Source organism: Adiantum capillus-veneris, chromosome 9 (genome assembly GCF_014529385.1).
Source record: "Adiantum capillus-veneris isolate H3 chromosome 9, ASM1452938v2, whole genome shotgun sequence".
In the NCBI taxonomy this organism is placed as follows: Eukaryota; Viridiplantae; Streptophyta; class Polypodiopsida; order Polypodiales; family Pteridaceae; genus Adiantum; species Adiantum capillus-veneris.
Window position 1 is genome coordinate 109,164,628 of NC_140939.1, and position 60,948 is coordinate 109,225,575.

Below are 60,948 nucleotides of genomic sequence, written 5' to 3' on the forward strand. Positions count from 1 at the left end.
TAAACGAGGTAATGATGACCATGCAATTGAACTTCTTCCAGGAAGTTCACCGCCTAACAAACCTCCTTATAGAGTTTCTCAAGCTCAACAAGAGGAGATTATGCAGCAAGTGCATGAGTTAGTTGAGAAGGGCATGGTTAGGCCTAGCTCATCTCCATTTTGTTCTCCTGTGCTACTAGTGCAAAAGAAAGATGGCACATCGTATGTGTGTCAACTATAGAGCACTAAATAAGATCACTATCAAAAATAGGTTTCCCGTTCCATGGGTAGAAAAAGACCTATTTGATACGCTACAAGGGTCCACCTACTTCAGTAGGATTGACCTAAAAGTGGCTATCATCAAATAAGGATAGTTGATCAAGACATTGTAAAGACCGCATTTTGCACTATGTTTGGTCTTTACGAATACATTGTCATGCCTTTTGCTTGACCAATGCACCAGCCACATTCAACCGCTTGATGGAGAAGCTATTCAGGCCTCACCAAACCTTTACTGGAGTGTTCTTTGATGATATCATCATCGACTCTAATTCATTAGACAAACACAAGCAACACCTCCAGGTAATATTTCAAGTTCTAAGAGAGAATAAACTTTATGTTAATCAAAAGAAAAGTGAATTTTTCTTGCAAGAGATTCAGTATTTAGGTCACATTATCTCTCAAGATGGCATCCAAATGGATCCATCAAAGTTAGAGGTAATAAAAGGATGGCCTAAACCAAGGAATCTTCATGAGTTAAGAAGCTTTATACGTATGTGCGCATACTATAGACGCTTCATAGAAAAGTTCTCACTAATAGCAGGACCATTACATGACCTAACAAAGAAAAACATTAGGTACACATGGTCTGCTAAGGAGAACAACACTTTCAAAAAGCTTAAAGAAAATCTTATCTCTCAACCTGTGCTGACACTATTGGATCTCTCAAAGCCATTTGAGGTCCAATGTGATGCTTGTGGTGATTGCCTTGGAGCTGTTTTTCTTCAAGAAGGGCATGCCATAGGCTATGAAAGTAGAAGGCATGCCCTTCTTGAAGCATATATGAAAAGGAACTCCTCGCAGTTCTACATGCCTTAGACTCATGGAAGCACTATTTATTGGGGACTCCTTTCATTCTGTGAAAGGATCACCAAAGTCTTAAATAATTCATGACGTAGACCAAGCTCTCCGACAAACAAATGAGGTGGGCAAATTTCCTTTCGCAATTTCATTTTCATATTGCTCACATTGCTGGCAAGCATAATCAAGTAGCCGATGCACTCTCAAGACGACCGAGAGTGAATGCGGTTTCCATAGCAACTCACAATGATCTATCTTCTATGATAGATGAGTATGCTATTGATCCCGATTTTAGAGATGTGATTTCAGCCCTTGCACTAGGGATGAAAGAGGAACCATTTACTTTACAAGATGGTTATCTTCTCTATGGCAATAGACTATGCGTTACTAGCTCACTACGTGAGAAAGTAATGTATGAATCTCATGCTCCTCCTTATGCAGGACATAGAGGGATTTAGTCTACCCTTAAGGGGATTGAAAAATATTTCTATTGGCCTACCATGAAAGCAAACATACAAGAGCATGTTTCTAAATGTGTGGTATGCCAAGAGACGAAGTTTGATAGAGGGAAGCAACTTGGATTGCTTCAACCTTTGCCAATCCATAATTCACCATGGAGAGCATATCCATAGATTTTATCTTTGGATTGCCTAAGTCTATCCATGGGAATATGAGAATATGGACGATGGTAGAAAGGTTTAGTAAACAAGCTCATTTTATACATGTCAAAAAGACTATCAAAGCCCATCAAATGGCAACCCTCTTCATTTCACAAATCTTCAAGTACCATGGCTTGCCAATGTCCATAGTGTCAGATAGAGATCCTAGAATGACCAGTAATTTCTGGAAGGGTCTCTTTGAGAGTTTAGGGACAAGGCTAAACTTCTCTTCGGCCTATCACCCGCAAACGGATGGCCAAAGTGAAATAGCTAACTTAACAATTCTTGATCTACTAAAGCCTATGTAACGGAAGTAGATCAAAGATCCCAATGGGAGAAGTACTTACCCTTAGTGGAGTATGCCTACAATAACACTGTACATACTTCCACGGGAAAAGCACCTTTTGAGGTAATTGAGGGAAGATCAAAAAGTCCCTTGCTACTTAAGGTACACGGGAAGATCTTCGCTGCAGATGAGTATAGTCGAGATCTACAAGAATCTTTCCAAAGGATTAAGGATGCTATCTCTATCTCACAGCAAAGGCAAAAGGCTGCTGCTGACAAGCACAAAAGAGCCCAAGCCTTTAAAGAAAATGATTGGGTCTTACTCAAATTTCCCAAGGCTCGATTAAGGCAGACGACGAGCAAGAATCCTACGGGACACCAAAAGTACTATGCTAAGTTAGCAAAAAGGTACTATGGTCCCTTCCAAATTCTTAGGCCAATTAATGAGATGGCCTATCAACTCAAGTTTCCCAACCATTGGCTCATACACAATGCTTTCCATGTGAGCCTACTAAAGCCTTACAAAGGAGAGCCACCTCAAGAACCAACTATTGAAGACCCACCGGAGATCGAGGACCAAGAAGAGGTGCTGCAGCCCGAGTCCATTCTCCGACATGAAGACAAGGTACTAAGAGGCGGTAACCCTATCCGACAATATCTTATTAAGTTTAAGAATTATCCTTTTGAAGATGCTAGATGGATGCAAGGCATACAATTAAAGGATAACCTAAACCTTGTCAATGCTTACAATGCTTCCTTAGAGTAAGAAAATGTACAATGTTTAAAATGAACAAAGTTTGTCTTATAAGACTCTCTTTTTCTTTATTATGCACAAAAATGAAGTGGTATGCATGCTTAGATCAAGTATGTGGAGATGACGTCTCCCGAACACCAAGTAGAGCTTGTCACTCTACTATGGAAGACTGATAGGACTAATGTGCAGACATGCTTGCAGCAGCTTAGGCTCTCAAGCGCCAAATGGACTAGTCATCCATTCTGGAACGATGTCGTAGGGTAACATAGGGATCCTCTACCCGCTAAGGAAAGGACTAATAAATATGCTTTATCTTCTCTACCTCATAGTCAAGGACGACTATGATTTCAAGAGAGAGGTTATGTCATAATAATCAATATCTAATTCTTTTAAATGATTTTCTCATGTTAAACTGATCATTTAATATGGGAAAGTGCTAGGGGAGAAAAAGCTAGAAATTGGTTAAGCTAGCAGACCGGCCACTAGGGATCCAAAGGAGGGAAAAGATGGATCCAAAGGGGGGGGGGGCATCTATAAAAGAGCTATGTGCAACAATGGGCTCAAAAGACCCTAAGGTTCAGCCCATTAAGACTTCCAAAATGCTAAGGTTCCAAAATTCAAAGGTTGTGCCCAAAGGTCAAACATTGGGGGAATTGGATGCTTTGTGTGTGTCCCAAAAGTCTTTAGCAATCCCTACATAGGAGGGGGAGAGCCTTGCAAGTAGGGGATGAGAGAGAAACACACACACACACACACACACACACAAGCTCCCTTTACACAAAGGGAATGAGGGACACATGTCAACTCCCTAGCCCAGATGCCCACAAGGTGTACCCAATTCCTATCAGATGGCCTTGGAGGTGGACCAATGAGAATTAAGCTAGAGTAAATCTAGTTTAGTTAATTTAAAAACACTTCATAAAAGAACCAATAATAATTAGCTCTCTAGAAGACTATTGGACAGTCTCCCAAGGGGACCAATGAGAAAAATGTCTCTCTTGATGGGAGAAACCATAATACAAAGCCTTTTGGAGGGGGGACCGGCTCCATGAAAATCCGGTCCTTAACTGTTGTCCATTGCTTAATTTCTCTCTTTTGAAGTATTGTCCATGCTATCTAACTAGGTGTTATGCTTTTTGTTGCTCTCTCCACCCAAGTACTCTTGTTATTCTCATTAGAAAGCTATTCTAATGAAATGCTCACTATGTTCATGCTATTTTCCACACAAGTTACTAGATCATTAAATGTTACAATATCCACTTTTAAGGTCAAGCCTACTGAAGTAGGTAGAGCCTTGTTGCTTATCAAGCATATCTTCTACCTAAGACATGGGAAATCTGTTTTTGATAGTGATATGGTTTAATGCTCGATAGTCCACACACATACGGTATGTACCATCTTTCTTTTGCACTAAAAGGACTGGAGAACAAAAGGGAGAGGAGCTAGGCCTCACCATCCCTTTTTCAACCAATTCTTGTACTTGCCTCATGATCTCCTCTTGTTGAGCTTGAGAACTCGATAAGGAGACTTGTTAAGCGGTGAGCTTTCTGGAAGGACCTCAATGCGATGGTCATCATCCCCTCGTTTTGGAGGTAAGTCCATAGGGATATCATCGATGAACACATCTTGGAATCCTTTTAGATAATTAGACAAGTCTAACTCTTCTTGATTCCTACCATTTACATTTGATGAAACATTAGGATCTTTTAGGGACTCTTTGACAAAAATCATGTACGTAGAAACTGAGCTCTTTATTGATTTATCAAAATCAGGAGGATTTACAAGTGGTATAGTACGACCACACTCACTAGCATCTATATACATGTTCTTTCCCCTGCAGAGCAGGTGAAGTAGATCCTCCTTTCATGGAACTTCATGTTGGCAGCCATGTGGTACAAGCCATGGTGCTCCTAGGATAGCATCCTCATGTTGAAGAGGAGAGATGAAAAAATCTTCTTTGTCAATATAGCTTTGGACATGAAGCGTCAAATTCCCAATCAAGGGAGTAACAGAGGCTTGTTGTCCCTTGAAAGCGTGTCAACCATTACAAAATCTCCCATCTCAAAAGCTTGAATGCCCAAGTTGGTGGGGGCCTGTTGACATGAAGTTGTGAGTAGAGCCAAGGTCAAATAGGATGAAGGCATCATGCTTTCTGACTTTTCCCCAAGCATAGGAGAGAGGTGATCCTTTGCAATGAGCATTCTCTTTTGGAGCTTCGATAGTGGAAGATCTAGGAGTCTCATTGCGAGCATTTTTCTTGGGGTAAGAACGATAGCCATGTCCTTGCTCCCCACACTTAAAACACTTATGGTCCTTGCGAAAAGTTTCAAGCTCATCAGGAGAGAGTTTGTTTTTGCCTTTGTAAGCTCCCTTCTCCTTGGACAGATTTCTGTTGTTGTTGGAATTGCCTTGGAAAGAATTCTGGGCATTGGTTTTCCCCTTTGCATCATTTTTGTCTTTATTTTCCATGAGCTTGACATTCCGTCCAGCCCCTTGTTGGAAATTGATATGCGAAGTAGCCATGGTGTGATGGATTCCTTTGGTGATAGAACAAGGGCATTGAGAGTTGACGTCTTTGGTCATCTCTTCGAGTAATCCTGCACAGAATTGTTTCTTTTGCTCGGCAAAGTATATCTTTTGGAAGACATTAGCCTTGAGATGTAAATCCCAAAACTTGTCTACATATTTGTGGATAGACTCATAAAAATCACCTCAAACATTTAATAATTTTTGGATCTACCACCAGGGAGATAGGATTTTTTTGGTGAACCCTAGTCTACCCACTTTTCTCACAAGTAACCCATAGTCTTCTCTCACCTCCTTTCCTACTTCCACACACACACACACACACACACACACACACACACACACACACACACACACTCATTTCTCTCTATTCCTCTCTCAAACCTGCAACTTCCATGGTTTTCTCTCACCCTCTTCACCATTATCTTCCCCTATCACACACATAGGTCTCTTTTGAAGCTCTACCTACATCCACCATCTTCATATCTCTCTCTATTACTCCCATATTACAATTTTATTCTACCCTTTCAAGAATGCATAAAAATCAGCAACCAAAACATACTTAATCTCTACAAAATGAGGGGTTTTTATCAACAAAACCCTCATTCTTTTTGTGGTGATTCAACTATGATGGCGGCGTGAAAAGAAGAAGAAGAAGAACGTTAGTCACTTTCGACAATCTACGCAAGGGTGAGTTCAAAATTCCTCAAGGATTCACCATCTCATTCACCCCACTTTTCGCATCCTTCAAGTCATTTTACTCATTGTAAATATATTACTAACTTTTTCTAGTGATTGCTAACACTACCTACTAACCTACTAACACAAACACCCATTAACCCAACTCTAAAAAGCACCTTCCCTCAAAGACATGTACATATATTAAAAACTCTCTCTCTCTCTCTCTCTCTCTCTCTCCTCTTCTCCTTTCTTAAAACTCTACTTGAACCTTATCTACCATCACTAATGTGCTCTCTTGAACCCACATCCATTACTAAAGAAGACAAAGAAGGCCCACAATGTTTTGATCTTTAAAAAAAATCATAATCCTGATTTATTAGCTTGTAAATTAGGATTTTCAATAATCTTAATGAGGGGTCTCCAAACTATAAATAGGTCCGTCTCCTTCTTGTAAATCATCTATTTCAGGACAGATCAAACGGGCGTCCAATTGGTTGGACACGTAGGCGGACACCACATTTGTACTCTATTAGTTTTCCGAGCTAGTGTAGTAATACTTTGTGTAAATCCTGATAACAGAGTAGTGGATCAATTCCCTGAGTTGTAATGATGTCATGATAATTGTAAAGGTCCGTGTGAGCCGGCCACTAGCCATTTAGAAATCCCTAGGTATAAAGGTCAATAACCTTAATGTGAAAGGAAGCTTATTTTTAGAGAAGAAAGAGCTCTGTTGTACGTATGCTCGAGCTACGATTTAGCTCCAACTTGTAATCATCACCGCTAATGATTGGGTAACGCATTTTCAAATCCAAAACTTGCATTGTGTCCCTCTCTCTTTGCACTTCAAATTAAGTATAAGCATTGTTAGTTTTGCTGTGATTCGCGACTACGTGTCTGTGAGCCTTAATTGTGAAAAAGCATGTAAGTCTGGCGGTAATGATCCCCCCTTGGGATAAAACAAGCCAAGCTGTTAAGTGCCACTAAGGTAGCGGAAAATCCTCTTGACAACCTGCCAATGCTTAGACCCTGGGCTATGCATAAATCTGATGACCTGTGAGAATGCAAACTGAATATCCAGCCTCGTGTTGCATACATAAATGAGGCAGCCAACAACAGTTTGATAAAGAGTGACATCAGCAAGATCGCCAGCATCATGTAGACTCAACTTTAAACCTGCTTCCATGGGAGTGGCAATAGGTTTGCAATCCTCAAGTCCAAACTTAAATAGCAATGTCTCTATGTAACTTTTCTGACACAAGGCAATACCACCATCACACTGCTTAAACTGTATGCCCAAGTAATGATGCAACAGCCCCAAATCTTTCATCTTGAGAGTAGCATTCAAATCAGCCTTAAATTCAGCAATATGTCTCTCATTTGGTCTAATGATTAGCAAATCATCGACATAAAGAACCACAATGAGAAGTACATCACGCTCACACTTTACATACAATGTGCTTTCTGTTGGACTATTATGAAAGCCTCGTTTGACCAACTGAGTGTCAGCTTTCTCATATGAAGCACAAGGAGATTGCTTCAATCCATACAAAGCCTTCTTACATCTTCACACTTTGTCCTCTTGTCCTTTTATGACAAAACGTCCTTTTATGACAAAACTGCGAGGTTGCATTACATAAACTTCCTCAAATATGTCACCATTCAAGAAAGCAGTAACAATTTCTGATTGATGTACATCCCAACCAAAATGAGCTATCAATGCACATAGAAAATACACAGTAGTCATACGACAAGTGGGAGCAAAAGTCTCTTCATAATCTATGCCTTTTTTCTGCACATAACCCTTTGCAACAAGTCGAGCCTTATGGCGATCGATCTCACCATCTGGCTTGCGTTTCAACTTGTAAACCCACTTCGTACCAATGGTCTTTTTGCCAAGAGGCAAATCACATAAAGTCCATGTGTCATTTTCTATAAGTGCATCATATTCTGATTGCATGGCAGTCATCCAATTTTCTGAATTCTATGCTTCATCAAAAGACAGAGGCTCCTCAACATCATGTAAGCTAGACACATCCAAAGCATAACAATCTGATGCATAAGATGCATGGCGAGAGCCTGAACGAGTACGACTAGACAAAGGTGCATCCATTTTACTGTCATGCAAAGTGTGCACCAGCCATTTTGGCATACCTCTAGCCTGCTCATTTTCAGCCCTTTCCTCATCAAGTACATCATGTACATCTACATTAGTAATAGGCTGATCTGTAACATTTTCAAAAACCCCCATAGGCTGTACATTTGCCTCATTGGAACTTACATTCGTATTTCCACCACTGAAAAGAGGCAACAAAGTGTCATAAATGTCCTGTGAGCTTACATTACTGTCTCTAGTACATGACAGCAAGGGCTGAATAGAATCTTCCACAAACACTACATCCCGTGAAAGCAGAATACGTTTTGTTTGCGGATGATACAACCTATAACCTTTGCTTTCAGCACTATAACCAACAAAAATACATTTGACAGCCTTATCATCCAATTTTTTGCGCTGTGTTTGTGGCACCAAACCATAGCCAGAAATTGTTTGAAGCACATGAAAACTTTGGACTTTGCTTTAAGCGGAAATACCCATGCATGCCTGGAGTAATCATCAATGAAAGTCACAAAGTAAAGGTAATTGCCCAAGTATGGAGTTTGCATGGGCCCACAAACATCACTATGCACAAGCTGCAACCTGCATGTGGCCCGAACTGAACCATCCTTTGGAAACTTAGAACGCCGCATCTTACCCAAAATACAGCCTTCACAAACATGTTTGACATGTGCTTCAAGAGGCAGCAAAGAAGCAACCATATCAGATTTCTGCAAACGCAGCAATTTGGTAAAATTCAGATGACCAAAACGTGTATGCCAAAGTTTTGCATATGAAATAGCCCTTGAATCTGCAACTGCATTTGCAAAATTTTGTCCACACTTGTCATACAAAGTGAGCTTATACAGCCCACGGCACAAAAGCCCAAATGCAACAATTTCATCACCAAAACTTAGATCATGAACTGTACATCTGTCATCCACAAAATTTGACTACAAGTCCAAGTCTAGCAAGTGCAGATACAGACAAAAGATTCTTCTTGATCCCAGGTACATAAAGTGCATCAACAAGTGTGAAAGAACTGTCATTAGCATCAATAAGAACAATCTTTCCAACTCCCTGAATTGGATAAGAGGCATTGTTGGCACAAGTGACAGAATTTCCATGAGGGACAGACTTGAGAGAGGTGAACAATTCACGATATGAGGTAATGTGCTTTGTAGCACCAGTATCGAAATACCACACATGTGAATCTATAGCAACTGACAAGCATGCATCATGGACAGTAGGATTGTAAGTGCACTCTGTGCTAAAAGCCCATTTTGCATCGACATCAACATCACAGTCTCCTTTCATAGAAGACTCAACAATGGCTACATTTGTATTAGAACCAGCATTTGCAATGGAGCCACCCTCTTTCTTCTTAGCCTCTTTGGCCTTCAATTTAGGACATTGCTTGATCAAGTGATCATTAGCTTTACAATAATGGCAACGCATCTTCTTTTTGCCCTTATCACCAGAATTGCCAGACGAAGTGCTGCCAGCAGAAGCATTGGGAACATAAGTTTTTCCACTCGCAGCAGAACCATAAGAAGTGGCTGCATTGTTATTACCACCCTTTCTTTGAGAAGCAATAAAAGCCTGTTCAACTGCACGCTGTCTAGTCTTGTTTTTTTGGGAAAACGACTCTTGCAACAACAATGTGCATAATGCATCAAACTTGAAAACTTATGGATTTCCTTGGGTCATAAGTCTCCAAGTACTAGCAAAAGTCTGGTAAGAATCTAGTATGGCATCAAGAACAGTCTGCATAAGGGAACTGTCTAAAATGACTTCACCTGCAAAAAAAAGTTGCTCGGTGATATCCTTGACACTAGCAAGGAAAGTGTCCTTATCATCTTCCTCATGCATAATCTTTGACTCCAGCTCTTTATGCAGCAAAGCAATTTTAGCCTCATTGCGACTTGCATAAAGACCAACCAAAATATCCCAAGCCTGTTTTGCTGATTTTGTTGAACGGATGTGAGGAACAATGGTGCGCTTCACAGACAACGCAATCAACGCATGAGCCTGTGCATCCTTTATATCCCAACAAGCTTGTTCTGCCATAGGCAAAACAACTCTAATAGCAGCAATCCTTGCAGCAAGACCTGCAACATCCTCTACATTGCCTCCAATATCAGAACCAGGACGTACATCAATGCCCTGCACAATATTCCAGACGCCCTTTGACACAAGAACATGTTGCATCATGTAAGCCCACATAGGGTAATTGTCCCCATCCAACCCGTCCTCAGCAGCAAACATCTTGAACACATCCGTGTTGTTGTCAACCATGGTAAATGTTGCACCTGATGTGAAAACTACCCGAAAAGAGGAGAAACGGAGCGGGAACAACACGTGCTATATAGCACAAACCGTAGAAGACTGTAAGGCACCTGTTATGAAAAAAATGGCATTGACAAAAATTTTGCACAAAATGACAAAATAGCCTGTGCAGACCTGCCTATAGTGGAAACGGAGGCCGAAATGAGCCCGAATCAAAAACCTGAGCATACTAGACTCTATGAGCTCTCTCAAAATATTTGTCAACCTACGAATGCTAGCCAAAGCTCACTGAAATCGGAGAAAGTGAGCAGGCGTGTGCTGGAGCAGCTGGCGACTAAGCCCGGGAGGACGTAACTTGCTCTGATACCAATTGTTGGAATTAGGGTTGCAGAGAAACGCGTACAACTTGAAGAAGACGAAGGAAGCTCAAGGCACACGATAGAGAGTATGTTACTTAGTGTGCAATGGAAAGATAGATAGCCCTAGAGTGATGGGCATATATACAATGCTCGGGGGAAAAACCTCCTATAGAGGGAAAAAATGCCCCAGCGGTCCTAGTGTGTTCACACACATCACTAGCGCATGTATATGGTAACAGGTAACACACAAACCTAAAATTGTAGCTCAACCTGGAACAACAACGATCAATCAAGAAGTACAAGGCTCCACCCAAAGGCATACAATCAACAGGAAGAGCCAACAACCAGTCACCACTGATAGTGCTAAGAACTCTAGATGGATACCTCGTCTTCAGCTACAAAATCAAGGCTTCTACAAGGAAATCATCAGATATGGATACCGAATCCTAGTGTCACTCAAGCCAAAGAAGTAGCAAAAATTCCAAAGACGGCCACACACGGACCAAAGACAATGTGGGTTCCAAAATCACTAGTAGAAACTCAATCACAAAGAAGCCACACCTCTCAATAACCACTTCTCATGGAAGATAAAGCAAAAGCTCCATCAGTCTCTACAACAGCTGAAGAACTTGTTTCACAAAGTAGTGACAACATACGACAAGCAATTCAAGAGGAGCCAAAATATGCCAACCTACTCAAAAAAATGGTGGCATCCAAAGACCAACACAATGGAAGAGGCCTAAATTTCTAGAACTTATGGAATTGGGTCTCTGGCCTTGAACAGGTAAGTCCAAGTCGCCATCAACAATACATGGCATAAAAGTCAGATTTGGGCAGCTATGCCACTAAATGAGCGAGGCATTAGTCCCAAACCTTCATGTAATATTCTCTGTGGTCTAAGCGTCTTAGTTATTCTAGGTACTGCTCAAGCTAGAAGAGTTGAGCATAATTACGTTGTGTCGCTCATGCTGGTATAGGTGAGCATAAGAGTTGAAGTCATTGTAGTATAGTGGTAAGTGAAGAAGGAAGTTCAAAAGACACTTACGCACTCAACACAGTGAGGAATGAGTGGACAAGCTTCTACATCAGAAACCCTTGTTGGAAACGTGGAAGCTATGGAGACGTCCTTTGATGTCACATCTGCTACATTTGTTCCTTGAAGCACCCATCAACTCCATCTCTTACACTACATGCTTTTGTTCGACAAACTTGTCATAAGCATATAGAGTGTCCCATAATTGGCACTTGCATTAGGAACTCTTCCTTTGTTTCTCCCAAGCACTCACCTAGCATGATAGGTACTTCAAGTCCAAATGCTAAACTCCAATAAGAGCATATACCAAAGGAACTTTTTCCCACCAGGTTTTTCCCTTTGGTCATCTAGGTTTTAAGACACTAATCTAGAAACCCTCATCATCGACTTCTTGTATATATTCCTTCTACATCACCAATAAAGAAATGTCTACCCAAATCAATTGATAACAATTTGGAGCAAATACTGTGGGTCTCGATATGCTTATCAAGAAAATATTTTATCTCTGAGGTCGACAACAATGCTCCATCAAACAATGGAAAGACAAAGAATGGCCTACAACGACAAGCAATGACAAATTCCGCAAGAGAGTCATCAACAATAATCAAAAGTAGCCCACATAGTGCTTCAACATTGGTGACCTATTGAAGACAACTCAAATTGCAGTGGACCTTGAAAGAAAATTCATCATAAAGTCCACGCCGCCACAAAGAGGATCAGTTCTACAAGATCAGACATATCAACATCCATATTCACGGTGGCTAAGATTGGCAACAAAGAGGAGAATGCGCAACAAGAAGAAAAGTTGCCTCAACAATCAAGCTCAAATCACGAATCAACAACACGAAAGCTATGAATCACTCTAGGAAGGGGGGAGCGTCATCAACGACAAAGCACTTCCCACGCTGAAGACCAACCTTCAAGACAAAGCTGACTGAAGACCAAGCTCCAAGACAAAGCTGAAGACAACCCTATGACAAGACTGCACAAGGTCGTGTCAAGGAACGATGCAATTTAGGAAGGGGAGAATGTTTGAGGACAGATCAAACGGGCACCCAATTAATCGGACACGTAGCCGGACACCACATTTGTACTCTATTAGTTTTTCGAGCTAGTGTAGTAATACTCTGTGTAAATCCCGATTACAGAGTAGTGGATCAATCCCCTGAGTTGTAATGATGTCATGATAATTAGAAAGGTCCGTGTGAGCCGGCGACTAGCCATTTAGAAATCCCTAGGTATAAAGGTCAATAACCTTAATGTGAAAGGAGGCTTATTTTTAGAGAAGAAAGAGCTCTGTTGTACGTACGCTCGAGCTATGATTTAGCTCCAACTTGTAATCATCACCGCTAACGATTGGGTAATCCGTTTTCAAATCCGAAACTTGCATTGTGTTCCTCTCTCTTTGCTCCTTAAATTAAGTGTAAGCATTGTCAGTTGTGCTGTGGTTCGTCACTACGTGTCTGTGAGCCTTAATTGTAGATTTGAGTGCTTAAATCACTATTTTTAGTCATTTTGACCATAGGAGAGTGTTCTTAGACCATAGGACGACATTTCTCGCATGCTCGGTTGTAGTTTTCAAGACCTTTTTCATGATGGATTGTGATTTTTGAACCTTATCGGATTGCAACCAGACTTGGTAGCATTGTGACCGTAGGTGTCCTAGACCTCCTCGTAAGGTTTCGTTGCATTTCAAGTCCGTTTGAGTGCCAAAATGGCGTGATGACCTAGAGCTGTGAGAAAGAACATAGGTAGATTTCCCTGATCTTTGAGTGTTGGTTTGCTTGTAGAGTTGTTGTGTTGCTTGTTAAGGTTCACTTCTTGTTAGCAGGGAGCTCAAAGAGTCCCCGTGCCCCATCTGAGTCACTTTCCCTGAGTATTGACATTATGTTAGTGCCAGAAAGCTATGCTGCAGACGTCCATCACGGCGACCCGCTAACATTGGCGCCGTTGCCAGGGAGAGGCACCAATGTTAGCGGGTCGCTGCGATGGATGTCTGCAGCATAGCTTTATGGAACTAACATAATTTCAATACTCAGGGAAAGTGACTCGGATGGGGCACAGAGACTCTTTGAGATCTTCAATCTCAAGAAGTGAACCTTAACAAGCAACAGAACAACTCTACAAGCAAACCAACACTCAAAGATCGGGGAACTCTGCCTATGTCCTTTCTCACAGCTCTAGGTCATCACGCTGTCAGGAGTTTTTTGGAGCAACGAATTGTGCATATGTACATATCCATGCATGGTGCATCGAATAAAGGATTTCCCATTTTCCAGAGCCAGGTGGTTACGTGGGGCCCACATGTGTACAGGTAGGACAGCATGTACATAGTGCATCGATTTTCACTATTACCAGTACCAGTGTGTTTTTTCTACAATAATGAGGATTTGGTAGCGCATAAAACTTCTTGAGGAAGCTATCCGCGGTCCGACGGCATGAGGTAAGCTGGTGCGTCAGATGGCATCTAGTGGCGTCAGGAGGGCGAATGGGGTCAATACTTGCACGCGGAGAAGTACGGACACAACGTGGGTGTTTGCTTGTGAGAATTATGCAGAAAGTTCATCATGAGGACCTTTTTTTGGGGCCACTTCACGTGGTTGAGGGATGCATTATTGGGGAAAGCTGAGTGCCAGGTGTGCGGATGATGCAAAAAAAGTGACAACTATGCACTGCGAGGTCAGTTTTTGGCCTGTTCGGGGTCCGTTTGAGGTCATCTAAAAGGCCAAGGGTGCCCAACTAATAAAGCTAAGTGTGGGAACTGAAAAAACTGAGAGAAGACCAGAAAAAAACGTGGAGAAGAGAGGAGGAACAGCCGCAGGTGTGTTTTTGCCCATTTTGGAGCCTGTTTTGGCCGTAAACTGCTCATCCGAGGTCGGATTTGAGCACTTTGACATTGTAGACTGGGGTTTTGGGCCGTTCCGGACGCGATGGCGCTGTCCATTTTGCCAAATTCCTCACTCTTTTCCTGCTGTTTTTCTGTGTAAGTTCCTCCTATGAGCGAAGTTTCTGCTCCAGTTTGTGATTGTATCTGGCTTCTTTCACCCATAGTGTGTGAGCTATTTGCCCCATTGGTGTTGGCCCAAGCTCAATTGTATCTAAACATCAGAAATTCTCCTCTTTTGAGCTGAGTTTTTTGGGTGTGTGTGTGTGTGTGTGTGTGTCTGTGTGGAGTGGACAAGTGGATAGTCTCTCTCCTCTCACTCCAGAGGTGTGTTCCCTGTCTCGGCCAGGTGTGTTGTCTAAGCCGAGTGGTGCCCCATAGTGTGTGTGTGTATCTTCCCAAGAGTGTGTGACGGGTCGTTATAGAGGCGCTGTGTGTGTTTTCATCCCGCTCACATTCTTTTGGTGCCCCCACTGAGGATTTTCTTCGAGTACCTTCTGCTTCGAGCTTCGAGCTTCGAGCTTCGAGATTACAGGTTGCAGATTGCAGATTACAGGTTACAGGTTACAGGGACAGGTACAGGTACAGGTGATTCACACAGGTACAGGTAGCTGGAGTACAGTGATATACTAGCAGTGATGTCACTTGCAGTTGTTGTGGGCATGCATCACTTGGCGCCTATTTGAGCGCATTGTCTACTGGATTGTACGTTACTTGTGGAAACTGCCATTGTACGCATTTGTGGAGCCATACTTGGTTGTATTTGGCAGTCCCAGCCATTTCTGAGACTTGGTCTGGAAGATAGTCATTTCTGAGACTTGACTATACGCGATTTGCATTATCCTTCGTGTGAGGGTCGATAGCGTGAGGTTTTTATTGAGCTGGGGGATTCTCAAATGTGGAGATCCTTTCGGTGATACAGGTAGCTGGAGCACCCTTTTTGTGACCTCGCCATAGGCTATGTACTAGTGAGTCCTATTTGATGCTCGGGTTCTATTGTTGACAGTTTATGCATACATAGACAGTCTATATTTTGGGTTCCTACTGCTCTACTTCTGGGGAAACTCTGTCGAAATTTTCCCAAGTTATGATGGCTGGTTTTTTGGTATTTTGAGCCATTTATGCTGTTATGCTGCTGAAATTTTGGCAAAATCAGAGGATAAGACAGCTGTGCTTTCTTGGGAGCTTCATGGTTGGCTTTAATGGATGATCAAAATGGCCCTCAGTTCACTCCTTTTCATTTAACTCAAAGAATTCAGATTAATGTTCATGTGTCCAGGAAGATCTTTTTCCAGCAGCGCATAGTCTTTATGTTTGGGCCAAGAAGATTGAGAGAGATCCTGGAATGTCCTTTTCCTGTTGTCATTTCGATGATTAACTATGAAAAATCATTTGATGTGCATGTGTTTGTCCTTATCTAAAGTTGAGATCCATTGAAGTTTCTGGGGATTGGGTAGTCAAAAGTTTTGGGTTCTTGCACGTGCCTTCAACGGGGTTCTCAAAGCGTTGAAACTTGGGTAGCCATGGCTTTCTCTTATCCGGAGTTTCATGGAAGAAGTGATGAAGATGTGGAAGAATTTTTGGAAAAGATGGAGGTTGCCTGCATTAGCAACCAGATTCATGACCCTACGCAAATGTTACGCCTTCTCCAAATTTGTTTGAAGAGTGATGCACGAGTTTGGTCTAAAGCATTTGAAGAGGAGTTGCGTGTGGCTGATCCACCTGTAAGGTTGAGTTGGGACAATCTACGACATGGGTTGGAAGTGGAGTTTGTGAAGATAGAAGATCCTGACAAAGTGTGGCAAGAAGTACAGGCTTTGGTGCAAAAGGAAGGTGAGCCAGTAGATGCGTACATACGTAAGTTTTCATTGGCATGGGAGCGAATGTGCAAGGCCTTAGCACCACAGGTACCCCCGCCTGACATGATGAAGAAGGACAGGTTCTTGGCTGGTCTTTGGGAGAATATACGTTGGAGAGTGGAGCTAAAGAAGCCTAGGACATATGAAGATGCACTAGAGGTAGCAAGGAACAAAGAGTGGAAGCTGAGGAAAATGAGCCAGTTAGGGGTGGATTCTTTGCCCATGAGGTCTGAATTTCAGCCTATAGAGTCTTTACAAGGGCGCATGTCAGGGGTTCATCATGAACCAGTAGTTCCTGTTACTACTCAGGTTATGCCAGCAGTGGTCACTACAGCAGTGCAAGATGATGGCCTAAGGCAAGACATGAGGCAAGTGGTTGATTTGATGAAGAATCTCAGCCTAAACATGCTAGGTCAAGTGGGAAATAATCGAGGTCGAGGGCGGTTTGCAAATCAGCCAGGAGGTGAAGAAAGGCCTAGGAATGGTGTTGGACAAAGCAATGGTAGGTTTTGGAGGCAGACGCCGACATGTTATAATTGTGGAGAGTTGGGTCACATCAGCCCGCAATGTGATAAGCCACCAAGGATGGGGGGAGACATGTATCCATTGCCAAAACAGGTGCTAACTAGGTCGCATGATTATGGCATCGAAATTAAGGGAGATGAAGGAACCAGTGGACTGACCCAGGAGGAAAAGGGAAAGACAAAAGTGCTAAGTGTAGTCACCTTGGAGAAGGCATCAAAGCTAGAGGATACATTAGTGATGCCTATTGGGAAGAGGACCAGAGAGGATAAGGAAGGAAGAAGTGCCCCAGGTCCTAGTAAGAAGAAAGGAAAGAGCCATGAAGACGAGGATGTCAAGGCCAAGAGGAAAAGGAGAGCTCGTCGAAAGTTTCATGTTTCAGATTTTCCACTAGGGGATGGGCAATTAAGCTATGACTTGAGGGAGGATCTGACGAGTAGGAAAGCAGATGTTACTTTTGGGCAGCTTATAGAGATGGTGCCTAAGCTAAAGCGACAGTGGAAGAGGATGGTTAACCCAATGGAGAAAGAGCTAGAGAGAGGTTCAGTAAAGGTGTTGGCAATGGATGAGCTACCAGACATTTGTCCAATAGTAGATGTGTGGCATAAAAGGAAAAATTTGGGACAAGGTTATGTGGATGGCGGAGCCCAAATATGCGTCATAACACACTCATGCGTTGAGAAGATGGGTCTCACAGTGGTTGGGGTGTCAGGGTTTCGGATCAGATTGGCAAACCATCAAAAAGTAAAATGCTTAGGTGTTGTAAAGAGCTTAGAAGTGGAGGCATATGATGCAAAGGCAGTGGTTGATTTTCATGTGATGCCAGCAGGGTTGGGAGCATATCCTATTATACTGGGCAGACCATGGTTACGTGCAGTGGGAGCTGTTCAAGATTGGCGACGTGGTACAATTAGCCTCTATGGAAAGACAGGTACCAAGAAGCTTTATAATATGGACACAAGGAAACGATTAGAGGAGCTTTATGAAGGTGAGGATGAGTCTAGTGATGAAGACTCTTCCACGGTGACAGATGAGGACAGTGATAGCACTACCAGCAGTGATGAGGATGCTGATGTTGCATTTATTTTGATGGATAAAGAAATCCAGGAGTGTGGTTTAGTCGCATTTGCGAATGAAGTTGAAGATGAAAGTGAAGGGCCTTATGAAGTGATTGAAGGGCTGATGCAAACCAAGGTTGAGTTGTCAAAGAAGCAGGAATTAATGACGCAAATGATCAGTGGAGACCTCTCAGCTATGGAGAAGGAGATATATTTGCACATGCAGGTCTATGCCAAAGTAATTGATGATTTTCTTGATGGGAGGTTGATAAATGGCATCTCTACAGGTTTTCCTTGGGAACCAGGTGAAAGTTTGATTAAGATTTTGATGCAAGGAATGCCAAGTGTTTTTGTGTGGGATCCAGGTGGAATGAGCATCTACTAGTGTTGCTGCTGAGCATGAATGCTCTAGCAGGCTAGGGGGTGGGCAAATTATGTCAGGAGTTTTTTGGAGCAACGAATTGTGCATATGTACATATCCATGCATGGTGCATCGAATAAAGGATTTCCCATTTTCCAGAGCCAGGTGGTTACGTGGGGCCCACATGTGTACAGGTAGGACAGCATGTACATAGTGCATCGATTTTCACTATTACCAGTACCAGTGTGTTTTTTCTACAATAATGAGGATTTGGTAGCGCATAAAACTTCTTGAGGAAGCTATCCGCGGTCCGACGGCATGAGGTAAGCTGGTGCGTCAGATGGCATCTAGTGGCGTCAGGAGGGCGAATGGGGTCAATACTTGCACGCGGAGAAGTACGGACACAACGTGGGTGTTTGCTTGTGAGAATTATGCAGAAAGTTCATCATGAGGACCTTTTTTTGGGGCCACTTCACGTGGTTGAGGGATGCATTATTGGGGAAAGCTGAGTGCCAGGTGTGCGGATGATGCAAAAAAAGTGACAACTATGCACTGCGAGGTCAGTTTTTGGCCTGTTCGGGGTCCGTTTGAGGTCATCTAAAAGGCCAAGGGTGCCCAACTAATAAAGCTAAGTGTGGGAACTGAAAAAACTGAGAGAAGACCAGAAAAAAACGTGGAGAAGAGAGGAGGAACAGCCGCAGGTGTGTTTTTGCCCATTTTGGAGCCTGTTTTGGCCGTAAACTGCTCATCCGAGGTCGGATTTGAGCACTTTGACATTGTAGACTGGGGTTTTGGGCCGTTCCGGACGCGATGGCGCTGTCCATTTTGCCAAATTCCTCACTCTTTTCCTGCTGTTTTTCTGTGTAAGTTCCTCCTATGAGCGAAGTTTCTGCTCCAGTTTGTGATTGTATCTGGCTTCTTTCACCCATAGTGTGTGAGCTATTTGCCCCATTGGTGTTGGCCCAAGCTCAATTGTATCTAAACATCAGAAATTCTCCTCTTTTGAGCTGAGTTTTTTGGGTGTGTGTGTGTGTGTGTGTGTGTCTGTGTGGAGTGGACAAGTGGATAGTCTCTCTCCTCTCACTCCAGAGGTGTGTTCCCTGTCTCGGCCAGGTGTGTTGTCTAAGCCGAGTGGTGCCCCATAGTGTGTGTGTGTATCTTCCCAAGAGTGTGTGACGGGTCGTTATAGAGGCGCTGTGTGTGTTTTCATCCCGCTCACAACGCCATTTCAGCACTCGAATGGACTCGAAATGCAACAGAACTTTACGAGGAGGTCTAGGACACCTACAGGCACAATCCTACCAAGTTTAGTCGCAATCCGACAAGGTACCAAAATCACGATCCATCATGAAAAAGGTCCTGAAAACTACAACCGAACATGCCAGAAATGTCGTCCTATGGTCTAAGAACACTCTTCTATGGTCAAAATGACTAAAAATAGTGATTTAAGCACTCAAATCTACAATTAAGGCTCACAGACACGTAGTCGCGAACCACAACAAAATTGACAATTCTTACACTTAATTTAAAGAGCAAAGAGAGAGAAACACAATGCAAGTTTCGGATTTGAAAATGGATTACTCAATCATTAGCGACGATAATTACAAGTTGGAGCTAAATCGTAGCTCGAGCGTACGTACAACTGAGCTCTTTCTTCTCTAAAAATAAGCCTCCTTTCACATTAAGGTTATTGACCTTTATACCTAGGGATTTCTAAATGGCTAGTGGCCGGCTCACATGGACCTTTCCAATTATCATGACATCATTACAACTCATGGGATTGATTCACTACTCTGTAATCAGGATTTACAAAGAGTATTACTACACTAGCTCGGAAAACTAATAGAGTACAAATGTGGTGTCCGGCTACATGTCCGAATAATTGGGTGCCCGTTTGATCTGTCCTCAAACATCATCCCCAAAGCTCTCACATAACACCCCAACACTATAGGCGTGAGGAGAGATTTAGGTGTAGTCATCACCTTGTGAGATTCACACTTGGTGTGAGAGAAGCTTTGATGCTACACATCCCAAAGTGAGAGAGTGTGAGTGTCCAATTTAAAACCACTATTGTATATGCTCTTTGATTTTCAACAATCTGAGGTTTTGGTGCTTCAAAGGTGTGTCTTGGTTCTAGAATCGTCATCCTTTCACTTGTGCCGCGTGGTTTGGTGAATGCAAGGTGACTCATATCTTTTAAGTTCCATCATTTGAGATTGTTTAAGAGAGTGGTTTGTGTGTTTTCATTGCCAACTTTCTTGTTCATTGTAAGAGGGTTTTGTGGTGAGAGGTTTCCCACACCCTAAGGCAATGTTTACCATTCACCAATTTTTTGTTTAGTTTATGCAAGCTCCGTGATAGTGTGATAGTATATAGCCTTACCTTGCAAGTTGTCAATCAGGTATTTGCACAAACTCCATTTCTCTCTCTCTTTATTTCCTTTGCTCTAGCTCTCTCTTGCTCCATTTGATGTGTGTTTTGGTGTGATATTGTTAGTGTGTGTTTTGTTGCATCTCCTCTTGGTCATGACAAGATCTCTCTTGCATCCTAGTTTGCATCCCATAACTAGGTGGTGCCCCTTCACTTGTTTGGTTGTGGGTTTTGTTGTTACTTTTTTCTTGCTTGCAATTTCCCCAGTTCCAATTGAAAAACATGAGAGCCTTGAGGGGTGTTTAGAGATCGCCTCTCTTGTTGCCCGCCCCGGACCACCTCAGTGGGTGACCAAAACAAACTCGACTGACAACTCTATAGCATCGAGGCTCCATTGGATGTGTGCATAGGAAAGACCTCTAAACCCTTGCATGAAGGAGGGTTGAACCCACCCCATGAGGGTAAGAGGCCAACTCCCTACCATCCAAGCTATTGAGCCTTGTTGTATACAACAAGGAAAGGTAGCATACTTGAGTTGACAAAGAAAGCTAGAAGGCAAGGAATGCTACAAACTTAAAGGAAGTAGTTTCACTAGAAAGGCAAGTTTTCTTCCAGAATTCATTTTTCTTCAAGGAAGAAGCTTCACAAGTTCACAAAAGCCTTCACAAAAATGATGAGTTTTTGTGAAGAATCAACAAAGGTGTTCTTACAAAGAACAAGACGTAAAGCGCTATAGATTCCGCAAGGGGAGGATCGCATGCAGCGCAAAAGTTATCGAGCATTAAAAAATACAACGACTTCAAGCTTTACAAGGTATAAGTTGATGTTTTTTCTCTCTCTACATTAGTGTTGTGTTTACCATAGCTAGTGAGGATGTCCCACCTACACACACTTTTGATTTTGAGCACACATCAAAATCCAGGCACCACGGGTGCTACACGGGTGTTTTTTCTCTCTCTACATTAGTGTTGTGTTTACCATAGCAAATGAGGATGTCCCACCTACACACACTTTTGATTTTGAGCACACACATCAAAATCCACGCACCACGGGTGCTACCGAAATTAATATGCATGATGATGATGATCTAGGAGATCATGGCCTTGTAGATATGGCTGCTTTCAAGACTTTGGGAAATTTCCATAGCATACTTGAACGCAACCTCTTTGCATTAAATTCAAGTGCTACAAACCTTATTGAGCTACTTGTTAAATTTAGGAGTTCATAGGTGACTCAAGGACCCCAAGCTTGCATGGTTCAAGGAACCCAAGCTTGCACAACTCAAGGAGTCCATGAGGCAAGTGCTTCAAAAGAAGCAGAAGGTAGTAATGTATTACTTAAGAATATTACCATTCTTGAGTTTCACGGTGAAGAGTGTGATCACATCAAGGATGCGGTCAATACGTTCTTACACAAATGGAGTGATATTCATATGCTGAGACACACCCCTGATATTAAGACAAATGTGGAAACAAGTCCATCTCTTAAAGGCAAGGCCTATAAGTGGTGGATGACACTTCCAATAGATGCCCGTCCTCCATCTTGGGCTACGTTTCAAGCTTCTTTTTTCAAAGAGTTTTTGGAATCCAATGAAAAGGATAAGAATTGGTTAGCATGGGATGCATGCCACATGTCTAGCCTCTCTCTCACTCAGTATCTTTTTAAGTATCTGGAAATCATATTAAAACTAGAAGGTCTAGATGAATTCCAAAAGATATGGGGTTTTAATAGGGGTCTTGACAAAGACTATCGTCTTCATGTCAAGACCCAACATCCAAAAACTTTGGAAGAAGCCATCAGTCATGCTCAAAGATATGATCATGACCAAGAGAGGAAGGAAAATGTTTCCTACTCTAAGAATACTGCTACTAAGATAAATTTGGCTAAGAGCCAATGGCGAGGTAGATCTCCCAACGTTCCAAGAGGAACAAGAGACAATCTACCTCTCCGTATGCACAAGAGGCTAAGAAGCCTAAGAAATCACGAGATACTCAATGTGGGTCTCTCAGCACTGCCGAATTTGAGTGTGCAAAGAAACACAATTTGTGTTTCAAATGTCTTTTGGACCAGCATAACAAGAAGGATTGTCCTCTTTTTCAAGGCAAACAAAAGGCCATGCACATGGTGCAATGCTTCACATTAGATTCATCTCCTAAATGTTGTGTTGTAGAGGTTCTTCATATGGAAGAAAAGCACAAGTGTTGTGTCCTTGCTTCAATGTGGTAGCCCACCTTTGGCCCCATGAGTTGATTTGCATGCATGACACCATTAACGGACAATGTGCTCGTATTTTAGTGGATGATGGTGCAACTCGTAACTTCTTGAACTATAAGCTAGTGAAGAAATTGAAGCTTACACAAACTCCCTACTCCCACAAGTATGTGGTACAATAGATGTCTGGGACACGGTAGTTCAAGGGGTTGAACTTATTGTCCAAGATCATACAATGACCCTTGACTTTCAAGTTATGAACATGGACAATGCTGATGTAGTTTTAGGACGGGAGTGGCTGCATGGCTTAGGAAACACATTGCACACTAGTTATGAGAACAACTCCTTATCCTTTATGGCCAATGGTAAACATGTGCTTTTGCTTGGTGAAAAAAATATACCATCTGCACCTCTTATATGTACAGCCGTGCTTTCTATTTTATAGAAAGCAGATTTAATAGATGAAGTCTTTTCGTGTTATTGCTTGTCTCTAAGTCTTGTGAACTCTCAAGAGCAAAGTGCTCTGGATTCTAGTTATGGTATGCCAAGTGCAATGAATTTTAACAAAAAGCAAAGTGCTCTCAATTCTACTTCTATTGAGCAACATGCAACTGTTGTAAAACAAACATTAAAGGAATTACAAAATTCTCCATCCCAACATAACTCTAGTTTACTTTCTTCTTTTGCACGGCAAAATCTAACTCACTTACTCACAGAGTATAGTGATGTATTCTCAAGTGATTTACCGCCGTGTTTACCCCCTACACGTGATGTGCTGCTAGCATGGCATAGATGTCTTGCCAAGCACTAAATCGGTGAGTAAACCACCTTATCGTATGAGTGCTAGTGAGGCCAAGTAAGTTGAGAGTCAATTGGATGACTACCTCGCCTATGGTTTCATTAAACCTAGCACTTCGCCTTGGGCATTGCCAATTCTTTTGGTAAAAAAGAAAGATGGTACTATGCGCATGTGCATAGATTATCGCGGATTAAACCCCATAACCATCAAGAACAAGTATCCTCTACCTTGAATGGATGTTTTATCAACTCCATGGGACAAGATACTATACAAAGATAGATCTTCATTCAGGATAGCACCAGGTGCATATCCTTTTGAAAGATATCTCTAAAACTGCCTTTAGGACGGTTCGAGCATTTTGAATTTTTGGTTATGCCTTTTGGTTTAACCAATGCTCCAGTTACATTTATGACACTCATGGATAGTGTCTTACGTCCCTATCTTGGAAAATTTGTTGTGGTTTTCCTTGATGACGTTCTCATTGACAGTAAGACTGAAGATGAACACATAGAACACTTACGATTAGTGCTCGAACAGTTACAAACTCACGCCCAATATCCTAAGCCAAGCAAGTGCGATTTCTTTAAAACAAAGATACATTACCTCGGTCATCTGATCTCTTATTCTGGCTTCAAATCTTCTTAGGCATGGCTAGATTTTATCGAAAATATATTCGTGACTATGCCAAAATCGTTGTTCCTAGGACGGATCAACTTAAAAGCAAAAGGTACGACCTTTTATTGGGAAGAATCGCAACAACGCAGTTCTGAACAGCTCAAGGTAGCTGTAGCCACTGCTCCCATCCTAGCAATCGTTGACCCACTTAAGCCATTTGTGGTAGAGACTGGTGCTAGTGATAAAGCAATTGGTGTGGTACTTCTCCAGGACGGAAGACCTATAGCCTTTGAAAGTACAAATTTGGATAGAGCTCAACAAAATTATTATGTCTATGAGAGGGAGCTCTATGCCATAGTTCACGCTTTACGAAAGTGAAGACGCTATTTATATGGTACGGAGTTTGAGTAGTTTTGGACCATGAGAGTATAAAATGGTTTACTACTCAAATGGACTTGAAGGGTTGTAAAGCTAGATGGGCGGAGATCCTTCAAGATGATGATTGTAAGCTACGATATTGCAAGGGGTGATATAATGTAATAGCGGATGCACTAAGCTTGATGCCTCAGATTAATTCACTTGCTTTCACGAAAAAAAAGAGTGAATTTTTGGAGTTATTATGTGGAAAGTGTGCACAAGATTATTCATATGCTAAAGTTTGGAGTGCAGTTTTAAGAAGGGATCACTCACACTCACATGTCTCTGCATAGCCAGATCAACATGTTTTTGCACAAGCAGATAAAAACTCCAACACATAGAGCTCCACCCCTACTCGGGAAGAACTTAAGCGATGGAAGAGTTTTTCCATTGACAATGGCTACTTGCTCCACAAGGGTAGAGTATGTGTGCCAAAGGACTCAGACATAGGTGCCAAATATTATTTGAGTGTCACAATAGTCCAAGTGCCGGTCATCCAGGTATTCATGAGGTGTATGCCTTAGTTCAATGGTAATTTTATTGGCCAGGATTACATCATGATGTTCAAGAGTACGTACTAAACTGCAAACATTGCCAAGTTAATAAGGCAAAGCGCCTCAAGGTAGGTGGCCTTTTACATCCTTTAGAGATTCCACAAGGTAAGTGGGAAAGTATCTCTATGGATTTTGTAGTAGGACTACCTAATACAAATCATGGCCATGATGCCATATGGGTAATTGTAGACCGTCTAACAAAGATGTGTCAATTCATTTCCACTAAGACTACGGTTAAGACACCGAAATTAACATGGCTATTTATAGAGCATATATAAAGACTCTACGGTCATCTAGTATCATTAGTGACAAAGATCGAAAGTTTGATAATCACTTCTAGAGAGCTGTGTTCCAAAAGTTGGAAACTACACTTAATCTTAGTACGGTTGATCATCCAGAAATGGATGGTAAAATCGAAAGAGTTAAACAAGTGTTAGAGAATATTCTACGAGCGTATATTAGCAAGAAGCAAACCAATTGGGAAGACTACTTGCTTATATTGGAATTTTCTTTAATAGTTCAAAGCATGTGACTACAAGGTTTAGTCCATTTATGCTTTTATATGGTTTTCAACCTAGATCACCCATTACGGTGGGGTTGGCTATAGAGAAGATACAACAAGCGAAGGATTTTCTCCAAGACCATTTTGATATGCTTCAAGTTGCTCGACAAAATGTTAAGCAAGCTCAAGATCGATATAAGAAGTACGCACATAAGCATCGCTGTCTTGCTACTTTTCAAGAAGGAGACAATGTTTTCCTCAAGGTTCCGGAGCATTTAGAGAGTCTGAAGATGGGAAAAGCTGCTAAACTTTCACCATGATATTGTGGACGGTTTACCATTCTCAAACGTATAGGTCAAGTAGCATATAAGTTAGCTCTTCCTGAGTACTCACGAGTTCACCCTATTTTTCATGTTAGCCATTTAAAAAAATAGCTAGGACAGAATGATAATGTCATTGACACAGGTGTGTTAGTTGAACTTATCGAAACCGCTAAGCATCCCTCATGAACCCGAAAATATTTTGGATTCTCATGAGCTTTGCACCAGACATCATGTCAGACGACAGATGTTGATAAAATGGCTAGATAGACCCGAAGAAGGTTCTAATGGGAGAATGTCTCCGGACTTAAGGAAAAATTTCCTACGTTCATTTCCGAGGACGAAAATGATTCTCCAAGGGGGGGGGGGGGGGGGTAGTGTAAGGACACGGGTCCTACGGGCAAGGCCACCAGCACGGCCGGACAGCTTTAAGATAGCATGGTTGGGTGGAGACTAGGATGAGACATTACTCTCGTCCTTTTAGAGATATAGAGAGGGAGAGAGAGGGATAGTCAGGGAGAGATAGGGAAAAGAAAGAGAGAGATAGAGAGGGATAGAGGAAGAGAGATAGAGGGGAAGAGATAGGGGAAAGAGGGAGAGAGATAAAGAGGAAAGAGAGGGAGAGAGATAAAGAGGGAGAGTGGGAGAGAAAGAGAAAGAATTTTTCCAAAGGCTGAGAGAAGTAGTAACTGAAGCTTTAATCTCTATCTATCGCTACCCTCTCTATACATTTGTTTAGGTGTAAAGAGAGGATTGGGAATCCGCATGTAGCGGTATGCAGATTAGATATAGTGTTAGGTCCTGATACTTATCAACATGTAATGTAGATGTTTTGCACTTTAAATTGTCAAGGTGAGTTATATTCAAATTCTATCGTTTATTTATTTTTTTACACTTTTCCAAAAAACAATTGACGTTGCATTTGTTTGATGAAGGTAAAAAATAAAGGTGTTCATTTAGGCCACCCAAAATTGGGTTCCCAAATGAGCACCTTTATTTTTGGATAGTCGTGTAGCGGTAATATCCACAACAATATATGTGGTAATAGTCTCGGATATATATCCACGACTATAACCACATATATTATTGACAAACCATTGCCACACCTATTACCGCCAACGCAATTTTCTTTCTCCTTTCCCATTTGTTATTCTACGGTAAATTAAGCGGTTCTCAATTTCTCCTCTACAGCAAATCACATGAAAGTCGACGTTTATACCGACACAGATAAACAGGGTCTCAAAAGTTTAGAAGTCGGTATAGGCGTCAATACACGCGTCGAACTCATATCATCTGAATAGGCACTGGAATAATAGTTTTACATATGGACGTGTATATTGAGGTCTATATCGACGTCTATTCAGACTCATATACCAACATCTATATAGATGCCTGTATACATGTATATAAAGACATGTGTACTCACGCATATATAGATGCATATATAGATGCCTGTACAGAGGCTTGTACAAATGCCCATACCAACGCCTGCACTTGCAAATTTTTTTAGCAGAGAGGAGTGTCATTTGTTGCTGCATGTGTATAGTAACAAAGGCCAAACCTCTCTTGCCAAAAGAAGAATGCAAAAGTAATATATACCCAACACTATAACCATAAGAAAAAACATAACTTTAAGTGGAAGCCTTTACACTAGTAGACCATTGCCTCCTCAACTTGGGATTTGATGCTAATAGTTTCCCAATGAAATATTAGCCTTTTGAATTTTTACATCACTCACTAGTCATATTTAGGATGACAACGATGAAGTTAGAAATCCATTTGCTTGATTTTGTGATGCCTTCCTATCTTGCTAGTTTTTGGATGCTCTCTGCCTTTGAGTAAATTTGAACAAAAATTAGAAACTTACATTTTTAAGGCCCCCATTATGAGGAGAAGCGATCGTGCGTGAAGAAAACTCACTCGTCAAAAAACCAAAAATTCACTAGAATATTTCTTTTTGGCGAAATATTATGGCTGGGTGGTGGTTAAAAAAAAGGTCAAAAAATGGCTGGTTGGTTGGCCGGTGGTCGGTACTCAATGACCGATGGCCGAATCCAATGGCCGGTGGCCGATTTCAAGGTGGGCTTGTCTTCTCAAGGGTAGCCACACATGGACGCATTGGAGAGTCCAACTTGGACTTGTCTACAGAAGGGCGGCTACACATGGCTGCCTCTCACTAGAGAGGGCAGCTCTTTTGGACTATAAAAAGAGGTCTCTTCTACACACAAAATGCATTGTGGTGCATTGTGAAGTTGATGTGAAGTGGTGAGAGTGAAGCAAGGTGGGAAATCCATTAAGGGTATAATCCCTTTATAACCTACTCTTAGTTTGAATACTAAAGTCATTGAGTGGTTGCTTTCTCATAGCCCACATTGGGTGAACTACGTATATCATGTTTACTCTCTCTCTCTCTCTCCTCTATAATCTCTCATGTGTGAAAATTATCTCTCTCCATTAACTAAACTACTCTAATATCTCTTAGTTGCGTCATATTTCTCTTAGTTCAGTTCAACAACAGTACAATGGTTGAGAAGGTTTTGGCGAAAAGCCCGTTGTTCTTCAATCGTGCGCCGGTGTGCGTGCTCCCTTGGGACTCTCTGTTTGAATCTAAGAGGCATTCAAGGATCTCTGCCCAGTATGGGTGGAGTTTGGCAACCTCCCAATATGGCTTAGGAAGAACTTGAAGGACCTCGTAGCTTCGCTTGGTGATCCATTGTTTGTCCCATCTGCCAGAGCCTCGGGGGTAGCAGCAAAAAGGTCTGTATCTGGTGGGATATGAGGAAGCCACAGCCAAAGAACTTGGTGGTGAATGTTGGGGCAGGGCTAAAGATCATTCCTCTTACCTTTAACACCTTCTTCGGGGCCTGCTTCAAATGCAACAAATTTGGGCATTATGCGAGGGCGTGTCCCATTGAGGTGCTAAAGCATACAGAGGAGAGAAGCAAATCACAGGTTACCCCACAGGGTGGCACGGATGCAGTAGATCCAACAAAGAAGCCTACTGAAGATCTTGGCAAGGTAGAGGGTGGGAAAAATAAAATCAACTTGAATAAATGTGGAGAAACAAGATCATGGCAATCGGGGTAAGGGCAAGACCACCCAAAGCTACCGCTTTTCATCCACCGCTCAGCAAAGAACGGCCACCCCAGTAATGCAGAAGATCGTGATGCCTCAAACTATTAGGTCAAAAGATGAGGGCTGGCAACAAGTATCTCATATTTCATGTAAACGGTTCAAAGCAAAGGCTAGAGCCTTGGGACAAATCATAGGTCTCCCGCCGGATTCCCCAAAGGCTCGTGTCCTGTATGACAATATATTCGAAGTTTTGGGGAAGACGAATCAAGAGGACCTTTTCACTTCCAAGATGGATACCATGCGGGTTCTAGCAGAAAAGGAGCCAATGAAAGAGGACAACCTGAATGGGAACTCTATTGAAGAGTTCCTGGAGGCAGAAAAATTTGTCCCCCTTTCCCAATGATGGATACTCTCTCCATTCAATCTTGGAATGTGAAGGGACTAAAAACCCGGAAGAAGGGCACTTTCTTCTGGGAGGAAGTGAAGAAAAAGAAGGCAGTCAATTGTTGGGCCATTCAAGAACACCATTTGGATGCCCGGTGCAAGAGAAAACAGGTTGTAGGAAAAAAAACTTATCTTTTATGGGGAAGGAAGCGACGGTTTCAGTGGTGTCTTGTTCATTACTGACAGAGATTTGGAGCCAAAGGTGGTTCTTAACCACCCCTTCGGAAGAGTCTTGGTGTTAGAATCAGATGGGACAATCAACCTATCACCATAGTAAATGTTTATGGCCCTTGTAATGCAAAGGATAGAGCTAAACTGTGGATGTATCTCAGGGATACTCCGATTGAAGGGGAGTGGCTGATGGTTGGAGATTTCAATATGGTTGAGAAAAGCAAGGACAGAACAGGCGCCACCAGTCTACTGGCTGGCTTAGAAAAGTCTAAATGGCTGAGCTTATGTGAGAAGTGGGCTATGATTGACTTGTGGGAAGTGGACCCATGGAACAACATACCTGGATTCACCTACACAAGCCTTCAGTATGCTCGCATTGCCTCCCGGCTAGATAGATGCTACTGCTCTCATCAAGCTGACTGGATCTCATCGACGTTAGAGATGAAGGTAATCTCAACAAAAAGCCTCTCCAATCACATGCCAATACACTTACAACTCAAGAAAGAAAAGGGGGGGGTGGGGGGGGGGCAATCCCCAAGAAGGGAGAAAAAGCTTCTTGTTACAGGGACACACCTGTTCAAAGACCCTCTCTTCAGAAGCATCACCAAGAAAGTGTTGGGAAAGCTCAAGAAAGATGTGGGGATGAATAAACCTAGTGCTTGGAATGTATTTGTTCGGAGTGTACAAAAAGCTATCAAAACTTTGGTTCCTTGGGTAAAAAAAGCCAATGAGGCACATATCAAACATCTCACAGAGGAGGTAGCGCAATTAGCCTCTAGGAAGGCTGTCGGACTGGCTACCGACGATGAGCACAAGTGATGGCTAGAAGCTAAATCTCACCTGACCAACGAACAGCTGGAGGAAATCAAGAAGGCAAGATTGCTATCTAGGGAAACTTTCCTGCAACTAGAGCCTTCTAACCAAGCACAATTTTTTAGGGCTCTGAAAGTGAGGAAAAGTCGAGGTCGCGTGCAAGTGCTCAAGGATGAGAAAGGGAATCCAATTCAAAACCAAGATGAGATTGCTGCACTTATGCTCAAGTATCTCAGCCAGATTATTGGCTAGCCAAAGACCCAATCTCAGGAAGTGGAAGAAGCCCGGGCGTCTTTACTTTGAAGTGTTGAAAAGAAGGTTCCCCAGGAGGAAGCCAACCGCATGGAAAAGGCCTTCTTTACAGAGGAATGCTCAGCGGCACTTAAAGCTCTTGGCAATGAAAAGTCCCCCGGCTAGGATGGACTGACGGTTGAATTCTTCAGGGAATTTTGGGATGATCTCAAGGGTCCAGTCACATGGATGGCCAATCTAGCTATTTCCAAAGAGTCTTTGGATGCAAGTATTAAGAGAGGGCTTATCAAGTCCATCCCCAAACAGATTTGTTGCTCTCAACTTAAACATTGGCGTCCCATTATGATGATGTCAATAGCATACAAAATTATTGCCAAGGTGATAGCTCTCATACTTGCCCCCCTCCAGAGTCGGATCATCTCTTCCCATCAACACGGGTTCATTAAAGGGAGATCTATATATGACAATATCTTGGCAGCAATGGTAGGAATAGAGGATGCATCCTTCTCCAAGCAAGAGTGCATCTTGCTGCAGCTGGACCTCGACAAAGCCTATGATACGATAGAATGGACCTATATAGAAGAAGTCATGGGAGCTCTCGGATTTGGGCCTCACCTTTGTCGCCTAATATGCACACTAGGTGGTGGCAACCAATCAGAGCTCCTGTTTAATGATAGAATTGTGGGATCTTTTGAGGTTAAAAGGTCTATTAAGCAAGGATGTCCCCTGGCCCCCTTGCTATTTGCCATTGGGTCGCATCCTCTCATTACAATGCTCGAAGCTAGTGCAGCGCGGGGAGACGTTCAAGGTCTGGCATTGCCGGACAACGACCAGCTACTGGCCAAAATGTTCGCAGATGATTCGCTCCTATTCTTGAAGGCGTGCCCTCAAGCTCTCAGGAGAGCTCTGGAGATTGTGCAAACATTTTCCGTGGCCTCGGGATCCAAGTGCAATATAGAGAAGTCAAGAATAATCTCCCTGTCGGAGAACGACTCTTTTGACCCTGCAGTTTGGACAAGAGAGATTATCTCAAAAGGGTGTATATTTAGACACCCGGGAGACCCCGTAGGGGTGGACGTAACCCATAGTCAAAGATTTCAATGGGTCATTGAAAAAATAAGCGCCAAAATGAGAAGGTGGGAGTTTGTTCTCCTACCCTTCGAAATCCGGATTAGAGTGATCAATGCTTTTATGATCCCATATATTGCTTTCCTCAGTCCGGTTCTCAAGATGGCTAAGTGTAACTAGAAAGAATTCTTAAAACCAATGAAAAGGTTTCTTTGGAAGAACAACACAAAAACCTCCCGGCCATGGAAGTGGGCTAGATGGGAGGTAGTTGCTCGCCCGGTAGACCAAGGAAGACTCGATTCTTAACCCTGTATCTCATGCTGAGGCCCTTTGTGCCAAATTTATGACTCATTGGCTAAACATGACCAAGCTTGGGCTATCATGACCAAGGAAATACTTGATGCAACAAAACTGGGATCGAAAGGGGAAAGTGGAAGGGGGTTGTGATGCACGACAAACTTCTCGCCCCGAAGTGGTCTTATCTTAGATCTGGTGGACTCTCAGGGGAGCTGATGAGGAAGTGCAAAAGTGATGCTGAGGTTTTGGAATGGGGGGAAGTAGCCATATACTTTAAGAACTCCATATTGCACTGGTCCCCTTGGCTCTCTAAAATATTGGGGCCGCCGCAAAGCCCTTACTGGATAGAAATGGCCAGGAAGGTGAATAATAAGGGGCTTGTTTGACTAGAGCAATTCTGGGATGGCAACATGAAGTGCTGGAAAACCGCCGACTCTTTAGCCATCCAATTTCAATTGAATGGCTTTGAGATCTTACTAGTCTATAGGGTGATTAAAGAGCTTGATAAGGTGGTGATGCCAATTTGAAAATCCAACTTTGAATGGGACGCTTGGAGATGGCCCAGGAGTAGCCTCTTTTGGACACTCTAAAGGCATTTACCATGCATTAATGTATAAGGCTAATTGGTGTAGCCCCCTCAACAAATTATGGAAGAGGCAATGGACAGAAAAACGGTGGGAGGGAGTCATGGAGAACATCTAGAAGCCAAGATTGCTTCAGTATATGAAGATATTTTTGTGGAAAGTGATGTGGGGTGCTCTGCCGACGGGCGTAAAGTTACAAGAAAGGGGCATCGGGTCCGATTGTTGCTCGGGGTGCAGAATAGCCAGTGAAGACCTAGCCCACCTTTTCATGGGATGCCAGGCAATCAGGGGCATGGCTGGGAAAATATGCAAGTGGATTCAAAGGACATGGAAAATTAAGTTCTTCAAGAATGATTTGTTCTTTGGTAGTAACAGGATGGGAAGTCTTGCTCTTCTCGTCTGCACTCAAATAATCAGGTGCTACTTCTTGCACCATATTTGGCAAGCAAGGAACCGCCGCGTGTTTGAGGAGGATCTAGCTGTGGCAAGCTTTTGTGAAATCATGCAAGAGAGCAAAGTGATGATCCACATGATCAGAGGCAAACAAGCCTCAGAGGACTGGTCTAGAACAATACATAACATCTTGTAATAAGTAAAGCCTAGGAGTAAGAGTGGTTTCTCTGCCAAGCAGATAACTTGTAATCCTTCGACCCTCAAGGCTCGATCTGAGCTCTAGGATTGGTGTATATTTCTGTTCTTAATACTATCCACTCACAATTGTGAGTTTTGCAAAAAAAAAAAAAAAAACACTTTAGTTGTTGCCCCTTTTACTATGTCTAGCTTTGAAAGCAACATATGTAAAGCCCCTTTTGGCTGTGTGGTTGGAGTCAAGGGTGTTATCTCCACTTCAGGCCGTGAATCTAACTATACTACTCAGACTTGGACCATTCATAAGCCTTTTCTAAAATGCACTTGTGAGCTAGGGGCCAAGGAGACCAATGTAAAGATGGTAATGTGCTATGGTTTGACCATGCTTTATGGATGATTCTAAACCATCTCCCTTCCTTTTTTCCAAACCCAAGCTTGAAAAAAATCTACTATTGCCTTCTTTAGTTGTATCTCTGAGGAAGCCCAAGAATCCCTTAAAGCCTTGATTATTCATCTTCTCTATGGGGAGAAGCTTAAGGAAGCAATCAAATACTCGATCCTCTTCAATCAAGCACCCCCCTCAGCAAATCTAAATTTGGAGGCGGATTAAATTATTTTGCAGGCCATTTCTCTTGGAAAAGAGGCTTATGAGGCCAAGGGAAACAAGAGGGAGCGTAGTGACAACTGTCGACCGGCTCGAGGAAGAGGAATGCACTTCACTCCTCAACGGTCTTCAAGCACCACTTCTCTTCCTCGTCACAACTCTTCTTCTCCGACAAACTCCACTAGTAGTTTCCGCACACCTCAATCCGCTCCAATCTTTTCCCCCCAACTCACTCAACCCTCCCAATCCTCTTTTCCTCCAACTAGATCCCGCCCTTTGTTTAACCCTCAGTGTTTAACTAGTGCTAAGTCACTTCTCCATTTTGTAAACCCCTTGTTGGATTTGTCTAATCTTAAAAACTTCCTTGGACTTTTCTTTTTGAAGCTTTATATTATGACCACACCTTTGTGGGAGGAATATCTTTTTGGTTGGTCATTTGACCCTCCTCTAAAAGTTAAACACTTTGCAATGCTAAGGATGTGTTTACCTCCTGTAACTCTCATATGTGCCAATGCTCTCCCACGCATAATTGTTATGGTGCAAATGCAAGGCACATCCTCTCTACCAACTTAGAGGAATGAATGAGCCCATCCTTATCAACTTTATGTGAAAATGGATTGGGGCACATCCCTTCTAAACCTCCCAATCCACTCCAAGAATACCATTAACTATGATGTGTTTTGGAGAGATTCATAGAGAATGGTTGCATAGTACTACCTCCCATTTTACCTTCCAACAAGTTCTTCCTTTGCTACATGCATACTGCAGCAAACATTTACCATAAAGAGGCAAAAATCAAGAGCACCCCTCTTTACAAAATGAAATTAAAAATCAGAAAAATTGCTTCTTCATCATTTGTGTTGACAAGGCAGCAAACAACCTTCTTATTTGTAAACGGTTTGTTCTAGGAGAAGCAAAGAAGAGGCTTGAAGGCTCAGACCTCCATCTATGTGAAGAGGATATAAACACCACTCTTAAACACATAATCACCTTGCTGAAGCCCTTCTTAAATCCTCTCTAGAGCTCTCTTCCCTACCTTACTGCCATTTATAAACTCTACAAATCTACTTTTTGGTGGATTACTTGTGGTGCTTCTTGCTCCTACTCAGAAATTTCCCTCTTAATGGCATGTATTCTAAAAATATGTCTACCTCAATTAAAAACGAGAGCTTGGAATCTCAATCAAAAAGCTCTTCTTTGCCACAACTTACACATTAAGTCTTGGTGGATAGTAGAATCAGTTTATGAGTGTGTCCTCAATTTATTAAAAAACAAGCATCTTCTCTATTCTCTGGTGACATAAAAAGATGCTATGAAAATATCCCCCATCAAGGTGAGCTTGGCTTAATCCATCATATCAACAAATTGATTGAGTCCTCCTTCTCAGTTTCTCATGGAAGTTTTCTCTCTTTTAGAAGAGTCCCTAGTCATTGCATGGCGGGACTCTGGTCATCTCATTGGTACAAATCAGGTCTCTCTTTCAATTTGAGTGAGGTCATTGATGGCAATACTTGGTTAATCAACAATATGTTTATTCAATGTCAAGGGGCTGTGCATGGTATTCCTATGGGCTTAGCTTGCTCTCCTCTCTGGTGCAACTTATACTTGCACTCCTTAGAATTTGATTTTCCAAGTAAAAGCCTAACCCTACCTGCACTTCCTCTTGTCTTATCCAAACTTGGCACACCTTTTAGGTACTTTGATGATATCCTCATAATCAACTCTCATGACCCCGCCTACTTTATGGATTCAAAGGATCTACCCGAGCTATCTCTCTATTGAAAAAGAGGATGGGCCTATTTGTAAATTTCTCAACCTACAACTCTCCACCACAAACAATGGACTATTGACAAAACACCTTGCATTCAAGGAGAATTGCCTACTTTGTTACCCCATCAAATTTTTAAAGAGGTCTAGCAACAGACCAGCAAAATGGGCTCATAAAGTGATACTTTCTCAACTAAACCCCATTCTGTTTTGCAATACTTACCCCTTAGAAGCCGGGAAAAATATAAAAGCTCTCATAAACGCTTTTTGCCACAATGGTTATGAACGAGCCAAGTTGTGGAGAATGGTTAGAAGATACATACAAGAATGTATAGCATGTCCTCATGATTGTGATCACATAGAAGCCTTGGAACTCGTAAAAATTGGAGGGCACTAAGGCTCATACACACTAAATGAGAATAAAAGCCTTCTTCTAGCCACTAAAAAGAGACCTATTGCATAGCATCAAAAGGAAGGGGTATGGCTACATCATATAACTTCAATACACCACTTCTTTTAAAGAAAAAAAAAAGGTCGCCTCTTCTATAACCAACCTTTTTTTAATAAAAAATACCACTCCCTCTTCAAGGTGGAACCTACCACTCCCACTACCACTCATCATTTTTTGGGCTTTTTAATGTGCCTGCTCCTAGGCTTTATAAAGAGTCCAAGTGACACGAGAATGCAAACTAGCTACAAGGACTTCTAGTAGAATTACTTCATACACTCTACCTGCATTCTCCATGGATTCTTCTTCCCAGGTTGGGTTAATCTAAGTATTTGCATTAAGTTGACATCATAACATGTAGGATTTTCTTTTGACACATGTCTTCCACAACAAAGCTCTAACATTTTTACGTTTTGGTTTTTTGTGATGGTGGTAGGTAAGAGGAATCTCCTTTACCTAATGCATCTACTCAGCATAGCTACCATTGTAAAATCTTGGCTAAGTGGCAATAATTAAAGGCTTCTTTTGGGTTTTTAATGAGTCATCAAGTTACAGGCATGTGTCAAACTCACTGCTTTTTTTGAAAAATACTAGTCATTTTATCTTTAAAAGGTATAATCACCTACTCTCTCTTTCTCTCTCTCTCTCTCTCTCTCTCTCTCTCTCTCTCTCTCCTTCCTACCTATCCCTCTCTCTACATTTTCTCTCTATTTTTTTCATTTTTTTACAGTGGTTTTTTTTCAAGCATTCATTTAAACATCACTTTATAGTCATTTTTTTAAAAAAAATCTTAACTAAACCTACTTATTTTCACTCACTCAATTAAACCTCAAACTCACTTACATTTTTCCTCTCTCTCTTTCCATCTCCCTTTCTCATACATTAACTAGTCAAACATTCTTTCCTCCCTCTCACACACTAATCACACTTTAATTACTCACACACACACACCCCCCTCTCATTTCCTCTCTCTTTCACAAATTGATCAGGGCAACAAAAGAATGCATAATACAAGCAAATCAATGCAAACAAGTCGATGGGGGGCGGGGGGGGGGGGGGGGGGGGGGGGGGGGGGAGGGGGGGGACCAACCTTAATCCATTCCTTTTGGTTGAGCGTTTGGTAATGCTACCTCGTCCTCCATTTGTTGCACCCTGGAACCAACGAACCGTTGTCAAATGCTCAACCTTCGAAATAGGGTGTGTGTGTGTGTGTGTGTGTGTGTGTGTGTGTGTGTAAGAGAGAGAGAGGGGGGGGAGGGGGGAGTAAGAGGAACGGAGATGGCATTGCTGCAAGTACGATGGTGGGTGAAAACTTGAGCAAGGTATGCCCAAAGAACACATCATACCGTGCTCTATTTCTTTTTTAAATCCGTTAGTCATTATTGCGGATATTACAACATTTTGATTCTAAAACTTTCGCAAAAGAATCCGAAAGCTAAAAAACAATGGCAAGATCTATTGAGCAAGGGCATGGTGCATGGTGATTGTGGCACTAGCTCTACTTCGACAACTTCTCCACATGCGTCTCAGGGACACTTCGAGGTTGGACATGGTAGATGAGTTGTTGGCACATGAACCCAACATGTGCGAGGAGGATTGTAGACCCTACACTAAACGGGCATAGACAACAGAGGACTGGTTGCTATCGAGTGCCGGAACACCTCTTTATGATGGTGCCCAGTATTCGGTTCTCTGAACATTGTTGGAGATCCTCAACTTGTAGGAAAAATTTGGTTGGCGCAATGCAAGTGTAGATGCACTTCTTAGGTAAGTTCTGTTTATGGCTTTTTTTTAAATTGCACTCTCTTACTGGTGCCCCTTGCATTTGTACTAATCTTTTATTCCATTGTAGTTTGATGAGCGAAATGCTTCCTAATGATCACCACATGCCTTTGAATCGTTGACAAGCGAGGTCGTATGTCATCGCACTTGGCATGGAGTATGAGAGCAACATGCATGCGTCAACAATTGCATACTATACCACAATGAACATGCACATGCTACCTCATGCCTTGTGTGCAGAGAAGCATGCTACAAGACCGTGTGAGTGGGGCCCACCTACCCCGCAACGTATTCAGTCATTTTCTACTTATCCCTCGGATTTAGCACATGTTTAAAAGCAAGTCTACAGTGGAGCTTCTCACATGGCGCGCCAACTACTGCTCAAATCATGGGATGATGCGTGTCCATGCCGATTCACCTGCATGGAGGCACATCGAGACTCATTGGCCTGAGTTTGCGATAGAGTCTCAACACTTGAGGATTGGGTTGGCAAGTGACAATGTGAATACCTTTGGCACCAAGTCTACATCATGGAGCACTTGGCTCATGGTGATCATCACCAGCTACAAGACTTCGTGTGTTTTTAGGTTCATATGATCGTTTCATGGTGCACTCCTATGCTAACATGATTCATCTACTTGATACATCATGTCGGTTCAATTTGATTCATCACCATGGTTCGATGTCCCATGCTACATCGTAGGGGTTCTCAATTGTATTTATCACTATGGTTCACAAGTGAGACTTGGTAGGTTCACTAGTAGTCCTAGAGTACAAAAAATTTCATTCATTCATTTTGTGTGAAGGGGTATTCATGTGTATCCCCCTTCACACTAGTAGTCCTAGAGTTCAATAAATTTCATTCATTCATTTTGTGTGAAGGGGTATTCATGTGTATCCACTTCAAAATTTGTATTCATGTCTTTGTCCTTGTTTGTTATTGTCTAGTAGTCTTCTTTGTCTTCATTTTGTTGGCTTCATTTGATAGTGTTCTCTTTATGTTGTCATTCATGTCTTGATCTTCATGTCGATGTCAATGTTCATTGGTTCATTTTGTTGAGGATACACCCTTCTTCGATATGGTGCAAAGAACACATACATTTCAGTTTGTGTGCTTATGTGTGCTCTCATCATGTGCATGCATCTTGTAGGGAAGGTCTTACCACAATTAGTGGCATTGTATAGTCCCGTACACATTGTGCTGTTGTACACAAATATTACATACATATCTATTTTGGCATGCATTGCCATGGGTTTGTGCCTTGGAGACATTTTCTCTGTTGCCAAGGGTAGGCTCGTGGGAATAAGGCCCTGCACTGTGGGTTATGAGGCCCTGCGACTTGCGAGAACACCTCTTAGGTGGTTGGTAAAGATTTTTTTGGAGCAACAGCCCGTGGGACAAGGGAGTCTTGTCCTTTGGCTTGAGGTGTGGGAATAGCTAGGCTTATGTGAGAGTAGCCCCTTGCGGACCCGAAAGGGCCTATAGGCTCCAATTTACACCTAAGCCGGATCTAAATGGTGTGGGACTGGTCTGCCGCGAGCAAGCAACTATGGGCAGATTCGACTATGATGTATCAATTCAATATAGTACGACAAAAGCATATATAGGAGATTTTGGGGGAGCACAAAAGAGAGCACCCGGTGTAAGCAATAAGTAGGTTAAGCACGATTATGGGCTCGTGGCAAGCAAGAGCAGCGAGTTGACCTACAAAAAACTGTCGAGTGCGAGACGTTGTAGGGCCAAGGGCAGGGTGAGGAGCAGTCAATAATGTGCCCAACTCAAAAGTGGTCAAAGTGTTGTTGCGAGCCATGCAACGTATGAAATGAGTGCTAGGAGCCTTGCATCGTCTAGCAAGCCAATGGCAACAGATGGTCCTGCCGATTGCTCAATAGAAATAAAATCTTATCCCTTATTTTTAGAAGTGTGCTCACACACAAAAAAAAAGGACAATACAAAGTCAAATCATACACACCTAACAATAGAAAAGTAATGCGATGAGGCTAATGATCTCAACTTCTAGAGTGTGAGCACACCTCTAGGACCTGAAAATGAGCCGATTTTGAGAGCTCAATTAAGGGGCATAATAAGATGAAAATCAAGTGATTGATAGCTCTATTGAAATGTGTCAAGAAGAACTTTGCACACACATAAATTGCACTAGCCAATGTTGGCTTCATGAGAGCTATGATGCGATGCAGTGTGGGATGAAAATGAGCAATGCCACAAATTAAGAAGGGTAGTGGCTCATTGGTATTTCCATGAGTGGGCCCAAGATTAATGAGCAACAATAGTGATTAGGGAAGGAAGAAAAGGATCTTGGTGGTGATTAAGAGCTGCTAATAACCTAAACTGCTTTGATACCACTTGTTGGGTTAGATGCGGAAGTGTACTCCCTAATCACCAATGGTCACCATTACGCTATGGAGGGTGAAGCCTTAGCTACCATGGTGTTGTTAGGGTTGGTAATGCTATGGAGGGTGAAGCCTTAGCTACCATGGTGTTGTTAGGGTTGGGGTTAGAGATATGGAGGTTAGGGTTAGGTTATGCCAAGAGCATGAGTGCACACACACACACACACACACACACACACACACAGAGAGAGAGAGAGAGAGAGAGAGAGAGAGAGAGAGAGAGAGAGAGAAGGCACAATGATAATATCTCAAAGTGCAATGCTTCATTAGAAAATAGTCTCTGAAATAGGCTTAGTGCTTTACAATCATTGGCTAGAAAAGCTACAGCCTCTTGCTATTGGACCATCTCATCATTTATCTCTTCCTATATGGTGCCACAAGTTGGGCATACCCTATAGAGAGAGAGAGAGAGAGAGAGAGAGAGAGAGAGAGAGAGAGAGAGAGAGAGAGAGAGCACTCAAAACATTACTTGATTAATGATAAACTCAACATGCATGCAATAATTGATTGGGTTGGAAAGTGTGTACAATAGCTTAAAGGAGCTTTGGACTTGTGTGTTGTATGAATGTAGCCTTGATATATGGGGGTGTGTAACGAGAGGAAAGTGGACCGCTTACTTTTGATGGCCCCTTTGCTAAGAGGCAACTACAAGGCCTTTAAGACGGCTGCCTCATAGGCCCCTTAGAGGCGCTATTGGAGGGCCCTTTAAGCAGGTAGTTGTTTTGCCATACCCTCTCTATTTCACAGAGGGCCCATTATCACTGTCGTAACTGGCATTGTCCGCTACTTTTTTTATGGGGGGCATCCCAACCACCCCCCACATTATAGTTGCATCATTTAAACTTGTTACAACATGTGATCAATTGGCTGTGAATGAGACCTTGCTGCACAAAATTCCTAGGTGGGGCTACATAGTCAAATTGGTTGTGAATCAAGACTAAAGGTAGTACGAGTTGATCGAAAATACGCAGCAATAGAGCCAAATTGTGTGTGTGTGTGTGTGTGTGTGTGTGAGAGAGAGAGAGAGAGAGAGAGAGAGAGAGAGAGAGAGATGAATTCAAGGAGTAGCATGCTACTGCATATCTACTATGGGAGTCGAAGGTGCAACACGTATTTTTAGCTATGGACTAGGCACACACTCGTTGGTGATAGCTCCAGGTTGAAAGGCAAAGAATAGAGAGGTTGAAGAGACAAAGAACATAGAAATGCATGCCTTTAGTTACCGGCTCGTGTTGGAGGTATGGGGCGCACAAAGTTTACTTCTTGTTGGACCCTCCAATCGATGAAGGGCTCCCCAATTGCAATTGCAATCTATATGTATTCTATAACGACAGAGAGAGTACACTTTACACGTGTCAACATCTGCGAGCTGAAGGCTTAATGCCAAAAATGAGAGAAGCTCACGTGCACGGGATAAAGAGGGGGAGCGAAAGAGAGAGAGAGAGAGAGAGAGAGAGAGAGAGAGAGAGAGAGAGAGGCCACCTTCGACGCCGGCCGTACTCGTGCCCTTCAAGGGCAGGCGCTCTTAGAAGTTAGACGGACATACTTTGCCTCAAGGACATGTTCTTGCTCCATCTGAATTAAACATTCTGAAGGCCACTTGGCTTTCCAAGTTCCTGGACTTCTTCACTTACTCTTAAAGGAGTCGAGCACGCAGAGAGAGAGAAGAGAGATAGAGAGATGACGAGAACTTCTTCTTCAGCAAGTGTAGCTGCAAGCGATGTGGCGGGACACGAAAGTGGGTATGTAGAGCCTCGGACCCAGTGCCCCCATCTTCCTTCCTCGCCCTTTCCGGCCATGCACGCTTCTGAGTACCCTTCCATGGGCACACCCTGCGGCAGGTCTCTCTCTCTCTCTCTCTCTCTCTCTCTCTCACACACACACACACACACACACACACACACACATTATGGCATGATGAGTGTACACACTAATGTGCATACATGAAGCTTGGTTGATCTACATGTATGCGCTTGCTGAAACTGCACAAGCTCAATGAGAATGGCACTCATTGTGAAATGATGATTTTAAGATTTCTTACACAACTTTCCAATGCTTGTAGTTGTGGGTCTCTGCAAGAAAACTGGGTATGCTTGATTTGTCACACCGTCGAATGTGGCCGATATGTAAATGGACACATGCTGGTGCATTCAATGACAGCAGACCACGCCATAGCCATCAGTCAGAGGTAGCGTGTAATTCTTTCTCTGCTAAGAGCATAAGGATCACGCTAGTTACTTTTATTTTCACAATGTTTGGGTGTTGTGGTTTTGTGATACTCAAGGTACATGAGGAATCAAAAGTAGTATTGACAGTAGCGAGCGCGATTGCCTGTCTCTTTGTATGTATGCTATGTACTATTTTGACATGTTCTTTTATATTTGTGTATGTGGGAACATGCAATTATGTATGTATCTCTATGTGTGTTATGGATACATACATGATTATCTTCAGTGGAGTGTATGCCCTATTGAGTACTCCGGTAATTCATTCCATTCAATGCCAGTGTTACCCTCCTATCACACATATACAAACAAAACATTGATGTAGAATGTGCTCGCAAGCAAGTTCTACATCTATGTATTGTGCACACATTCTCCATCTATGTAGCGACATGGGCACCATGACAGCCTTATGGCCCTGAGAGAGAGAGAGAGAGAGAGAGAGAGAGAGAGAGAGAGATTATTATCGTCCTCAAAGGTCAAATATGACGTATGGGACCAAAAGAAACATATCATGTGGGGTGTGTGGAGCTGATAAGTGAATCAATGCTCAAGAATTGTGGAAGTGAGTGTCGTAAGAGAGAGACCACATCGAGGTTGGGAGAGGAATGTGCTTAGGGAGAGCTTATGGCTGATAAGTGGGGGAAGCAAGCTCTAGTGCAATATAAAGCCGAGCATGAGAGAGAGAGAGAGAGAGAGAGAGAGAGAGAGAGAGAGAGAGAGCTGATATATATTGGTTTTTTTGTAGTGACTTGTCTATATGGTGTTTCAAGTGCGATGCTTATTTGGATGCTCAGGCAATTCCAGAGCTACAACCAGTTTTTGCATTGATGCACCGCATGAAGTTTGGGGAGGAACCTCCATTGCTCCATCTGTCTGATGCAGCCATTTCAATGTAAACTCACAGCCCTAGATATAAACAAGAAAACTAATAGAGACTCCAATATCGGACAGTAAAGTTAGACAAGGAAAATGAAAGACCTCAAATTTGGGCTGTGGAGGTGGGGTACATTTTAAAGTAAAATCTTAGGTGTTTTTGATGCTAGTTATGTTCTCATTGTCTTATTTTTCTCTCTTGGGAATGTCAATGGATTCTAGGTTCTTGTATAGCAGAGTGGATTATGTAGAGTGACTGTTGCTTAAAAGGGTATGAGCATTGCTAGCAGATTTGTTGCGGCATATTTAAGCATAAATAGGTAAATGAGGTCATGAAGTGAGAATTTTTGGTGGTTTGATGTAATCTTCCTGAAGCTATGGCATAGTAGTCACGCTCTTGACAATTTACACGGCATCACATTGCACTCGTGTGATGCCCGGTGCGATGTGATTTAGATCATGACCTACCTATTCCATAGGCACCCTGAAAACACAATAAAGCCCATGTTTATGCCAAAAGGTAGTGCTAGAGGAGGCACAATGCTTGCCGATGCATTGATTTGTAATATTGTAACTCTTAACATGAGACAGCATAGGAGTATCGAAAAAGGGAGAAATTCGTCACTTTTTTGTGTGTTAATTGTGTGATGATTTTAAACAAGATTGAATCTACTAATGACAATATGCATAGTACTAGTAAAGAATTTTCAAGTTCTTCCATGCGAAAAAAGACACAATTCCAGTCCCTTCTCACATGCATACATACTTGTGAATGTTTATGTATATAAATGATCTATGTTCACAAATTCTACATATGTACATGCGCACAAGGGTAAAAATGTAAATCTTGCTTATTCATTGTCCAAGTCAAATTCCTTTAAAAAAGTGATCATGGATTACAAATAGAGAATCCATGAGTTGAAAGATGGAGATATTTCTTCAAAAGTCATGATGTGTATGAGGCTTATTAGGGCCATCTTTGCGAAGGGAGTCTTGCTTGGTTGACCTCGGCAGAGGTATTTGGAAATTATGTTAAGATGTGGCTAAAAAAAGTACAACCATAAGCAAGAGCAAATCGCAAAACTTTTGAACAACAAACAATGGTAGATTGTAAAGATTGAAGTGCACTATTGACCTGGATAATGAGCAGTGGGAATGTAGAGGACTATACTATTGTTGAGCTACAATAGAACATGGCTAGTTAAACTTATGTGTCATATAGTAAGCAAAAGAGAAACACTATAGATCAAATAGTGCATGTCACATAGAAGTGCCATTCAAAAGTAAGGTGGAGAGTTGGAACCATGTCTCCCCACAAATTATAACAAGCGGAGGATGTCTATAGATTGGTTGTGTTTGGTTGTGTCGACGAAGCAAACACATAGACATGGAGGTTTAGAAGTAGATTACAAACCTTGAAGCTTGTTTACATCTTTCTAATGTACATTGTCAGTCATATTCTTGTATGACTATCCCCACTTCCACTCTTGTATGGAGCAACCTCAATGTCCCTCAATCCTATGTTGCTTCATGCCTTAGAACCTCTCTTGCTCCTGTTGGACTCCCCTATGTTAATGCCTTGGTTGATGCTCAAGTTTTTCACCCTTGTCACTATAGATGGCAATGCAACCAAGCAATCATGGTGGACTCACTGAACTACGTGTTGTCAAGTCCCATGTCCACATTGACTTGGTATAAATCCTTGTTGTGAGCATACATATTTGTCTAGTCAAAAAGAAAAACTCTTTGCTTGGCTCCACATTATCCAGCTCGTTGATGTCCAATAAGTGACATCATCCACGGTTATCCTGTTCTATGGTAGTTGTTCGTTGCTTTTCAGACCTAATAGCTTTTCATCGATGGTGCGTTTTGAAGTCCATGTAATTAACTGCCACTTGCGCTTTAAAAGGTGTTGAACAACTAGTAAGTAGAGAACAACGCGGAGCTGGTCGCAATGAGAGACCTCTTGTGCCACTTGACTTGCAACAATTGGAACTTGCGTTGTCGGATTAGTTGACCTCCCATCTTCAAGCAACTGAGGTCACATAGAAGAGTTTTGATTCTAATTAAACTTAAAGCATGGAATTCACCCTTCTTCGTTCCTCGCTTCACAAGCCTCACACGTTGTACATCCTCGACGATGAAGATCCTCTCATGCTATGGTCTTGCCTTCATCATTGTCATCGTTGCCAGTATATCCATTGTATCTATAACTGCAATCATCATGCTCTCTATGAGTCCTCACTATCATGGTCTCTTTGTTGTTCACACTTTCTCTCATGTCGATCACATCTAGTCCGATCTCTATGATCATGTTGATCATGTTTATTAGTGATCTTCATCATCATCTCTTTTGTGAAGTTTGCCAACACAATGCTCTATGTTGTTTCTCTTCTCTCAACTTAGCTTTATGCTCGGAACCTTTTTCATATCTTTGATTCTTTCGTTGTCATTAAGGACAAAAAGGCTAGGAAAAGTAAAAATCTATATGCTTACTTTTGTGTTTCTCCGTGCAAAGATCTTTCGTTGTCGTTAAGGACAAAAAGGCTAGGAAAAGTAAAAATCTATATGCTTACTTTTGTGTTTCTCCTTGTGTGCAATCTTGCTTTAACGACTTCTAACTCAAAAGGGCGAAGTCGATGATAAAACTATGTGAGAACGTTAGCCATTTGGCTTCCACCTCTACACATACCTTTGGAACGAGAGATTGCTATGATTCTCTCTATTTAGATACGTGGCTTGTAGGATTCAAACGAAAAAATGTTGACGGAGTACTCAGGAAGCTCAGTGTTGTAATCTTTGAGACTTTTCATTGAAAACGTTTCCTGCTTCTCACTAATAAAGACTTGCTCATCGTCGTCATCATTCCCAGCATATCCATTGTATCTATCATTGCAATCATCATGCTCTCTATGAGTCCTCTCTATCATGGTCTCTTTATTGTTCATACTTTCTCTCATGTCCATCACGTCTACTCCAATCTCTATCATCATGTCGATCATGTTTATTAGCGATCTTCATCATCATCTCTTTTCTGAATTTTGCCAATAAGTTGACTTGTGTGCACTTCTGCTATCATGTCTACCATCAACATTGCTCTATGTTGTTTCTCTTCTTTCAACCTAGCCTTATACTCAAGCTCCTTTTGCAGATCTTTGTTTATTTCCTTGTCATCAAGGACACAAAGCATAGGGAAAGCTAAATCTATATGCTTACTTCTGTGTTTCTCCTTGTATGCAGTCTTGCTTTCACAGGGAAGAAAACATGAATATTGGTGAAAGAAAACTTTTTCCCTGGCAATGAGGAAGCTAAAACCTATTCTCTTTAACGACTACTTCTCACTCAAAAGGGTGAAGTCAATGTTGAAACTTTGTGAGAACGTCATCCGTTTGGCTTCCGCCCCTGCGCATACCTTTGGAATGAGAGATTCCTATGATCCTCTCTATCCATTGTATCTATCGTTGCAATCATCATGCTCTCTAGTAGCCCTCTCTATCACGGTCTCTTTATTGTTCATACTTTCTCTCATGACCATCACGTCTACTCCGATCTATATCATCATGTCGATCATGTTTATTAGTGATCATAATCATCTCTTTTGTGAATTTTGCCAAAATGTTGACTTGTTGTGCGCACTTCTGCTATCATGTCTACCATCACATTGCTCTATGTTGTTTCTCTTCTTTCAAGTTTGCCTAAAGCTCAAGCTCCTTTTGCATAAATTTGATTCTTTCTTTGTCATCGAGGACAAAAAGCCTAGCCAAAGCTAAATCTATATGCTTACTTTTGTGTGTCTCCTTGAATGCAGTCTTGCTTCTAGGGGGGGGGGGGGGGAACATGAATGTTGGTGAGAGAGAACTTTTACCCCAGTAGCAGTGAGGAAACTCAATGCCATTCTCTTTAACGACTACTTCTCACTCAAAATGCCAAAGTCGACGATGAAACTTTGTGAGAATGTCAACCGTTTGGCTTCCACCTTTGCACATACATTTGGAACGATAGATTTCTATGATCCTATCTATTTAAATACGTGGCTTGTAGGATTCAAACGCAAAAACGTTAGACGGAGAACTCCGGAAGCTAAGTGTCATTTTCTTTGAGACTTTTGACATAAAATGTTTCCTGCTTTTCATTGATAAAGACTTGTTCATCATCGTCATCATTGCCAACATATCCATTGTATTTATCGTTGCAATCATCATGCTCTCTGTGAATCCTCTCTATCATTGTCTCTTTATTGTTCATACTTTCTCTCATGTGGATCACGTTTACTTCAATCTCTCTATCATCATGTCGATCATCTTTATTAGTGATCTTAATCATTATCTCTTTTGTGAGTTTTGCCAAGACGTTGACTTGTCGTACGCACTTCTACTGTCTGACATCACCATTGCTCTATGTTGTTTATCTTCATTCAACTTAGCCTTATGCTCAAGCTCCTTTTGCAGATCTTTAATTCTTTCTTTGTCATCAAGGACAAAAAGCCTAGGGAAAGCTAAATCTATATGCTTAATTTTGTGTTTCTTCTTGTATGCAGTCTTGCTTTTACAGGGGAAGAAAACAAGAATCCTGGTGAGAGAGAACATTCTCCCAAGCAGTGAGGAAGCTAAATTCCATTCTCTTTAACAACTACTTCTTACTCAAAAAGGAAAAGTCAATGATGAAATTCTGTGAGAACGTCAACCATTTGTCTTCCACCTCTGCGCATACCTTTGGAACGAGAGATTCCCATGATCCTCTCTATTCAGATAATTGGCTTGTAGGATTCAAACACAAAAAATTTGACGGAGTACTCAGGAAGCTCAGTGTTGTGTTCTTTGAGGCTTTTGACTGAGAACATTTCCTGCTTCTCACTGATAAAGACTTGTTCATCGTCGTCATCATTGCCAGCATATCCATTGTGTCTATCGCTGCAATCATCATGCTCTCTGTGAATCCTCTCTTTCATGGTCTCTTTATTGTTCACACTTTCTCTCATGTCGATCACGTCTACTCCGATCTCTATCATCATGTCGATCATGTTTATTAGGGATCTTTATCATCATCTCCTTTGTGGATTTTTCCAACACTTCTGCTATCATGTCTAGCATCACCATTTCTCTATGTTGTTTCTCCTCTTTCAGGTTAGCCTTATGTTGAAGCTCCTTTTGCAGATCTTTGATTCTTTCTCTGTCATCAAGGCCAAAAAGCCTAGCAAAACATAAGTCTATATGCTTATTTTTGTGTTTCTCCTTGTATGCAGTCTTGCTTTTAGGTGGGAATAAAACATGAATGCTGGTGAAAGAAAACTTCTGTCCAAGCACTGAGGAAGCTCAAATCCATTCTCTTTAATGACTATCTTTCACTCAAAAGGATCAATGATGAAACTTTGTGAGAACGTCAACCGTTTGGCTTCCACCTGTGCACATACCTTTGGAACGCGATATTCCTATGATCCTCTCTATTCAGATGTCACCTGCACATCTAACCCTGTGTGCATGTGGAAAAGCTACTTTGAGTCCAGGGTTCATATCGTCTTAGGAAGTGTTCTGGCACCCTTGTGAGCCTGTGCGCAGGCCGTGCATGTCCAGGCACTTAGTGTAGTTGCTTAACCTCTGGTTTCACAACCACAACATGGCATGATCCATCTAGTCCCCAAGCATGACATCAGTAGCATAGCATGACCATCAGAGAAAGTACCAAGCCATCCACCCATTTTCATATGAACATCCTCTTATTAATTATAAGTGTCAAACTCACTTATCATTAATAAGGTTGCAAATCGTGGGCTCTCAAGTGAACTGCTCGACCCACTTAGATGGACGTATAAAGGCAGGGCTAGAACCACCTTATCCAGCGGAAGACCAAGGAGCACCAAGGCCTCCCTTGCGTTTCCTCAAAGGAGCCGATTCCTCTAGCGTTTCTACAAGGCTAAGAAGCCAGCATTTGCAGATTGCTAGCGTTTGCAAATTTTCAGCATTTTGCAGATTGCCAACGTTTTCAGATCTTCAACGTTGCAGATCTTCAGCATTGCGGTCTTGTGTGGTTGCAGCAGAAACCCGCCACATCTATATCATCGCGACAAGGATCCAGAATCAGCCCTAGCGTTTTTGCACTTCAGCAGACCTGCTAGCGTTTGGGAATTCAGCCATCACGCGACAACATTCAATTTTTAGGCCTTAGCATCGTCATCTTTGTTCTCACCGTCGACATCGACATAGCATCATTAGTATTCACAGCATCAGCATCTTGTATCAGATTGTGCAATCAATAGCATAGAATTTTCTCGCCGTAAAGAGAAGGTTCCTTGGAAGAGGGTTTGACAACTTTTCTGGTGTCGTATTCTTCTCTCTCTCTATCTCTCAGTCTTAGCACTTACATGCACAGTGTTTACCCACTAATTTGTTTGTGATCATTTGCACTCTCTCACTAAAGGAACGAAAGGCTCTCCCTTCTGTAAGTAAAAGAAACCTTGAGCATAATTCAGAGCACTTATCTTGAGCAAAGTTCAACATTCAATTCTGCTGCACCTTACACCGGTATCAGAGCTTTGGCAGTGTTCTATATCACTCAAGGAAAGAACAACAATAATTTTTTTGTTGCTTGTTGCGGTCGCACGTAACCCAAGTCCGCTTGGGCATGTCGATTCCTAATCATGTTTTTGAAGAGTGACAAGAAACCCAAGAAAGAAGGGCTTGTCCAGCCTCCCATTGCTCTTTTCACTTGAGAGCGGATCGTGCACTTAGCGGCCGGCCAATTGACGTGAGGTGGGAAAAAGCAACCTTGGTGTGAGCGCAAGGCCGCCAAGGGGTGCGCCCGCGGGAAAGAGAAGAGCTCGGGTAAGAGAAGATCCTTCTCTAACACAGATTGCAAGCTAAAGAAAGAACCTCAAGAACCTCAAGACCCCCAAGACCCACAAGAACCCAAGTTCGTCGTGAACTTAAGAACCCAAGATCTTAGTGTATGGTCACCACCCGAAGCGGAATGGATACTTTGCATAAAGGTGATGAGTATGAAGGAGGTGAAGAAGAATTTTACCCACCAGGAGGTTTTTCCGACCCTCCCACTTCCCCATCTACGCCACGGTTCGCACCAAATCCAATGGAGGATTTGGTCAAGTCAATGATGGATATGATGTTACAACTACATCAAGCGTGCTTGGCGATCGATGAAATAAGGGTAGCCATGGAGCATGAGCGTGAGCAAGACCACATGGCGGCCGAAGAAAGACATGAGGCACAGAGAGACCAACGCATGCAAGAGTTGGTCTTACAGGTTCTCACCTCGAAGTCCAAGCCACCCAAGGAGGTGGAAAAATCATCAGGTAGCGCAAGTCGAGAAGCGAATTCAAACAGCCCCGTCACGAAGAAGCTGACATTAAGTATGACGGTAAATGGATGCTAACGTTATTCATTCTTGGTTGCATCAATTTAATTCTTATTTTGTGACAACTAAGAAGACAGGGAATAGCAAAGTTTTGACGGTAGCCATCTATCTTGCCGATGATGCCAAAAATTGGTGTCAAGCATGGCAAGAGGATCAATTGGCCACGCACCTAGAGGAAGCCAAGGTTGGGGTGCCCCTTTCTTTCAGTTGGATTGACTTCCAAGACAAGCTCAAGACACGTTTCTTACCCCCTCAGTACCTAGCGTGGTTAAAGGAAGATTGGTGCAATCTCAAGCAAAATGGTACGCCAGTCATGTCTTTTTCTAACCGTGTTTTGCAGCTTGGCACCCAATTACGCAAATTGTATGCGAAGCGCAAAGAGGCTTTCATTTTTGGATTGGACGACTATATCACGTTTGATGTGGAAGTCTTCAATCCCATGGATCTCAACAAGGCGGTAGCAATTGCTCTCGCACAGGAGATGAAGCACAACAAGGGAAAGCCTAAGGAGAGCAAGTCATCTCAAAGTGCCTCTCAGACTTTTCAAAACCCTCAAAACGGTAAGAATGGTAACTCTTCTAGCCAATATTTCTCTAATCCTTTGGAAAAGAACTCTCAAAATGAATCTAACGGTAAAGCTAAAGCACCTGCAAAACCTAAGCTAACCCCAGATGAAAAAGCCGCACAAGGAATTATAGGAGGATACATAACGGCTGAAGAACAAGTGATTTATGCTAAGGAAGGTAGATGTTATCAATGTCACTTCAAGGGTCACATTAAAAAGTCTTGTCCTAAAATAGCCACAGCTAAAGAACCCAAGGAACCCACAACTACCACAAGCACTTAAATGAATCAATCTGCGTCATCACATGTTTCTGACACACACATTGATGAGTCTCTCATGAAGTGTTATGGTCATGTGAAGGCCAACTTTTGTCATATTGTTTGATCCAGGTAGTATGCATGATGTGATTAGTGCCTCTCTTGTAGAGAGAGCCCGTCTAGAGGTCAGTCCAACATCTCCTCTCGAGGTGTCTGGCTTCGCTCCCGGTATGGACTCTCTCATCACGCAAGAGTGTTGTGATGTGTTGTTTTCAATTCAACAAGTTGCCTTCCGTAGGAAATTTGTTTGTCTCCTCTTCCAGGATGTGATATGATTTTGGGCATTCGATGGTTTTGTGAGCATAACCCTCTCATTGATTGGGAGGAAAGCACTCTCATATTGAATGCCAAAAGTGACTCTCCCATGATCATTCATGTTGAGGAGGGTCTGCATTCTTTGCCTCTCATTTCTCATGTGTAGGAAAAGTGTGAATTATGACGAGGAGCACAAGCGGCATTCATCTATGCGGCTCCAGTTACTCAGAGTATTTAGGCTCCAGACAGGTATTCAATTTTGTTTACCAAGTTTAAGCATCTCTTTTTGCAGGATGATCTTCCGCCCCATCTCCCACCCAAGCGACCGGAGGACCATTGCATCGAGCTTACAGAGGGGGCACAGCCTGTCAATAAGGCTCCCTACCGTTTGAACAAGACTCAACAAGAAGAGTTAGAGCGACAACTCACAAAGTTGGTGGCCAGAGGATTCATACGTCCAAGTGTAAGTCCTTTTGTTGTTCCTATTTTGTTTGTCCGCAAGAAGGATGGTTCGTCTCGTTTGTGTGTTGATTACAGGGCATTGAACAAGGTGACCATCAAGAACAAGTTTTTGATGCCTTGCATTGAGTATATCCTTGATAGGATCAATGGGGCAAAGGTCTTCAGTAAGGTTGATCTCAAAAGTGGATACCATCAGGTAAGGATATTCAAAGGCGACATCTTCAAGACCGCTTTTTGCACCAGAGCGAGGGCAATGGGAATATATAGTCATGCCTTTTGGATTACCAGGTGTCGTGGGTATATTCTATCGTCTCATGGTGGATTGTTTTTGCGATATGGTTGGTGTATGTGTGTTCATCTTTCTTGATGGTATTCTCATTTTTTCTACATCATGAGAACAACTTGAAAAAGATGTAGAAAGGGTATTGACCCGTTTCGATGACTATCAGTTGTACATTGCAGCTAATTTTTTCTCACTGAAGTTACTTATCTGGGTTATATCATTTCTGCAGAAGGCATCAAGCTAGACCCCGTGAAGATGAAACAGGTACGTAATTGGGATTTTTTTAAAACTACATATGATCTGTGTTCTTTTCTTGGTTTATGTCAAGCATATAGTTCGCACATAGAGAATTTTTCACGTGTTGCCGCACCTATGATTGATGTTTTGAAAGGGGTAAAGATGCACCATCAGCGCGTGGATTTACCTGAGACAGTCGTTAAGGCTCTCAAGGTTGCGGTACAGTAGCATCGTGTCTTATCCTTGCCTCTTGGGATTACCCCTTTGAGGTATGGACGGATGCGATCAATGTCGCCATAGGCACTGTGCTTCAACAACATGGTTGTCCTGTAGCTTTCCTTAGTCGAAAGCTCAATAGTGCAGAAAAGAACTATTCAGTTTATGATAAAGAACTTTTGTCTATCATTCACTCCCTGAAGCATTGAATTTTCTTTATGGTAGAGAGTTTACGGTTCACATAGATCACCAAGCCCTCAAGTGGCTCCAGTCTATGCCTAGTGCACATTGGAGTGATCGCCAAGCACGGTGGTCACAATTTTTTGAGCAATTTGGAGGTTTGATTGAGTATGTGCCTTGAAAAGCTAACCCTGTTTGCAAATGCATTCAATTGCAAAGGACAAATCCTGGCTCTTGAGTCAAGATCCACAGTTTCTCTTCAGGGTGTGTCTTTTGACAGCATGAAAAACTAGTATGCAGATTTCGAGTTTGGTAAGCAATGGTTGCAGGCTCTTGCTTCTTAAGGGCCAAGCAAATATCTCATTCGTGATGGTTTATTGTATTTTTATCAACGTGTATGTGTGTTGCCCTCTCTCAGACCAACCATATTGCATTATGCACATGACTCTCTCACGGGTGGGCACAGGGGAATGAACACCACTCTGAAAAAAATTAAAAAGATTCTTTTATTGGCCTAAAATGCGCAAAGATGTGTTTTGTTATGTCACACACTATTTGTCAAAAGGTAAAAGCTCCTCGGGGTAAGCAGCAAGGCCTCTATCCGCTACCTATTCTTGATGGTCCTTTTCAAGATATTTCCATGGATTTTGTGACTAACCTTCCACCTAGTTTGCATTCTAGGAACACTCAATGTTTGACAATTGTTGATCGTTTCAACAAATTTTGCATGTTGATTCCTTGTAAGGCCATAGTCATCGCACAAGATGTGGCACGGTTGTTCATAAAGAATTGGTACCCCCTCTGTGGTTTGCCAAAATCGATTGTCTTAGATAGGGATGTTAAGTTCACGTCCAATTTTTGATGTACACGACACTAAGTTGAATTTTTCATCGGCTTTTCATCCACAGTCAAATGGTCAGACAGAGATTTACAATCAATTTGCTTTTGATGTTTTAAAGTCATATGTGCATGATCAACAGTCTCATTGGAAGCTCTATCTCCCATTGGTTCAAGGTATTTTGAATGACTCTTTTTCCTATGTCATTGGTTGAACTCCGTATAAGGCAGCTTTTGGCCGTCCGTTCCACTCACTTTTGACTCATTCGATCAGTCAAATGCCTGATGTCAATGCTGAAAGTCAGTCATTGGATGAGATTTCTGAGAGTGTGAAGCTTCGGCTAAGCAAGGCCCAGGAGTCTTATTCACAACAGGCTAATAAGCATCGTCGGGATGTTATGATCAAGGAAGGGGATTGGGTGTATGTAAGAATCATGAAGCAACGTCTTAAGCAGGTTGGAAAGAAGTGTCTAAAGTTGTCTTTCAGAATGTATGGTCCATTTCCTGTCATTAAAAAGATAAATGAGGTTTCGATGAGATTGCAATTGCCTAACTCATGGTCAATGCACAATGTTTTCCATGTTTCTTGGTTGAAAGTGTTTCAGGGAACACCTCCAAAGGACATTGTCGAAGGAGAAGAGCCAAAAATCATCCATGAAGCAGAAGTCATGGAGCCGAAGCAAGTGTTGTTGCATTGGTTTTGCCATGGTTCAAAGAAGCAAGTGAGACAGTACTTTTTGAAGTTTAAGGATCAAGGAACCCACAAAGCAGTGTGGGTCAATGAAGAGTTTTTCAACGATTACACTGAGTTGTTGGCAGACTACAAGGAAGCCATGCATCTTGGTACCAGTACCTCACTTTAAAAAGGAGGGGATGTCACGTGCACATCTAATCTTATGTGCATGTGGACAAGCTACTTGGAGTCCAGGGTTCATATAATCTTAGGAAGTGTTCTGTCACCCTTGTGAGCCTGTGTGCAGGCTGTGCATGTCCAGGCACTAAGTGTAGTTTCTTAACCTCCGGTTGCACAACCACAACATGGCATAATCCATCTAGTCCCCAAGCATGACATTAGTAGCATAGCATGACCATCAGAGCAAGTACCAAGCCATTGACCCATTTTCATGTGAACACCTCTTATTAACTATAAGCGTCAAACTCACTTATCATTAAAAAGGTTGGCTCTCAACTGAACTGCTCGACCCACTTAGATGGAGGTATAAAGGCAAGGCTAGTGCCACCTTACCCAACAGAAGACCAAGGAGCACCAAGGCATCCCTTGCATTTCCTCAAAGGAGCAGATTCCTCTAGCGCTTCTGCAAGGCTAAGAAGCCAGCATTTATAGATTGCCAGCATTTGCAGATTTTTAGCATTTTGCAGATTGCCAATGTTTGCAGATTTTCAGTGTTGGCAGATCTTCAGTGTTTGCAGATTTTCAGCATTGCGGTCTTGTGTGGTTGCAGGAGAAACCCACCGCATCGACACCACAGTGACAAGAACCTAGAATCAGCCCTACCGTTTTTGCACTTTAGCAGACCTGCTAGCGTTTTGAATTCAGCCATTATTACGACAACATTCAATTTTCAGCCCTTAGCATTGTCATCATCGTTCTCACCGTCGACATCGGCATAGCATCATTAGTATTCAGAGCATCAACATCTTGTATCAGATTGTGCAATCAATAACATAGACTTTTCTTGTCATTGAGAGAAGGGGCCTTGGAGGAGGGTTTGACAACTTTTCTAGTGTCGTATTCTTCTCTCTCTATCTCTCAGTCTCCGTACTTTCATGCACAACGTTTACCCACTTTGTTTGTGATCATTTGCACTCTCTCACTAAAGGAACGGAAGGCTCTCCCTTCCGTAAGTAAAAGGAACCTTGAGTACAATTCGAAGCACTCATCTTGAGAAAAGTTCAACATTCAATTCTGTTGCACCTTACATCAGATACATGGCTTGTAGGATTCAAATGGAAAAATATTAATAGAGTACTCAGGAAGCTCAATGTCATTTTCTTTGAGGCTTTTGATAGAAAACGTTTCTTTCTTCTCACTTATAAAGACTTGTTCATCATCGTCATCATTGCCAACATATCCATTGTATCTATTGTTGCAAACATCATGCTCCGTGTGAATCCTCTCTTTCATGGTCTCTTTATTGTTCACACTTTTTCTCATGTTGATCACGTCTACTCGATCTCATCATGTCGATCATGTTTATTAGGGATCTTTATCCTCATCTCTTTTGTGAAGTTTTCCACTTATCTTGCGCACTTCTGCTATCATTTCTACCATCACCATTGCTCTATAATTTTTATCTTCTTTCAATGTAGCCTTATCCTCAAGCTCCTTTGTAGATCTTTGATTCTTTCTTTGTCATCAAGGACAGAAAGCCTAGGGAAAGCTAAATCGATATGCTTACTTTTGTGTTTCTCCTTGTATGCACTCTTGCTTTTACGAGCGAAGAAAACATGAATGCTGGTGAGAAAAAACTTTTTCCCAAGCAGTGAGGAAGCTACTTCTCACTCAAAGGGTCAAAGTTGATGATGAAATTTTGTGAGAATGTCAACCATTTGGCTTCCACCTCTGCTCATACCTTTGGAACGAGAGATTTGCATGATCCTCTCTATTCAAATATGTGGCTTGTAGGATTCAAACGCAAAAACATTGACAGAGTACTTCGGAAGCTCAATGTGATTTTCTTTGAGGATTTTGACAAAAAATGTTTCCTTCTTCTCACTTATAAAGACTTGTTCATCATCATCATCATTGCCAGCATATCCATTGTATCTATCATTGCAATCATCATGCTCTCTATGAATACTCTCTATCGTGGTCTCTTTATTGTTCATACTTTCTCTCATGTCGATCACATCTACTTTGATCTCTATGATCATATCGATCACCCATCGATCATGTTTATTAGTGATCTTCATCATCATCTCTTTTGTGAATTTTGCCAAGACAATGACTTGTCGTGCGCTCTGCTATCATGTCTACCATCACCATTGCTCTATGTTGTTTATCTTCTTTCAACTTAGTCTTATGCTCAGGCTCCTTTTGCAGATCTTTGATTCTCTCTCTATCATCAAGGGGGACAAAAAGCTTAGGGAAAGCTAATTTATATGGTTACTTTTGTGTTTCTCAAGGGTATGCAATTCAGCTTTTACGGGGGAAGAAAAGATGAATGCTAGTGAGAGAAAACTTTTTCCCAACGAGTGAGGAAGCTTAATGCCATTCTCTTTATTAAAAACTACTTCTCACTCAAAAGGGCAAAGTTGATGATGAAATTTTGTGAGAACAATAACCATTTGGCTTCCACCTCTGCTTATACTTTTGGAACGAAAGATTCACACGATTCTCTCTATTCAGATACGTGTCTTATAGGATATAAACGCAAAAATGTTGATGGAAAAATAGAAAACCGCAAAAACGCAAACCCTAAACCCTAAACGCTCAGTGTCATTTTCTTTGAGGCTTTTGAGAGAAAACCTTTCGTGCTTCTCACTGATAAAGACTTGTTCATCATCGTCATCATTGCCAGCATATCCATTGTATCTATCATTGCAATCATCATGCTCTCTGTGAGTCCTCTCTATCATGGTCTCCTTGTTGTGCATACTTTCTCTAATGTCACTCGCGTCTACTCCTATCTCTATGATCATGTTGATCATGTTTATTAGTGATCTTCATCATCATCTCTTTTGTGAATTTTGCTAACACGTTGACTTATCGTGTGCACTTCTTCTATCATGTCTACCATCACCAATTCTCTATGTTGTTTCTCTTCTTTCAACTTAGCCTTATGCTCAAGAACGTATTGCAGACCTTTGATTCTTTCTCTGTCATTGAGGATAGAAAGGCTAGGAAAAGTAAATCTATATGCTTACTATTGTGTTTCTCCTTGTGTGCAATCTTGCTTTAACGACTTCTCTATCAAAAGAACAAAGTCGATGATAAAACTTTGTGAGGACAGAAAGCCTAGGGAAAACTAACTCTATATGCTTACTTTTGTGTTTCTTCTTGTATGCAATCTTGCTTTTGGGGGGGAAGAAAACATGAATGCTGGTGAGAGAAAAGATTTTCCCAAGGAGTGAGGAAGCTCAACGATAATCTTTTTAACAACTACTTTCTCACTTAAAATGGCAAATTCTATAATGAGATTTTGTGAAAACGTTAACCGTTTGGATTTCACCTCTATGCATACCTTTGGAACGACAGATTCCCATGATCCTCTCTATTCATATACATGGCTTGTAGGATTCAAACGCAATAATGTTGACGGAGTACTCAAAAAGCTCAATGTCATTTTCTTTGAGGATTTTGACAAAAAACGTTTCCTGCAATCATCATGCTCTTTGTGAGTCCCCTCTATCACGGTCTCTTTATTGTTCATACACTTTCTCTCATGGCCATCATGTTGTTGACGGCTAGACACGGAAAAGCTCCACCACTTTTGTACTATTTAATTTTGATGAGAAGTAGGATATTTTGTAAGGATTAAGAGATCATTTTTGGTGGGAATAAGCCTTTAAGGAGGATTGTATATAAGCCAATTTTTGAATAATAAAACCATTGCGTTCAATGTGTCGTGTCTGTGTAACTGAGAGAGAGAGAGGTTTTATCTCTTTGCTACATGCACTACGGACCAGCTATTGTGACGCCGTCACCACCAACGAATTAGCAACAGCAAGGGCTTCGCTTCAACGCCAAGCTTGCAAAGTTTTGGCTATGTCACAACGTTGTCATGCTGGCAAAGGGATGCCAATCAGGTGTATTTGAATCCTATATGATTATTCAGCAGTTATAAGGGCTTGCTAACCAGCCAATTTTTAAGCTAAAAGTGTGTCAGATGGGGCTCTAAGGGCCAAAAGATGTCTTGGTAATGCTAAACAGTGAGTATGCTTGAAGTGGTCATAGATGGGTTTTAATTAATCAAAGTTGAAGTACTTGAAGGGCTCTACATGCCTGTCTTTACGGCTCGTACAATCGGAGCTACGGGTAAGAAGTTACGACAGTTTTAAGTTGAGTCAGTAGCAGATCCGTACCGGATTGAGCACCTGCCAATAAAAGGTCAAAGATGATAGGGATGCATGGGTCCGAAGTGCTCACTTCCAGGAGCATGTCGGTCTTTCCAGTTTGTCAATCGGGGTTTCGACTGGCAAGATATGGCTAGTTTAAGTATCACCGGGGGCCGGTTCCGAACCGCCCTGGTCGCCTTGATCAGCCTTCAGACAAATTCTGGGAAATGGAGCCGTCAAAGCAGAATTGGTGGCAACTGAAGGCCCGTCTCCACTAGCAGTGTATTTTTGAGTTGGCCAGTATACAGGCTTAGTGCAGTGCAGTACTGATGTGTACGCCAAATGTAGCCGATACAAAAGACTTTGCCTTGACGGACACTAATACTTGCGTCTTGAAAGCTATGGTGACATTCAAAGCACTGAGCGGGCAACAAAAATCAAGGAGATATTGCTAGTCAAGGGATGTTGGGAAATAAAGTCATGAGCGGCATTGCCTTGGTCGATATGTATACCAAAAGTGGTGCCCTTAAACAAGCTAAGGCCATTCACCATATAAGGCTGCCCAGTAGCCTCAAGTTAAACTTGGGTGTGGGTGCGTACAGAACTGAAGATCTTCAACCTTATGTTCTCAATGTTGTAAAAAATGCAAAGAAGCTTATGTTGGAAAAAGGAGATAACAAGGAATACCTTCCAATTGAAGGGCTTGCAGCCTTTAACAAGGCAACTGTGGAGTTGCTTCTTTTTGAAAGCTGACAACAATGGCCTCAATCTAATGGCCGCCCAATGGCCTCAACTTATGGCCGCCAAATGGCCTCAACATATGGCCGCCCGGTCGTTTTAATTAATTTAAATTAAGCATGGTGTGTGAAGGGAAAACCCCATGGCGGGCAGCTGCAACCGACGAGCGCAGGAAGGGGAAGAGGGAGATGTAGCGCGCGTGGCGAAGCTCGGATGAGCTTTCCACAAAGTCAAAAAATGCTAAGAAACTCCTCGCGCAACAGTTCGGCACCAGTGGCGACGCGTTTGAAGCTGCCCAAAATCCAACATGCCATGTCATCGAGTGGGAACCCATTAGCGACATCGCTAATGGGTAGGCCTTTTTTTAGCAAGAAAAAAGAGCCATGCAAACTATATAAGAGAAAAAGACGGCTCACTTTGGCTCTCTCGTGTATTGTTTTGGAAGGCTCTCCCCTTTTCATTTAAGTGCTCTCTAGGAGCAAGCCATAAGCTCGGATTCATTAAGAGCTCTTAAGCCAAGCCTAAATCGGATCATCTTAAACTCGCTTAAGCCAAGCTTTCCCAATCTCTAAACCCTTAAGCCAAAGCCTAAACCTTAATCCTTAAGCCTAATGTTAAGCTCATAAGTCGAGCCAAGCTTAAGCTCGATTTCATTAAGCTTTCTTAAGCCAAGCCAAATCTTGATTTCATTAAGCTTTCTTAAGCCAAGCCAAGTCTAAGCCCGGATTGTCACAGCTTTAAGCCTATTTTCCTAAGCTCTCTACGCCTAATCTCATAAGCCAAGCTTAATCCTAATCTCATAAGCCAAGCCTAAGCCTAATATCATAAGCCGAGCCTAATCTATCATTAGCCAATCTTAAGC

The 60,948-nt window shown here is 42.1% G+C and overlaps 1 protein-coding gene across 1 annotated transcript; it reads left to right on the forward strand.

Annotated features, from left to right (window-relative positions):
• The first annotated feature begins 42,108 nt into the window (after window positions 1–42,108).
• Window positions 42,109–43,843, forward strand: LOC147450959 (histone deacetylase-like protein). The gene is made up of 3 exons (XM_086520839.1): window positions 42,109–42,355; window positions 42,577–42,702; window positions 43,485–43,843. The coding sequence occupies exons 1-3, from the start codon at window positions 42,195–42,197 to the stop codon at window positions 43,633–43,635; spliced, it is 438 nt and encodes a 145-aa protein (XP_086376965.1). The 5' UTR covers window positions 42,109–42,194; the 3' UTR covers window positions 43,636–43,843.
• Window positions 43,844–60,948: the final 17,105 nt, after the last annotated feature.

What these genes read in the sequence shown, in the direction of transcription:
- LOC147450959 (XM_086520839.1), top strand. Translation starts at nt 42,195, where the DNA reads ATGACGAGAACTTCTTCTTCAGCAAGTGTAGCTGCAAGCGATGTGGCG. An exon ending in ATGGGCACACCCTGCGGCAG is followed by an intron (nt 42,356 to 42,576) that starts GTCTCTCTCTCT and finishes CAATGCTTGTAG; the next exon opens with TTGTGGGTCTCTGCAAGAAA. An exon ending in GCCATAGCCATCAGTCAGAG is followed by an intron (nt 42,703 to 43,484) that starts GTAGCGTGTAAT and finishes GTTTTTTTGTAG; the next exon opens with TGACTTGTCTATATGGTGTT.